The 72089-nt window shown below is 45.2% G+C and overlaps 2 protein-coding genes and 3 pseudogenes across 2 annotated transcripts; 2 read left to right on the top strand and 3 right to left on the bottom strand.

Annotated features, from left to right (window-relative positions):
- Positions 1-28995: 28995 nt before the first annotated feature.
- On the bottom strand, positions 28996-30836 carry LOC147983004 (uncharacterized; annotated as a pseudogene).
- Positions 30837-41322: 10486 nt separating this feature from the next.
- On the bottom strand, positions 41323-44069 carry LOC125534761 (calnexin homolog; annotated as a pseudogene).
- Positions 43859-44835, bottom strand: LOC125534760 (uncharacterized). Its single transcript, XM_048697877.2, has one exon. It carries the CDS (start codon positions 44794-44796, stop codon positions 44110-44112), a length of 687 nt encoding a protein of 228 aa, XP_048553834.2. The 5' UTR covers positions 44797-44835; the 3' UTR covers positions 43859-44109.
- Positions 44836-56538: 11703 nt separating this feature from the next.
- Positions 56539-57694, top strand: LOC147983003 (protein FAR1-RELATED SEQUENCE 5-like; annotated as a pseudogene).
- Positions 57695-61437: 3743 nt separating this feature from the next.
- On the top strand, positions 61438-62775 carry LOC147983002 (3'-5' exonuclease-like). Its single transcript, XM_087540616.1, has 2 exons — positions 61438-61850; positions 62355-62775. The coding sequence occupies exons 1-2, from the start codon at positions 61438-61440 to the stop codon at positions 62773-62775; spliced, it is 834 nt and encodes a 277-aa protein (XP_087396742.1).
- The last annotated feature ends 9314 nt before the right edge of the window (positions 62776-72089 follow it).

Genomic DNA, 72089 nt, shown 5'->3' with positions numbered 1-72089 from the left:
CTCCATCCCGCACCCCCATGGAGCGGCTACCTCGAAGCCGGCGCCGCGGGCGACATCTCCACGGCGGTTCTCCCCAGTGCGAGGCCCCTTCGACGGCGGCGTCCGTACCAGCTGGATCTGTTGCTGCTGCTCCGGCTCTCGCTCGCTCGCCCAGCTGCTGCTGCTCCGGCTCTCGCTCGCTCGCGATGCTGCTGCTCTTGCCCGGGCTCTCGCTCGCTCGCTCACGCTGCTGCTGCTGCTCCGGCTCTCGCTCGCTCGCACTACTGCTGCTGCTCTGGCTCTTGCTCGCTCGCGCTGCTGCTCTCCCCCTCGCTCGTGCTGCTGCTCTGCTCTGATTTAACTACACTTCAGTCGACTGAATCGACTTTTGGGTTAGTCGATTTTCAGGGGGTGGTGGGTCTCGCCGGAGTTAAGGAAGAACCATCCGTAGCAGGGAGGGGGGCTCGCCGGAGAGGTACCCCACTATCTATCTTAGGGTTCTGGGTGGGGTGCTGCTCGCCGGTGGTGGGGGCGTGGTGGTGGGGCGGTTGCGTGGGGATCGCCGGATAAAAAGCTTGGCGGGGAGGGGGGGCTAGAGGGCTGGCCGGGGCGGCGGCGGACCGGCAGTGGGGAGTTGTTTCGGGGTGGCGAGGCGGTGGCGGACCGGCGGTGGGGATTTGTTTCGGGGCGGCGAGGCGGCGCGGGGTTCGGCCGGTGGTGGCTGGCGGTTCAGGGGGGTGCAGGTTGAAGATGAACTGAAAGCCCTCCCTAAACTATCCCATGTGAAGTGCATCTCTGCTACCATTGCGTTTAGTTTCGACAGTAACATTCAGATTCCACAGTAAATTTCAGTTTCGACAGTTAAGTTCAGAGTCAACAGTTTTTACCTCATCTGTTGTAGTCAGATGGTTATTGGTGATGTAAATTTTACATCTTTCACTTTTTGGTAATGCATTTTACGTCATCTATTGCAGATGCTATTAGAATCCCACTTGAGATTAACGATGTTTGTCTTGTGCTGCTTCATCCTTGACGTCTTACGGCTCACCGGAGCTGCTCCAAGGACGGAGCGATCCATCACAACAGAGCAGTGCCCTGGACGCCGTCTACAGATTCCTCAGATCTTCCTCCACACCTCCGACAGCCACCTCTGCCTCAACTTCTCCACCGACCAACCCAATGATGGTGAGGTCGACACGGCTACGGCAAAGAGGTTGTACACTTATCGCATCACTTATTATTCTACATTCATGTCGATCCATTAGGGCTATTGCGGTTCAACGGAAAAAACGTAGCAATAGGAAATTTTCCTATGGCACTCTACTATTCAATTATTCATGCATTTTGTTGAAAGGAATGGAGCAAAACATCCACCTAGACCTACTTTTCAAAATCCTATGCATGAAAACAAGACCAAGTGCATTAGTGGCAAAATAACATTCTAACTGTACACACTTTCATATGGTTTAACATTATTTTGGCCATGTTTCTTTGCATTCCTCTGCTCCTCCTTTTCCTGTGAACCAAACACCCAAGTTGACAGAAATCTTGTGTTCACAAATGCCCTGTTCCCCATGTGCATTCCTATCCTATTCCGGTGTTTTTCCTCCTATCCCTGCTTTTTTAGAATCATGCAAGCCAAATGAGCCCTTACAGAATTACTTCAGTTATAGGTAGGTGTCGAAGAAAACTTTGTGTGGTTTGTCCTGCTCCTACCGCAATGTTGTCCACCTCACCTGAGCTGCTCCATCGACAGAAGCATCCACCAAACCAGACATCACAACTCCTGACCGTCTTTCGCCGCCTCATATCTCCTTCCCCGCCGCCGGCACCCACCGCAACGACATCACCATCATCGACTCAGCAGATCAACCTGATGAGTACACGGGTCCACAAGAGAGGTCGCACTCTTTTGTTTCTGCTTATGTTATGCATTGCGTAATATTACCTGCTACTTTAATGTCATGTTCACCTCTTAGACTCCAAGTCAGGTCCAAATTGATGTTCAAACTTGAGTTCTAAATTAGTTGTGGGGCACATATCGAGGCAGCAATGAATAGTATCTCTGTCTAATATCTGGTTCACCTAGGGTATGCCTATGTTGTGTTCATCTTGGGTGGGAAATAAATAGTAAAGCAATCATTATCTGTTTTTTTTATTAAATTAAAGCAATCATCAGCCTGCTATCATTATTTTTGGATCCATCCACTGGTTGTTACCATTACTCTAGATTTCTGCATGCTCTCCTTACATAATCTCACTATAATTTTTTGTATGCATGTCAGATATTGTACACAGTCATGCTGAATATGTAGAGAAAAAGAGAAGAGTTTTGAGCGGCAATACAATGTCATGCAGAAATCGCTCCATGGTAGGTTCAATGGCAAACCCTCCCCCCCCCCTCTCCAGATTGTAATCCAGAGGAAGATATCTGTTTTGAGGTGGATTCAGACGCAGGTGACCACTCCTATTTACCCCCCAAGGTGTTTGCTCTAACTTGGCATGATGATGTTAGTCATATCATGCATATGTTGCCTTGCAGTGCCTACTTTCGACATCATATATGTCATCTGCTTAGTTTAGACACGTTTTGTAATGCCACCTGTTTAGTTTCACTATCATATATGGGAATTATGCAATGACATCCTGTTTAACCAGGCATCATATATTTGAATGATATCTAGCCCATCCTTTTCTTCATTAAATTTCCATTTGTCGATAATGTTTGTACATTAAACTACTCTTCCTGTGAATCAGCCATTTGAGTGGGTGATGGAAAAATCTGGAGTGAAAACAAGGCCTTTAGAGCAGACAGTGCTACCTGTCGAAGCAAATCTCTTGCTGGGTCCCGATAGCTCCTCGGAGGTGGATTCAGGGACAGATGACCAGTCCTATTCCCCCACCGAGGTGTATGCTCTAACTTGGCACGGTTCTACTGTTCATATCATGCATATGGTGTCTTGAATTGCATATTTTAGACATCATATACACAATATTCAACACCATGTTCTTAGTTCAGACATCATATATGCGAATGCCCTCCGCTTAGCATATAAATCACATATGTGAACTAAATTATGCGATCCTGGTTACTTAGATAACATGTATGTGAATTATGTCATGCGATCCTATTTAGTTAGTCGTCATATCTTTGAATTATGTTATGCTATCCTATCCAGTTTAGATAGACATCATATATGTGAAATTATGTCATGCTATCCATTTTAGTTAAACAATATACATGTCAATTATTTAATGCCCTCTTTTTTCCACACTATCTATTGCATCTATCTCTCATACAATGTCTGTACATTCAGTTATGTTTCCTGTTTGTCAGCCATTTGAATTGCAGCGGGTGATGGCAGTATCTAGCATAGTAAAAACACGGTCTTCAAATAAAATAGTGCTACCTCTTGGTGGAGATAACACCCCGGTTGTACATGCACGAGAACCAGCCCTACCACACATAACCCAGTCTCTCGCAGATTTTACCCCTACTGCGATGGATAGAGAACCAACTTCACCCAATCTAACCCCAACCCCAGCAGATTGTAACCCAGTTCCTGTTGACATAGCACCAACTTCACCATAGACCTCCCAAACAAGAGCAGTTAGTAAGGAAGCTCTAGTGCCCAAAGCGCCAGTACTACCACGGCGAACCCCAACTCCACCAGTTAGTACACCTATTCTTGTGGAGGAAGCACAACCAGCCATTCATAGTTTAGCATCTATCGCATTTGATGTTGTTAAATCCTATGTGCGTATCTTCCCATCATGGAAATATTATACTGAAGATGAAGGAAAATGCCAGTTGCAGGTGTTTGTACAGGAGTTATGTGTGAGCAATGTTATTCATGGCAATTACTTTGCTTTGTCCCATACATTCTACCTCCATGATGGTTATAATACAGCAAATTTTCCCATTTTTCTCTATAGAGAAGGACCGATTTGAAAACTCAGGATGAGGTAACCTGTGCTAATACCTCTGCTTCAAGAATGCTTGGTGGCAGTATCGGAATTACCTAAAGAAAACATACTTCACTAGCAAAGAAACTCATCAAATTCCCTTACATTCTCCTGAGACACATTTACTGGACGATGACTGCGAAGGCCTTGTTCTTTACTGGTCCCGAACCAAGAATGTGGTAAGGCCTATGAGCTCATTTTATTTGAAGTACTATATGCTTGTGTCTTACTGTACTCTATTCATGTAGAACAAGTGCTTAAACCTGAAGAACAATTGTTCTCATTTAAGATTCCATTGCTACCGTGCATACTGCTTTGCTCTTGTATCACTGTATTTACTCATACAAACTTATTTTTAAATTGAACTATCCAATGGAAACTCCAATCGCACAACAGGTATGTTTACGCATGTTTCTTTAACAAGTTTGCTCTTATAAATAGCTCTGTTGATTTCAATTTCAATTGTGTATATAGTTGACTTCTCATATCATGCACATTACTAGCATCATAACAGGGCCAATAGTGTTGCTGTACATGTAGACCCGTGGTACCCATCTGAAATCTTGTTGTGCCGTTTAGTTTCCCACGCTTTGTATTCTTTCAGTGCTGCTTTCTCTTGAACTAATATGATTTGAACCGTGTCTCTATTTTGATTTGGCAAGACAATGCAGTGACCATAGGACATAGATATATGTTTGTTTGATGCTTTTATAATGTACTACTTGGCAATAGAAGACTTGGTAGTTTAATCTTGTCCACCTTACTAATGAACTGGTTCACCGAAATGAGTTTCATATACTAGTACATGCTAAACCTGTTATGTGTCTGGTTGTTTCTTCTTTTAGAATGCTGACAGATATTGGGGAAGAGTGCCTTATTAAGCAATGATAAAGGAATTAACACTACTAGGAAAAACCCTAGTAGTAGCGCGGGTAATTTCCTAGCTATAGCGCGGGGGCCTGCGCTACTGCTAGGGCGCTACAGCTAGCTTTTAGCAATAGCGCGGGTGGTACCCACGCTACTGCTACCTCTAGTAGTAGTAGCGCGATTGCCACCCGCGCTACTACTACTTAGTTGTAGCGCGGGTCAGCGCCCTCGCTACTACTAACTAATTGAGATTCAAAAAAATAAATTCCATCCATGGCGGGTGCTTCTATTGGGCGTCATCGTCCTCTCTATCCATAGCTGCTACTGGTCCTGGAGGGGATGAAGTTGTCCACGGTGATGGTGCTTCCCCACCCAACTTGTGCGTGCACCTCTCATCTACTTCTGCTACAAAAGAAGATAAAATTATCAGAAAGAGGAAGAGAAAGATAGAGAGTAGGAGGAGGAGGAACTCATCGGTGGCCGCTGGAGTTGGAGCCGACGCCCGAAACCCTAGATGAATCCCGGTGACCTGCTGCTGCTTGCCGTGTGACCCTTGACCCGACGAGGAAGTGCAAGTGACTGCGTCCATGGCGGATCTGGCCGCCGCCATGGACGAGGCTCTGCTGGTTTCCCTCTCCTTCCAACAGCGGAGAAGAAGGAGCACGGAGGGGGAGGGGAGGGGTTTGCCATGCGAGAGGAGGTCGCCGGATTTGTGAGTGGCGCCGAGGTGCGAGGCCGGCAGTGGCGGTGGGTGAGGAAGGGAATCACGGGTGGGAGGAGAAGGGGAATCAGAAGAGTGTGGCAGGTTTGGATTTGGGCCTCCGCACGCTATGTGTACACATGTCTTGGTGGGTCGATAGTAGTAGCGTGGGTTTATACTCCTCGCTACTACTATGGCATGTCCCGGGAGGGCATGGTAGAGACCACTTAGTAGTAGCGAGGGTCATAAACCCGCGCTACTACTATCAACTTAGTAGTAGCGGGGGTTATAAACCCGCGCTACTAGTAAGTAGCACTAGAGAGGGGTGTAAACCCGCGCTACTAGTAGGCATCTGCCTATAAGCTTTTCCCTAGTAGATAAGGTTCAGGATCGTGAGACATCCTTGTTGGTCTCCAACAAAGCTGATAAAACAGCTAGGAAAACTATCTTGAAGACAGTGAGGCAACCCCAAAGTCCTATCTTGGTTTACTGTACGAGTTACTAGCCACTACTGCTTGCACAAGCTATTCAAACTCACTGTCTGAATCAGTTCGGTTTCTTGACTCTCAACTACAAGCTGAAAGACATCGATCAGCTGTGCTGCGACAAGAAGCAGAAGGACTGCAGAAGTCCCTGAAGCATTCAGATGCATACTTTCTGGTGCAACAGCAAGCATTGGAGGATTTTAGCGCCAAATAGGACAAAGCTAATAAGCTTGCTAAGCTTATTGCCAGCATGGTGGATACCCAGGATAACGTTTCTTGAGCTCTTCTGAAGTTGTTTCAGTTATGGACTTGTTTTGCTGCTGCGTTTATTTACACTGGTGGCCAATTTTGATGGCCAGTGTATGTAATATGCTGCTTTGTTCCCTATATTTGCACTGGTGGCGAACTTTGATGCCTAGTGGATGTAATATATGTAATAGCTGTAATAGGCTAGCATTAGTTGCTTGCTTATTTATTTCCTTATTTTCTTGTTTAGTTGTTTGCTTGTAGTCACTACAGTTCTTTTTCGCGTTTTTTAGTGGCCACAATAACCTAGTTTTGGTAACTAGTCCACAATAATCGTGGCAACACACGGACTGTTGTAACCATGGGCCTCCTGCGGGCCGTAGGATCCATGGGCCTTCTACGGGCCGTAGGATCCATGGGTCTTTTACGGGCTGTAGGATCCATGGACTTTCTACGGGCCGTATGATCCATGGACCTTCTACGGGCCGTAGGATCCATTGGTCTTCTACGGGCCATAGGATCCATGGGCCTTCTACGGAGCGTATAATCATTTCGCCAAACATGGGTCATACTATTCGTGGGCCATAACGGGCCGTTAATAGGCCGTATTTGATGTTATCGGGCCACAAACGGGCCGAATGTAACCACGGGCTGTATTTGGCCCACAAACGGAACAGGCCAGTAACGGACCGTATCTAACTGAATTCTAGAAATGAGCCCAAGAATAAATGGGCCCTTAGAAGGCCAAAAGTTAACACGGGCTGGAAACGGCTGACGGAATAATGGGCCGCTAACAAGTATAAAGCGATACACTATTCATTGTGGGCCAGCTTCATCACGGGCCTTTAATGGGCCGAGAGTTACACAGGGCCTCATATGGGCCGAAAGACATCATGGGCCATACATGGACCGAAAGTTACAACGGGCTGGGATCATATTGGACGGCCTAGATGAAGCTACTGGGCTTAATTTTGATAGGCCGTAACGGTAAGAGGGCCTTAAATGGGCTATATACGAACAGGTCATTAACAGGCTTTCCGTGGGCCGGCCCGTTACCTTTGGACCAAGTTAAACGGGCCGGCCTTTTCACCGGAATGGGCCTCTGTTGGGCCGTGCCACGTGTCAACGTATCATAGGCGCCTCCTATCCAATGAGTGGATGACATCTGTCCGAACGTTGAGCCAACACGTGTTTCCTCTAGCCAATGAGAATTTTACACGTGGAAAATTCCCATTGGTCCGGGCTGTTAACGGGTTATCGGATCCAAAGCCGGGCCCGATAGCTTAACAGCATCCCGTTACGGTGGATGCCATGTGTCGGTCACCCCTGACGAAAGCACTTCTATGACGCGCGATTTATCGTCATGGAAGTGGACACTTCCGTGATGATAATTTTGGTAATGTCATGGAACACTTCTACGACAGCACAGGTATGACTATCTTGATTCTGTCATAAATTTGTCATGGATGTACATGCATGACAGAAAACGTGACCTACTGTGACAAACACGTATCATCACGGAAGTGTCTTTTTTTTGTAGTGTTAGAGAATGATGTGATGGACAAGACCCATCTGTTAGGTTAGCACTTTGATCGTTTAGTTTATTGCTATTGCTTTCTTCATGACTTATATATTTTCCTATGACTATGAGATTATGCAACTCCTGAATACCGGAGGAACACTTAGTGTGCTATCAAACGTCACAACGTAACTGGGTGATTATAAAGATGCTCTACATGTGTCTCCGATGGTGTTTGTTGGGTTGGCATAGATCAAGATTAGGATTTGTCACTCCGATTGTCGGAGAAAGGTATCTCTGGGCCCTCTAGGTAATGCACATCACTATAAGCCTGGAAGCAATGTGACTAATGAGTTAATTGCGGGATGATGAATAACAGAACGAGTAAAGAGACTTGCCGGTAACAAGATTGAACAAGGTATGGTGATACCGATGATCGAATCTCGGGCAAGTAACATACCGATGAAAAAGGGAACAATGTATGTTGTTGTGCGGTTTGACCGATAAAGATCTTCGTACAATATGTAGGATCCAATATGAGTATCCAGGTTCCGCTATTGGTTATTGGTCGGAGATGTGTCTCGGTCATGTCTACATAGTTCTCGAACCCGTAGGGTCCGCATGCTTAACGTTTGATGACGATTGGTATTATGAGTTTATGTGATTTGATGTACCAAAGGTTGTTCGGAGCCTAGGATGTGATCACGGACATGACGAGGAGTCTCGAAATGGTCGAGACATAAAGATTGATATACTGGACCATGTTATTCGGACACCGTAAGTGTTCCGGATAGTTTCGGATAAAACCGGAGTGCCGGAGGGTTACCGGAACCACCCCGGGAAGTTATGGGCCTTAGTGGGCCTTAGGGGAGAGAGAGGGCCGCAACCAAGAGGTGGCGCACCCCCCCCAAGGGGAGTCCGAATAGGACAAGGGGAGGGGGTGTGGCCCCTCTTTCCCTCTCCCTCTCCCTCTCCCTCTCCTTCTTCTCCTAGTTGGACTAGGACAGGGGGAACCTACTCCTACTTGAAGTAGGATTCCACCCCTTGGGTGCGCCCCTTGTGGCCGGCCAGCCTCCTCCTCCCCTCCTTTATATACGGGGGAGGGGGCACCCCATAGACACACAAGTTGATCTTTAGCCGTGTGTGGTGCCCCCCTCCGCAGTTTTACACCTCGGTCATATTGCCGTAGTGCTTAGGTGAAGCCCTGCGCCGGTAACTTCATCATCACCATCACCACGCCGTCGTGTTGACAAAACTCTCCCTCGACCTTAGCTGGATCAAGAGTTCGAGGGCCGTTTCCGAGCTGAACGTGTGCAGATCATGGAGGTGACATGCATTCGGTACTTGATCGGTTGGATCGCGTAGACGTTTAACTACATCAACTGCGTTACTAAACGCTTCCGCTTTCGGTGTACGAGGGTATGTGGACACACTCTTCCGCTCGTTGCTATGCATCACCTAGATAGATCTTGCGTGTTGGTAGGAATTTTTTTGAAATTACTACGTTCCCCAATAGGAGGGGCCTAGGGTTGTACAGAGTTGGTTTACAGAGAAAGGAAACTACATATCCGAACGCCGAGCTTGCCATCCACGCAAAGGAGAGTCCCATCCGGACACAGGGGAAAGACTTCTATCTTGCATCTTCACGGCCCATCAGTCTGGCCCATGTCATATAGCCCGGACGCCCAGGGACCCTCTAATCCAGGACTCCCTCAGTGTGTCCGGGGGCACCACCCAGTCACCCTTGCAGAGTACAAGCGGGGACGAGGTAGAGGCGGCGCAGTAGAGGAAGAAACGCGCGAGTGGCTAGTGCCGGAGCTGGTGGCGGTTGATATGGTTTGGGAGGAGCAAGTCGGGGGAGGAGAGGCAAGGCACAAGAGTTGACTGAGATTGGTTAATTGGGCTGTGGATCGTGGTGCATAGGCCCGATCAATAGGAAGGCACCAATTTTTCCACTGGAGTAGCATCCCTCCAGGACAGTTGGCCCACCGAAAGAGATGGAGCGCTAAAAGGAAGATCGGATGGCCAAAAATGTCCATATCGCGAAAACGGATGGTCAAAAAACCAAATTGCCGAGAGAGCTTGCTTTAGGTGCGGTTACACTGTCCTTAATATGCAAGAGAGTGGTTGCAAGCAATAGATGGTGCTACAGTGCATAACATTTGTGTCGAATTGAGAGCCATTTGGGAAACACGGTGTAGAAAAAGATAATATGTGTTTTGATCTGTTCGGTCATTGGAAGTTGTCCCATGAAATGTCATTTTCCAGCCATCCAGCGTGTGACATATACGAACTTTCTCAAGGTTCAAAACCTCTGCCACGCTACCAGACTGTTGTCATAGTACCTGAGTAGAATGACGATCTTCAAATGCAGAGCCTGCCGATCGGAAGCAACACCAAGATTGTGACTGTGCTGCACGGTTAGCTGCAACAACGCTTCGATTTTGTTACGACTGTTGATTGTATTAAACTGGCTGAGAAAGATTATAACAAGCGTCGTCCCTTGGCTACATGCTGACATGACGTGTTTCAACAATTGTGAAAGTTTTAAACTGGCTGAGAAAGATTATAACAAGCCCGGTAAAGTATGAACGTGTCCCACACTTTTGCTTCTTTTGTGGTCTTATTGGACACACACAGAGCTCTTGCCTGATTCCAGAGGAAGAGAAGATTGTTCGTTTCAGCACTGAGCAGCGGGCTTCGCCATACAAAATGTTTGAGCATAGAAGTTTCTATATGCCTGGTGAACAGAGCAAGGCTAAGCGCAACCTCCAGTTCAACTCGTCATCACCGTCGGGTTGGAAGTGTGTCCCTCAGGATGACTCAGGAAACGGCAGCCATCCGCGGAATGTAGCAAAGGTATCAGGGAGGACAGATGGTATACCAAACAGTACTGATGAAGAGCGTACGACCACTGACCCCATGGTCGCTCAGGTCGTCAAGGAGGTAGTGGATGCTGTTAACAATCTGGACATTGACGGGGAAAATACAGGTATGAGCAAACAGATGGGAGAGTTTCAGAGTAGTGTTCCGGTGCAGCTAGCTGCGAAGAAAGGAACATGGACTAGGTATGGCCGCCCGGAGCAGTCTGGTCGACAGCGCCGTGGCCCGTCACGATCGCTCACACAGACAGCAAGAAGAAACCCAAGTGTTGGCCAAGTCGCTGCTGCACTCTCAGCGGGCATAGCTGCACGTAAAGCCGCACTGTTAAGTCAGCGTCAGGAAATAGCAAAAAGAGAGAAGATAGGAACAGAGGTGTGCGCTGCTGCACATAGCAGGATTGAGCATGAACATCAGGGACAGGTGATCAAACATACAGGTGGTCGGACACATGCAGAGTGCCATCAAGAATCCAGCGAGACGGACTCCACAAAGCTACTGTATGCAAACATTCATGGGGGTGATCCATTAGTACATGTGAATGCTCCAGGAGTGGGAGACGTAGACTTGTTGGCAGGAGACAAGATGACGGGACTTGGCAAGCATGGCGTGGAAGACCTTGACCCAATGCAGCTGGATGAGGGTGGAAACTTCCGTTTCAGTTTTGAGAGCAGCAAGAGGAGACGTGGCACTTGGTCGACAGAAGCAGGAATGCAATCGGATGGCAGTGAGAAGCAAGCTGAAAGGGAGGCAACCAGCCTTGGGGCCGCTGGTCAACTGACAGGCGCGGAGGAATGCGCCTGTCAGGAGCCATGACGATTCTTTATTGGAACTGCCGAGGTTTGGGCGACCCTCGGACAGTTCAAGAACTTACTCGCCTCATGCATGCTCATCAACCAAAGCTCCTGTTCTTGTCGGAGACACGTCAAAATAAATTTGTAGTAGAGGTTAGGTCTTAAACATGTAGTATCCTTTCATGAGCCAGGGAAGGGGGGAGGTCTAGCCCTCTTCTGCCATGAGGATGTCAAAGTCGAGTTGTTTAAGATAGGGAGTCGAGTCATTGATGTAATTGTTCATGAATGGCCAAAAAATAATAATTGGAGATGCACGTTTGTTTACGGTGAGCCTCGCACACATCTTAGGCACCACATGTGGACTTCGCTAAAAAGAATAAAACCTATGCTTGATGCTCCTTGGCTAATGGCCGGAGATTTTAATGAAGCTTTGTACCAAAATGAACATTTTTCACAAAATGAGGGGAACGACAAATGATGGATTTTCGAGATATTCTATCACATTGTGACCTTCATGACCTCAGCTTCTCCGGAACGCCGTGGACTTACGATAACAAACAATCTGGTAGACGTAACGTCAAGGTGCGACTTGACCGTGCGGTGGCTTGCCCAGCGTGGTCGAACATATTTCCGAACTGTCAGGTAAGACATCTTGTATCCTCGCGTTCAGATCATACACCCCTGTTAATTAGTCTTACACAGAAATCATCGGGGAGAAGCTCAGGTCGCCGGTGCCGTAGATATGAAATTTTTTGGGAAAAAGAAAAAACATTAGCAGATGAAGTAGAGGCAACGAACTTAGGAGACGTAACATCCAAGCTGGAGGGGGTGATGGACGCACTCCATTCATGGAGTAATAAGACAGTGGGCTCGGTCCCAAGGAAGATAGAAAAGACAAGGAAGGAACTGGAAGCTATAATACATAGCAATAATCCGAATAAACAAGCGATTCAAAAAAGGCTAGAAAAGGAGCTAGATAGTCTGCTAGAGAAGGAAGAACTTTTCTGGAAACAAAGATCGAGGATGGATTATCTCCGTGATGGTGATAGAAATACAGACTTTTTTCACCGCAAGGCGACTTGGAGGAAGAAGAAAAATAAAATTAGTCAGCTGGAGAAGGATGATGGTACCATGACGGATAATATTCAGGAGATGGAGGCGCTTGCTACATCCTTTTTTCAGAATTTATACACAGCCAATCAAGGAGTACAACCTGATATTACTTTAGATAAGATTGAACCATTAATCACAGAGCAGTTAAATGAAATGTTATGTAGTGAATTTTTCGATGAAGAGATCAGTAATGCACTGTTCCAAATAGGTCCTCTGAAGGCTCCAGGCGCAGATGGGTTCCCTGCGAGATTTTATCAGAGGCATTGGGGTACTCTAAAAATTGAGGTGATCAAGGCAGTAAAAGAGTTCTTCAGTTCGGGCGTCATGCCGGAAGGAGTTAATAATACTGTTATAGTGCTAATACCGAAGAAGAAAAACCCGAGCTCCCTAAAAGATTACAGGCCTATCAGTCTATGCAATGTAGTGTACAAAATTGTTTCAAAATGTTTGGTAAATAGATTGAGACCACTGCTCCATGATTTGATAGCCCCAACGCAAAGTGCCTTCATCCCAGGGCGAATGATTACGGACAACGCTCTGATTGCATTTGAATGTATCTATAGCATTCAAAAAAGTTCTGACGCAAAAGGAAAATATTGTGCATACAAATTAGACCTCGCAAAGGCCTATGACCGAGTTGACTGGAATTACCTTGAAGGGGCGATGAAAAGATTAGGTTTTGCAGAAAAATGGATACAATGGATCATGACTTGTGTGAAAACAGTAAAATACTCTGTTCGTTTCAACGGGAACCTGCTGCAAAGGTTCATCCTCCGTGTGGTTTGAGACAAGGAGATCCAATTTCCCCTTATCTCTTTCTCTTTGTCGCTGATGGGCTCTCACGGCTAATACAGAGTAAGGTGGAAACGGGTGAATTACAGGAGCTGAAAATTTGTAGACAAAGCCCTGGTATTTCACACCTTTTATTCGCGGATGACAGCCTGCTATTTTTTAAAGCTAATAGCGATCAGGCTAATAAGGTAAAGAACATCCTGGACAACTATGAGAGAGCCACTGGACAGCTAATAAGTCCATCTAAATGCTCCCTGCTCCTTGGAAACAAATGCTCACAAGAAGATGGACAGGACGTAATAAATATCCTGAATGTAGTGATGGTGACTTTTGAGGAGAAATACCTGGGTCTGCCGGTTCCAGAAGGACGTATGGTAAAAGGGAAATTCAAGCACACAAAAGATAAAGCGAGGAAAAGAATGAATGATTGGACAGAAAAATATTCTTCCAGTGGAGCTAAGGAGACACTAATTAAATCAGTGGCCCAAGCGATCCCCACTTTTGCAATGAGTGTTTTCAAGTTCTCAGCAACCCTCTGTGAGGAGCTCATGCACATGACCAGAGACTTTTCGTGGGGAGATGATAAAGATCGTCGACGTATTCATTGGTTGAGTTGGGAGAAACTTACAAAACGTAAAAGCCAAGGAGGTATGGGATTCAAAGATCTTAAAGTTTTTAACCAGGCTCTTCTCGCTAGGCAAGCCTGGCGACTGATTGCACATCCTGACAGCTTGTGCGCGAGAGTACTTACGGCAAAATATTACCATGGGGCTGATCTGCTAGACACGGCGTTTATTCATAATGCGTCGCCGGGTTGGCAGGGCATCATGCATGGTTTGGAACTCCTTAAAAAAGGATGTATTTGGCGCATTTGCAATGGAAATAGTGTCCGCATTTGGAGAGACAATTGGATCCCGAGAGGAAACATGAAAATAAACATGAACCCAACAAGGTCCCGAACTCGGTGGGTAGCAGACCTCATCGACCATGAGAGTCACGCTTGGAAGGAGGATTACATCATGTGTATATTTACACGCGAAGACGCAAATGATATTTTAAGTATCCGACTACCAAATTATGATGATGAGGATTATATTGCGTGGCAGCCTGAAAAAAATGGAATTTTCAGTGTACGTAGCGCATATCGGTTAGCCATGGACGAAAAGGGTTCTGTGGTGATTGGGTCTAGCCACAATACCCAAGGGGATCGCATTATTTGGAATAATATCTAGAAGACAAATGTGCCCCAAAAAGTACGTATTTTTACATGGAGACTAGCAACGGAGTCACTGGCGGTTCAAACTAATAGATTTCGTCGCATCCTAGGCCTCACCCCGATTTGTAATGTATATGGGGCCGAGGATGAAACAGGCTTCCATATGGCACATCGATGCACATTTGCAAGGGCCTTGTGGCACGAACTCAAGGAGGTATGGAACCTGCCCCTGAGCAGGAAGTAGAATATACTGGAAGGGATTGGGTCCTAATCCTGCTAGATAAGGTGAATGAAGATATGAAACAAAAATTTATGCTATTTTGGTGGCGTGTTTGGCACCATAGAGATGACGCGACCTTCGCAAAAGGTAAAGCGAAAATTTCCCACTCTGCTCGTTTTCTGCAAAACTACCTTGCAAACCTCCGCTTGATTGCGGAGGGAACTTCTGAGATAGATCGAAAAGGGAAAAGTCCGATGGTTAAATTGCCATCAGTGCAACAACATGATAATACAAAGGAAAAAGGATGGACAAAGCCAGAGCTCGGATGGGCTAAGGTCAATGTTGATGGAAGCTTTTTGGAGGAAAATAGGAGTGGAGCCTGGGGAGCTGTGATTCGAGACCATGATGGAAGAATTATCTTATCAGCTTGGGATTATATACCGCGGTGCAATGGAGCGGACTGCGCGGAAGCCATGGCTTGCCTAGAAGGACTACGGAAGGCAATGCTGGGGACGGATCTACCCTTAATCATCGAGACGGATTGCAGCTCGGTGACAAAGGCGCTTATCCTCTCGTCTATTGATAGATCGGAGGTTGCAACAATTGTAAAGGAGTTTCAAGCCATGAAAGGGAACAGAGAAGTTAAAGTTTGCAAAGTAGATAAAAGGGACAATAGGTTAGCTCATAGTCTTGCCCAGTTGGGGCGTAGAGAGTTGCGTGGTGGGGTTATGCAAGGCACTGTGCCAATCTGCGTGTTGAGCGAGGCCTTGCACGATTGTACGAATTATGTTTTCTCTACTTAATTAATACAACTCTCTATTTCAAAAAAAAAACAATTGTGAAAGTTTTTCTTGTATAAGCATTCCCCTAAAAGCTAATACTATTCAGGCCAAAACAATTCATTTAAGGTGAGTTCATTGTCCACATATATTTTCTTATGCTAGGTTGCAATTAAGTCCTACTGTCAGAAATTCCCATACTATCGGCTTCCATCCGAGCCGGTCTGGGCGTCACTAACAGGTAAGAGGTAACATTGGTCACTTGTCAGATGTGGGCCATATGGGCCTTGGATAAAATAACAATACAAAGAGTATACCTGGGCCTATACCTATTCGGTCAAGCATCCCGAAGCAACCTTGCGGCATAGATAGCGAGCCTACCTGTGCTCGGGCTCCGGAGACATTATGCTCACGGTTACTCCAAGCAGTTTATTACCCCCAGGGAGACATATTAGCGGCTGAACTGGGCAACCATCCTTCGCATCATAGAAGGGAGGGATGTTCTGCGCCAAGGCCTAATCAGGAGAATTGGGAACGGCGAAACCACTCATATTTGGAACCAAAATTGGTTGCCTAGAAACGTCATGATGAGGCCTTTAGTTTGCCTAGGAGTAAATCCTCCTACCATGGTGAGTGAAATAATTGACAGGTCAAATGCGTCATGGAGAAAGGAGATTATTGATAACTTTTTCTTGGCAAGTGACGCTCAAGTAATCCTGAGTATTCCTCTATGCACTCGAAATATGGCAGATTACTGGGCGTGGTTTGGTGAAAGGAGAGGAAACTTTTCGGTGCGGTCGGCGTACCGTATGTTGGTGGATACGAAGAGGCGAAGGGAGGACTGGTTAGAGGGCAATACAGGTGGATCAGATTTAGAAGCGGAAGCGAAAGCGTGGCAATCACTCTGGACTATTGATGTTCCAGGGAAGATTCGCAATTTCCTATGGCGTTTGGCTAAACAATCAATACCAACAGAAGATGTGAGGCATGACAGAAAAATGGCGGAGAATGATAGATGTCAGATGTGTGGAGCACAAGATTCTTGGCGACATTCCCTTATTGAGTGTTCTACGTCACGGTGTGTTTGGGCACTAACAGACGTGGACCTGATGGATCATCTAATGTCGGTCAAGGAATCAAATGCCAAGCAATGGATATTTTCGCTGATTGAGGTTCTACCGCATGCAAAACTGACAAAGATAGTTGTTACCATGTGGGCAATATGGTCAGCGCGAAGAAACTTAATACATGAAGGAATTCTACAAAGTCCTCATGCGACTCACTCCTTTGTTGAGAGATATATTTCAGAATTGGAAGCAATCAAGGACCCGAGACCACATGTTTCAGGCCATAGAGCTGTTCTTCGTTCAGGACAGACAAGAACTGGGATTATCCCTTCCCAAGGAGAAGTTAAAATACATGTTGATGGAGGAGTATCGAGGAATGGACTGACGGGAGCTGCAGCGGCGGTCTGTAGGGATCGCCATGGACTTTATCTCGGATCGTCAGCTATGGTATTTCCTCATATAACAGATCCTGGGACTCTGGAAGCGCTGGCATGTCGTGAAGCTCTGGCCTTAGCTCTTGATCTCTTGGTCGACCGGGTTATTATTTCAGGTGACTGCAAACCAGTAATTTCAGAGGTCAAGGAAGGAAAAGAAAGCATCTATGGGGCAATCATCAAAGAAATTGTTGCAGGAGCTCAAAACTTCATTAGTTGTAATTTTATTTTTGAAAGTAGAGAGTTCAACACAGAAGCTCATAATTTAGTTAAATTTTCTAGCTCTTTAGAGGAGGGTCGCCATGTGTGGCTGGGAGCTCCCCATGAACCTTTCGTTATCCCTGTAAACCTTGTGAGTGATTAATAAAGGGGTTTACCACTCAAAAAAAAAACCTGCGCTCGGGCTCACATTAGTACTTCCGATTTTCGAGCACAATCTTCATTCTGTACTTGAAAAACTCTATCAGGGCTTGGCTACAAAACAAGGGTGATAACAAAGATAGAACCAACACTTCACGAGGTTGTTAGAATTCTTCCTTTTCCCTTGTAAACCACCATCCTATTAATTACTGGACAAAATGATGTAGGCCATAGTGTTGTAGAATGATTCCACATCTCCCTAAAACTTTGCAATCATAATTGAGTAACCATTCTCTGACCCAGGATTATATCTCTTCTCCGCTTTTTCAATAACACATAGACCATTTAGTTGAAAGATAGTAGTACACCAAGGTTCTCTTTTGTAGTAGATGGGTTCTCTTTTGCAGTAGATGATAGTACAAATTTAATATTGGGCATCCCATAATGGATAGTTAATGGGCCCACCCTCCTTTGCTCATCTAAGTATGATGTTGTCCTTATAAAAGCCATGCTACCTCTGAAGTTGTGGAGCTTCAGTTTCTTCTCAAAGTGTCCTACTACATATCATGTGCCAGACTCGTGAGAAAGAGAGAGAAATACCAACAACGACGGGTTTGATTGGAGCAAGGTGTTATGAATGGGAGGCATAAGGAACCGGACCACCTTCTGCTATTTACTTCAGTGGTGCTCCACTTTGTATAATACATGTCAAGTCCGTTGATAGTGAAGATGCATGACCAGATTCCTGAGTTGAATAGTCTAGGAGAGTGCAATAAGAGCAACATTGCCGAGTATAGAACCAGCGAGCAGCGGACCGAAGAAATTTTGAGGAGACCACAAAGTTCCCACGCCTTACAAGTCTCCATTGCAACTTCTTTAAGAATTTCTAGCATTTGTAATGTTAACAATGTCCTTAAAAAAATTATAGGGGGGACAAGTGGATTTTTTTATGATGAAAGGCTAGCCAAACAGCATGAGGAAATAAAGCACATGAGCGCAGAGTTTTACCAGAGTATGAAGGTTATACTACGAATTTGGATGCTCTAGATGAAGTTGAGAGGTAAACTCCTTAGTACAGTGTACTAATTGAACGAGCATTTTTACCCTAGCACTGTTTCTGAACACTGTATCGAGTTTTCACAAGAAAACGGTTAACTTTTTTCGGAACAGAATATAAAATAAACACAATACATGTGCTGCAGAATATCTATTAAAATAAACACCAGATGCCGGTGTGTTCTGTTGCTTGAAAGCTTTGGCCAGCCCCCCTGGCATATGTAACTTTCTTGTCTGGAACGCCCTTTGATGAACGCGTGCTGGCACAGCAAAACCAACTCTCGCATTCGAAGGCTCAGACTGACTGACAGGATCTTCATGATTAATTTGGCGAAACAGCGGGCAAGGCTTAAGAGAAAAGGGAACAATCAAGAAGAATAAGTGTCTGCTAAGGAGAAATACTCTGTCTGTCCTAAATTTTTTGTCTTAGATTAGTCTACATAAGGATGAGAGTACACAGAAGGATACGAGCCTATGACTGCTGGGGCGCGGTAGCTGGATCTGCCGCGTGTGGGGGCGAGTTCGGGGCAGCGTGGGCGAGTCTAGACCGAGGCCATGAGAGGAAGAGGGAAGGGGGAGAGGCCGAGTGGGGTTAGTCTGCTCTGCTCTGCTTATTTGCAATGAACCGACTTTATCAAGGAAAAATACCAAACCAGAAGAAAAAAAACATCAGCATGCCAAATCAGCATCAAATCAGGGTGAACAGTAAAATTGGGGGTATTCAGTGTCAGTGGGCAAAATGTGGAAGGAATCTTTAAATTAGGGGTTAAAATTGGGCAAAATCCATATTTGTGATGTTATCTGTCACAGACGTCAATTTTAAGGGTACAAAATGAAATTAACTCTACAAAAAGCCCTTAACATTTTCCACCCATGCTAAGCTGAACACAAGCCCATTTCCCTTCTGTTTTGTATGTGTGTATGTGAAAAAACAACAACGTCTGTCCTGCTTACACTAATGATCTAGGGATCCAAACACGTCCAAAAGAAGCATGGGGTCTCTGGGGAAATACCCATTCGCTCTTGGTTGCATCTGTATCCTGAAGCTCACCAACCATTTCTCTTGCAATCAACGCCTTCATTATATGTATAAAACTCCTGCACTTAGTATTCTGTCCTTCATGTCATATTAATGAATGTATTTGATGCGAACGCTCACCTGCACATTTTAGTTGGTCATGCAAGAGAATGATTACAAGCAATAGATGGTACTACAGTGCATAACATTGGTGTCGAATTGAGAGTCATTTGGGAAACACAATGTAGAAAAGGATAAAATGTGTTTTGATCTGTTCGGTCATTGGAAGTTGTCTGATGAAATGGAGTGAAATGCCATTTTCCAGCCTTCCAACGTGTGACATATACGAACTTTCTCAAGGTTCAAAGCCTCTACCACGCTACAGGAGAGAGAGAGAGAGAGAGAGAGAGAGAGAGAGAGAAGGGTCGGCAGGAGCTAGGAGGCAAGGGGAAGGAAGGCAAGCGCGGCACACGGGGGAGGGGGAGAGGAGAGAGATCCTTTAGGCCTTGTTTGGTAGGGGTGGATTTGAGAGGTTTGGGGAGGAGGGGATTTCAGGGGATTTGGTGAATCCCCCTCTTCCACCCAATCCCCTCAGATCCCCTTAAACCTCAAATCCCTCTCCACCCACAATCCCCTCCATATAAAGCACTGTTTGGTAGGCAGGGATTGCCCTATTAAGTTAAAATGATATAAAACAGTTAAAAATCCAATCTTTACAGGTTAAATAGCATCATAGCAAGACAAACTTGCTATAAAATTGTGAATGACACCTAAGTGTCAGTCTAACATTGAACGAATCTCATCCAGCACTAACACTACTACTACTTAGCGATAACCAGAGTGAACAACCAAATTTGCAACTAGATACATGCGGTGCAGTCTAAGAGGAGGTGAACTTGGTGACGGCCTTCGAGCCCTTGGAGACGGCGTTCTTCAATATCTTGTCACAAGAACAACTTTGAAGGACTTGAAACTACAAACAGAATTTCCTTGCTTGGTTGTTTATCAAATTTTCACACTGTATTATATAATTTGAGAGTGGAGAATTAAATAATGAATGCATGGAAGATAGTACTAGCAGACTAGGCTAGATGGCCACATACACTCTGATATTGGAGAATCAATGTTGCTCACCCGGATTATGCACCAAGAAAAGAAAAGAAAATTCATGTGTACAGATGGATAAACAGGACAAAGATATAGTAGCAACTAGATTAGCTAGCTTCATGATCAGGGCCGTATCCAAGAAAACGGAGGCCCGGTGTAGATTAAAAAATGAGGCCCTCGACCTAACAAACAGTAGCAACTATTTTAGAGAATTTTATTTAGAGAAAACTAATAGTAGCAACTAGATACAAAGGCTTTGTTATATGTATCATCATTCTGCCTTTATTTTAGGATTAAGTTACTAATAAAGTAACCAAGTTACAAGTGTACATGAGTGCTGCATCAGTTGCAAATTTATGGATGGGGACCAAAATGAAGCATACTGAAGAAGGAACCAACAATCAATATCCATTGTTGGATTGCTATGAATCTAGAAGAACGGAACGTCCAATTTGCAAGTGCATCTGTCATCTCTCTCTCTCTCGTCGCTTCAAGAAAAAGGTGTGATGCCACGAAACAAAATCAACTAAGATTCAGTTACAGATATTACACTGTTGTATTTGATAGAGAAGAATAGCGAACAGATATTGTTAATGCATACAAATGAACATAAGATCAATAAAAATGTGGGGATACAGAGGTTATCATTGTTTGTTGTTCTTGTCCAAAAATACATCAATCTGCGTGAGAATACAACAGCCTGTGGGAGGCCATAAATTAAACTAGAACCAAAATAACACCCCTAGCCCATGACACTAGGGAAAAATAACAACAATCAGTGCTCCAGATCGATGGATTCAATCAGATAAATACCACAGTCTCAGCTTGCTTCTAGTAGACCAGGCCAAAAGGCTACTGAAGCTAACTGCCGTGTTCTGCAAATGAGAAGAGACGGACAGACTCATCGATGGACGCATCAAACTGCTGCCATATAGGACAGGAGAAGGATGGCCATGGAGGCACCCTGTCTCATCGATGGACGCATCGAACTGCTGCAGAACGGCCGGAGCCATGGCTGCAGGGTGTCGGACGAGGAGCAAAAAGGCCGCCGGCCGTGACCCTAGGGTTTGCAGGGGAGGGGATAGAGAAGTGGAGGAGAGGGGGAGGAATTACCTAGAGAAGTACCGGCGGAAGAGGAGGCGGCGGCGGGGCGACGCTCTGTCTCGGTGCGTCCCGTTCCGCGCGGGTGCCCTCGAGGCCGGCCAGCCGCGTGGATAGGAGTGGAACGAAGGGGATCGAAGGGACTCGGCTGTGCGAACCCCGCGAAACAAATGGGCGGACGAGGATTAGCGAGGTTTCTGGGCCTCGCGGGGTTAATCCTCTAGAAACCCTGTCGATCCGCTCGTACCAAATGAGGCCTTAGGCGCTTCTCAAACTCACGTTGATGATACATTCAATACCGCCGCCTGGTTTATCACCGATACCTCAGACATCTCCGTGCATGCTGCACACCAAGCCGGGCGCTCAAGCAAGCTAGCTAGAAGAAGCATTCTGGGTGATATGAACTGAGTAATTTTTTGTGCATCCTATTGTCTTTCTCTCTGACATGAATTGGAAATCCCAATAACTCACAAACCTTGGATCCAACTCATCTGCTCAGTTCTTGAAAAATGATTGATCTTCTCGATTTTCGTAGATTATTTTAAATTGTTGAAAGTTGACCCAAAATTTTGAATGGGAGAAGTTAAACAACCAATCTCACAAACCAATCGTATCTTAAACTTTCCCAGACCAGCTCTAGAAAACATGACTGATTTTCTTTTTTTATTTTTGAATTTTTAAAATTTGACACAAAATTTGAATAGTATAACTTGAAAGGCCAAACTCTCAAAACCCATTAACCTAATTCATCTAAAACAAACATGATTGAAAAATCTGAACTTGCCAACTTAAACAACCAAAATCTCACAAACCATTGGTCCAGATCATCTAAGATTTTCCCATATCGTCCTGGAAAAATAATTGATTTTCTGTATTTTTATAAATGTTGAAATTTGACACAAAATCTGGATGTGCTAACTTGAAGGACAAAATCTCACCAATTATTGATCCAATTCATTTAAAAAATTTCTATGTCAGTTCTACAACATGGTTGATTTCATAGAATTTTATATTAAAAATTTGCAATTTGACCCTTTTTCCTAATAATACGCGGCAAAGGCTTTGCCCATTTCATGAATTATGAAGACTGTTGCCTAGTTAATTGCAAAATACCGAGCTAAAACCGACGCAACAAGGGACAAATCTTCTCTCGAACACCACAACACATAGGGACAAGCCCACTCGCTCCGATGGCATGCCAAATGCCACAAGTAGGCCACCAAACAAGCCCCCCCTCCACCAATGCGGGAAAGAAGAAGTTGTGACTGCCATGGGAGAAGCACACCTAGGACACTCCCGCGTTAGTGAAGATGCCTACACTCCATAGGGCTTTGCGCAAAGGGCACTGATAGGCGCCGGCGCGCCGGCCGAAATTTCGGCCGGTCAGCGCACAGCCGCCCGATACAGCTGTAATGAGCCGTCCGATCTGGCCCCGCGTCGTCCACTTCCTCCCCTTCGATTCTTTCTTTCTCCTCCCAATTGCTGCCGCACCAGAGCCGCCACGCACGAACCCCCCGTCCCTTCCTCCCTCGATGACCCCCAACGCCGATGACCTCGCCGGCTCGCTGCCGCTCGCCATCCCCGCTCTTGGTTTCCAGACAAATACACTGATCCCATGGTTGCAACAATACACGACTATGGTCCCAGCTATTATGGACTGTGGTTCCAGCTTGGCGTGGTTACTGTCGCAGATGGCCGCAGACATGGCGTTTCCGTCGCAGCTCGCCGTGGTGACTGTCGTGCTCGCCGCGGTGACTGGTTCCAGCAAAAATGACTAATAGTTGCAGCTCGCCGGCCGCAGGCTCTTTTTGTTCTCGCCGCCGCACTTGGAGCACCATGGCAACCAGGAACAAAGCATGTAGCAAAACGTTGACGCTAGTAGCAAAAATTAGACATGGTTGAAGCTTTGAAAAAGCCAGTTGTAGCAAACGAATTGGCCACATCCAGCAAAAATCGAAAGCAACAAAAAAAAATCCAAAGAACTTGGTTGAAGCAGAAAAAATTGCCGGTTCCAGTAAAATCGAAGAACGATGGTAGCAAAATTTAAGCATGGTTCCAGCAAAATCAAAACAAAAAGGGTGGTAGCAAAAATTATGACTGGTTCCAGCATTTGCCATGGCAGGTTCCAGCATCTCCAACAGCGGGTTGCAACTTTTGTCTCCGCCGTCGAAGCTTCGCCCATCGCGGTTCCAGCATCTCTGTACACTGGTTCTAGCATCCCCGCACCATGGTTCCAGCAAACGAAAAAAGGCGGTCACAACAAAGAACCTCCCGCTTGTCGTCGCTTGCAGCACTTGGCTCCGCTGGTGGCCGCGCCGACGAACGCCGGTTCTAGCATACACCACCAACGGTTGCAGCTTTGGGGCTTGGAGGGTCTAGCACGGCCGCGCCCACCCTCCACTCCCGGCTGCAAGTCTCTCAGCACCGGAGCTCGCTGGGTTGAATCCATGGCATTGATATGTGAGAGGGATGTGGAGGAAGAGAGGTGTTACTAGCTAGTTGTGAGGTAGAAGATGAGGGGTGGAAGCTACGGTGAAGTAAATGAATGGATGTGGAACCGATGCGTGAACAGATAAGGTTGGGAAGAGGCGTGGAGCGGTGGGTGGGCCTAGCTGCACACGTGGATGTGTGCGCGCTCGTACGTGGAATGACCTGGTTAATTGCGGATGCATCGATCGTAACCGCATCTAGCGACGCGGGAGCGACCGGCCGAAAGCTTCGGCCGGGGTACCGGCGCGAAACATTTACCTTGCGCAAATTGCATCTGTCGACACGCTGGTAATCAACCTTGACGACAACCACATCGCGGACACGACACAAGACCAATGGCATTAATACTGTGAAACTCTTGGGTCCGCCAGCCAGACCTCCACTGCTCTGTGGCGCCATACACACATAGCCTACACCGCCTTCTGAGACTGCCACTCCGACATATCACCGCTCTCCATCAAACTGCAACGCCGCACGACCCAGCTTCCTGCAGCCCACATTGCATAGGGCAGTCGTACCACAACCTTCCCAGCACTTCCAGAGCCGCCACCCCAACATATGGTCCAACCGCTCCTAGTGGGACGCATTGAACGAGCTAACTCATGCCACAAGAAGAAACGTCATGTCTGCCTGCCAACTTAAACAGCCAAATATCTCCATAACCATTGGTACAGAACAGTTGTAACTTTCCAGAATCATTCATATGTATACGTTAGACCATACCACAAAATGTCATGTAAAATATCATAAAATTGATGCACCAAACAATTTTTTTTTGATAAAATGGCCATATTCTCAGAAAATAAGATCACTACCACCCTAAGTACCCAAAGTAGCAGTGCCCACTATTATAGTATTGACATCATTCCAAACTAGTGTACGTTACACTTGCACACCAAACAGGCACAACCATGGTCTTTAATTCATTACATGAACATGAACAGAAAAGAACTATCTACTTCATGACATTGGAGGAGGTTCCCTAAGATAATTAAACATGGAAGATCTTGCTCTCTTTGGTGCTCCACTCCCGCTTGCCCTGTTCTTTTATTCTCTTCAACTACTCTTTTCTTCTCTTCGGTTACTCTTCTCTTCAGTTGCTCTTCTCTTCTCTTTAGGTGCAATCTGCTTTGCTTGATATGCAGCTCTCTTTCTTTAGCTTCAACTTGCATTGCTTCTTCTGCGGCTCTTTTTTTAAGCATCAGTAATTCAAGTGCAATTCAAAGAAAGGGACTACAATTACAAAGGCAAACGGCTAGGGTTTGTCCAAATACTACATAGAAAATAGAACTTTGTGTGATGCCATTACCCTGATCATGAAGAATACGTGGAAATTTTTTATTAGCTATTGCACCAGTCCTCACATCTCTTGCAGGAAGTTCCGCTTCCATAGCCCATCCATCTGAAATGATCTCATCCAGATCCCTCTCATCCTCTATCGAGTCATCTAACCCAACCGACTACTGATCCTGCGCATCCATTCTTCGGGAATCACTAGAAAAGGTGAAAAAAATAAAGCACAATCATCAAACAAAACTAATAGGATTAGCAAGAACTTCACAATTTCGAACACGGTTCTGTTTGTTTGAGATATGCCTTATTTCATCATACACTAAAAATGCAATCCAAAGTGAACTTTCTTGAACCCAAATAGCAAACTGTATAGCAAAATGAACAAGTACTCTAGTTAGGTTCAGTAAACTCTCGCACTGCTGTATTCCTTGGCCTCGTTGGGCTTATATGGTGTTACAGATGAGGAGTACAGAGGGGAAGAGAGAGAGTACAACGACGCTCCTGCATGGCAGGGCGTGCGGGGCGCACTTGGCGCATGACCTGCTCTAGGTAGTTGAGAACGTGGAGAAGTGAAAGAGGAGGCCGTTAGCCACCAGAGGGGCATGCTGGAGATGCTGTCGAACACCCCCCCCCCCCACCCCCGCGCAGTCGCAACATGGGGTTCGCCGATGTTGAGACTGGTACGAAAATCGTCGAAGAGACGCGTCGGGAGCCCCTTGGTGAAGATGTCCGCAAACTGCGAGCTCGTGGGCACGTGGAGAACTCGGAGCTCGCCAAGAGCGACACGTTCATGGACGAAGTGCAGGTCGATCTCAATATGCTTCGTCCGTTGATGCTGCACGGGGTTGCTCGACATGTAGACGGCGCTGACGTTGTCGCAGTAGACCACCGTAGCTCGTGAGGGAGGTTGGTGGAGCTCACCGAGGAGTTGGCGCAGCCACACGGTCTCGGCAACCGCATTGGCAACCGCGCGGTACTCGGCCTCGGCGCTGGAACGAGAGACAGTGTTCTGGCGTTTCGACGACCAGGTGAGAAGGTTGCCTCCGAGGAAGACGCAGTACCCCGAAGTGGACTTGCGCGTGTCGGGGCAGCCGGCCCAATCCACGTCGGAGTAAGCAACGAGATCGGTGCCGGTGTTGCGGTGGATCCGAAGCCCGAGGAGCGTCGTGCCGCGGAGATACCGAAGAACCTGCTTGACAAGCTGGAAATGGCAGTCCCGCGGCGCGTGCATGAATAAGCAACACTGTTGGACGGCGTAGGAGAGGTCGGGGCGCGTCAAAGTGAGGTACTGCAGCGCCCCGGCCAAGCTGCGGTAGAGTGACGGGTCGTGGAAGAGCGGCCCGTCGTCGGTGGAGAGCTTGGCGAGGGTGTCGACGGGCGTAGAGAGCGGCTTGCAGTTCAGCATGCCGGCCCAATCGAGTATCTCCAAAGCGTACTGCTCCTGAGAGAGGAAGAGGCCTCGGGTGGTGGTGGTGACGTTGACCCTGAGGAAATGATGGAGGGCACCGAGGTCGGTCATCAAGAACTCGCGGTGGAGCGCCTGGATGATGGAGCGGAGCATGTCGGTGGAGCTGGCCGTGAGGATGATGTCGTCCACGTATAGAAGGAGGTAGGCGAGGTGGTCACCACGGCGAAGAATGAACAGTGACGAATCCGCCCGCGACGCGACGAAGCCAAGCATGCACAGGTAGCTGGTGAAGCGAGAGAACCACGCCCGCGGTGCCTGCTTGAGACCGTATAGGGAACGGTTCAGCCGGCACACGTGCGTAGGGGAGGCGGCGTCGACGAAGCCGGACGTCTGGGTGCTGTAGACCGTCTCGGCGAGGTGGCCGTGAAGAAAGGCGTTCTTGACGTCGAGTTGATGAATCGGCCAGCCCCTCCCGGCAGCCAGACTAAGGACAGTCCGGATGGTCGCCGGCTTGACGACGGGGTTGAACGTCTCGTCGTAGTCCACGCCAGCCTGCTGTGTGAAGCCGCGAAGCACCCAGCGCGCCTTGTACCGGGCGAGAGAGCCGTCAGGATGGAACTTGTGCCGGAAAATCCACTTCCCTGTGACAACATTAGCACCTGCGGGACGCGACACCAAACTCCAAGTGTTATTCTGCATCAGTGTGTTATGTTCGTCGAGCATAGCGTTGTACCAGTTTTTGTCCTGTAGGGCAACGCGGTAAGAAGAAGGGATGGGACTAATGGAGGAAGAAGCAGGCGTGGAAGCAGCAAGTGCTTTAGGTTGAGCGAAACCAGCTTTGGCCCGCGTACACATGCGGTGTAGATTATTGGGTGGTGGTACGGGCACAGCGCGGTGGGAGCGTGGGAGCAGCGAGCAGACGCGCGGGGGTACGTGCATGTGCATGGGGGGCTGGGAGAGGATGCATGCAGCGGCGGGGAGCTGGGGGGAGCTGGACGTGCATGTGCATGGGATGGTGGGTCCGGGGGGGCACGGGCTGGTGCATGGGTGGGGGTGAAGCGGGCGGGGAGGGGCGCGCTGATTGGGCGCGCGGATCCGTGGGTGGCGGCAGGTGCAAGTGCGGGGCACAGATTGGGGAAGAGGGGCCCGGCGACGTGGAGGAAGGGCGGGGGGATCGGGGCGCGGGCGATCCCGAGGAAGGTTCGGGTGGATGCGGATAGGAGGGAAGGAGAGCGCGCGGTTCGGGGTGGATTTGGGGCCTAAGATTTTCTGTGGCCGGGCGTCGGGCGGGCTGTGGGGTGTCCGGAGTGGGACGATAGGGAAAAACGTTTTCGTCGAAGGTAACGTGACGGGAAATAATGACTTTGCGAGTGTCCAAGTCCAGACACCGATAGCCTTTGTGCTCCAAGGGATACCCGAGGGAGACACAACGAGAGGAGCGAGGGGCAAGTTTGTGGGGGCTAGTGGCGATGGTGTTAGGGAAACAGAGACAGCCAAAAACGCGCATGTGATCGTACGTGGGGTGTTTGCCGAGGAGACGGAAGTAAGGAGTCTCGGATGCAATGGCAGTGGAGGGTCTTCGGTTGAGAATGTATGTGGCGGTGTGGAGGGCTTCAACCCAAAAGGCAGGGGTAGTGTAGCATGTATGAGGAGGACATGAAGAATGTCATTCGTCGTACGAAGGAGGCGTTCGGCTTTTCCGTTTTGTGGAGATGTATGGGGCATGAGAGGCGAAGGGAGGCGCCATAACGGGAGAAGAGGTCGCGGAGGGAAGTGGTGAGGAACTCACCGCCGTTGTCGCATTGCATACATTGGATGGGGACATGAAACTGCGTGAGGACGTACGCGTGGAAACGATGGATGGCGTCGACGGTATCGGACTTGTGGCGTAAAGGGAAGGTCCACGAGTAGTGCGAGTAGTCATCTAGGATCACAAGATAATATTGAAAACCCAAAAAACTACAAACAAGGGAGGTCCATAAATCACAATGTATGAGCTGAAATGGTGCTATAGTAAATGATTTGGAATGGGAAAAAGGCAGCCGGGGCTGCTTGCCTAATTGGCATGCCGTACATAAGGTAGTGTGTGACATGCTGTTATTACATGTGGGAAGAAAAAAACGAGCTAAAGTGGAGATTGTCTTGTCACTAGGATGCCCCAAGCGTCAGTGCCATAAGTCGCTGCCGACCACCGTGAGAAGAGCTTGCACGCCGGAGTTGGTGAAGAATGGATAGAGGTCCCCATGGCTATTGGACCTCATGATGATCTTGAGGGTGGCTAGGTCCTTCACGGTAAAACCAAACGGGTCAAATTCTATACTGCAAGAGTTGTCAATAGTAAAACGACGTAGGTTTTGGATGACAGAGGGGGAAATAAGTACATCGTAGAGAGAGAAGGAAGATAGTTTGGTGGAGACGACGGCCGTCACGGGTAAGCGAGAACCGTTGCCAACTAATATGCCCGAAGAATGACGCAAAGATGGAGCAAAACACTGAGAGAGGGAGTCGGCCATACCAGTCACGTGGGAAGAGGCGCCGGTGTCAAGAATCCAGTCCGGACTGTCGCCGGCGTTCTGCTGCGTCGACAGGTTCTGAAGAGCGGCGTACAGCTGATGGTACTGTTCCCACGTCGGGCCAGCGGACGAAGGCGCTTGCACCACCGGGTAGGCCAGCTGGGGTGGTGGTGGACGCGGGCCCAGGACGCCGGCAGCGTTGGGCGCGGCCCAGGGGGCGCGAGGCTGGGGCGGGCCGTGAAGGAGAGCACCGTACGGGGCAAAATACCCGTGGAGTGGCGTGGTGGCGACGGGAGCAGGTGCAGGGGCGCCGCGCCCGGGCGGGGCACCGCCAGAGGAAGAAGAACCGCGCCCGCGGCCACGCCCGCGGCCTCCGGCGTCGCGATCGGCGGCGGGAGGGGTGGCACCTCGGCCGCGGTCGCTGGAGATGCCCGAGGATCCCGAGCCGGAGCCGATGGTGAGGGCGGTGGCGGTGGCCTCCGGGCGGCCGTCGAGTCGAGCGTGTTCGTTGGCGGAGATTTCCTCCATCAGCAGCCGGGAGCGCGCCTGCACAAACGTCGGGAAGGGCATCTGCATGGAAAGGAGAGTGGCCATGATCCGGAACTTGCTGTTGAGGCCGCGGATGAGCTGAAGGGTCAGCGCGCGGTCGGTGATGCGCTCGCCGACGTCGCCGAGGTCCGTGGCGAGGGACTTGAGACGCCGACAATACTCGGCGATGGAGAGATCCCCTGGACGAGGTTGCGGAATTCCGCACCGAGGATCACGGCACAGCCAGCTTGATTGTCGCGGAAGAGAAGGTGCAGCTACTGCCAAATGTCGAAGGCGGTGCTCTCCGGTGTGGCGATCACGTCCAGGAGATCGTCAGCGACGACCCCGTGGAACCAGAGGACGATCGTCAGGTCGTCGTTGCGCCACACGGCACTCTGGAGAAGCGGCTCGGCGGCGACGTCGAGGTGGTGCTGCACTTGATATTTGCAACAGACGACGTAAAAGATTTGACGCCATTTGGAGTAGTTACCCGATTCGAGCTCGAGCCGGTGGTGGAAGAAGTGGTTGACGGAGGGCGGCAGGCCGGCCGCAACGGAGGAGGAGCCGACGTCGGGCACGTCGGGACGAAGGGCCAGGGCGCTGCCAGAGCCGCCGGGCGAGAGTGGCTGGACGGGGACGCTCCCCGCCGTGCGAAGAACAGCCGCGGTGGTCACCGCGGGTGGCACGGCCGCCGGAGCAGACGAAGGAGGGGTGGCCTCGGGCATGGCCTGCTTGCCGCGGAGCACGTCGGGGGCAAGGCGCGCCTCGCGGGGTGCGGCCGGTGGAGCGGGGGGCGCCAAGGGTGCAGGCGGAGGCGCTGCAGCCAGAGGGAAGGGGGCGAAGGGGTTGCTCGCCGGCGTGTCGAGGTCGCCGCCGGAGCGCGTGCGGCGAAGGAACTGATGCATAGCGGAAGCGAAGGGGATAGGATCGGTTGCGTCTGATACCAAGTTAGGTTCAGTGAACTCTCGCACTGCTGTATTCCTTAGCCTCGTTGGGCTTATATGGTGTTACAGATGAGGAGTACAGAGGGGAAGGGAGAGAGTACAACGACGCTCCTGCATGGCAGGGCGTGCGGGGCGCACTTGGCGCATGACCTGCTCTAGGTAGTTGAGAACGTGGAGAAGTGGAAGAGGAGGCCGTTAGCCACCAGAGGGGCATGCTGGAGATGTTGTCGAACAAACAACACGGTTCCAAAAATACCGACCAACCAGAAACTAAAAAGATACTTTAGCAAAACCGCAGGGCGATAGAAAGGATCGTTACTTTGTTAAAAATGTACATGACTGGACCATATTATGCATCTGGACAGCAGGCAACTGATAAACAAATACATTTCAAAAATTAAATCATGAAAGAGGACATGACAGGGCAGATACTAATTCACACAAGCCACTGCATTATAACCCAACAAAATACCGAGCACAAACAATGGGATTTAATATCCAATTCAGGAAAACGTGCTAGCAGACGATCAAGTAATTCATTCATTTCTATTGGATCCATGAACTATTTTCAAAATCAACGAACTTTCTCTTAAGTCAACGAACTTTTATTAAAATTGATTAAATTTTATTCAAATCAATGAATATTTTTTCCCGAATCGATGAATTGTTTTTTCAGAATGATAGAATTTTTTTTAGTTTTTGAACTTTTCAAAAAAATTGATGAGCTTTTTTTCAAATTCGATGAATATTTTTCAAATTGCTCATCTTTTTTTAATATTGACGAACTTTATTTCTGGATCTTTACAAAAGAGTAGAGATAAGAAAATATAAGTTGTCAAAAATGTTAATTATATATTTGGGATATAGTAAACGTGTATATAAAAATTATTCTTGGTGTATAACAAAAATGTAGAAAGAAAAGAACAAAACCTGTAAAAATTGAAAAAGAAACACAAAAAAACAAAGAAAGCAAAAAACCAGTAAAACCCAAAAAAAAGAAAAAAATTAGACAAGAACGATAAAGACATGCTATCATTAACTACTAAACTGTACTTTGTTATTTTCATCGTACTGCAAATATTTCTTGGGCATCACCGATGAGCGGCGAGAAGAGATGCGTAATGAGATACCTGCAACTAGGTAGATATTTTTGTTGTCTAATAAATTAAAAACATCTTGAATACACTTAAAAAACCATCCCATCTTCATGTTTTTGCGCAACACCATTTATCATGTTATTTGTCATGTGACATCGTGAAAAATTTCAAGCGAATTACTCATGTCTTGGGAGTGTGTATGGGGTGACTTTTTCCCTCTCGTGCAACGCACGGGCATGTTAGCTATAATAATAAAGGGGCTATTATTTCTTGCTGTACGTCATGAAAATTGCCCCAAAGTTGTAAAATATTACCCACCAATGCCATCTATATAGGTGATAAAAATTGTTTCAGAGTCCCCCGCCTGGGCCGGCTCATGCAGTAGGCACCTCCTATACTGCGCTCTACCGAAATCACTAATTGAGGAGTACTTGTTCCAAAGATCAATTCCACCTCCTCAGGTTGAGATTGCGCCAATTTTCGCAAACTGAGGAGTTTTCCCTTTTTCCATAGATCTGTTTATTCAAAACGTTTTATCTCTAAAATCGTGTGTCCAAATGTTGAACCATTTTCATTGTTGGATCCCTCGCGTCGAGAACTTCAATAATAGATCTCATGTTAATAGGTTCTGACAAACTTTTTCTCATGAAAAAAAACGGACCAAAATAACGAACGCGAACTGGGAGCAAGTTTTTTCCTTTCTGGAAGCCGTTTTCAAGAGGCAAATCTGTGCCTCTCGCGGAAGAAAAAAAACAAGAGAGAACACGTTTTTTCCGTTTCTAATTTTTCTGTTTCTAAGAGGCACGGTCCTCTCGCAGAAGCGAAACCGTGCCTCTCATGAAAAAAAAAGAGAGAAACGCGTTTCTTTTGAGTTTCCGAGAGTGGGGGCCGTCCCTCTCGTGAAAGAAAAAAAAAGAAAAAAAACATTTTTTCCGTATCCGAGAGGCATGCCCGTGCCTCTCGCGAAAGAAAAAGAACGCATTTTTTGTGTAAAAAATACAAAAGAATTGTTGAAAGGCTAGAAAAGATAGGTGAAAACCCGAAAAAGAACCATCTAAAAAGCCAAAAACACATGCGGAAAAAAAAACAAGATCTGAAAGAAGCAGTGGCGTGCTCTCAACCCACTCCCAACCTCACCGGAGCTCCTGACACAATTCCGCCCTATAAGTTTGTGCAACGTTTTGTATAAAATAGCTGTGAAGCACTGGCTAACCGGCTAAAGGTGGTTCTACCTTTCATGATCTCTGAAGAACAAAGTGCTTTTGTCCCGGGGAGGTTGATAACCGACAATGTGTTGGTGGCGTATGAGTGTGTGCATGCTATAAGGAAAAGGAAGAGAAGGAAACCACTGTGTGCCGTGAAGTTAGATATGATGAAAGCATATGATCGAGTGGAATGGGATTTTTTGGAACGAATGCTACGGAAGTTTGGCTTCTCTAGTCACTAGACGAAGATGGTCATGAGGTGTGTCAGATCTGCTACGTTTTCTGTCAAGTTGAATGGTGGGCTCTCACACACATTTAGTCCTTCTCGAGGGCTCAGACAGGGAGACCCCCTCTCCCCTTATCTCTTCCTTTTTTGTGTTGAAGGATTTTCAGCGCTGCTCAAGAATGCGCAAAGTGAGAAAGAAATCAAGGGAGTATCTTTTGGGATGGAGGGGCCGACTGTTACACATCTCCTCTTCGCAGATGATAGCGTGGTATTTCTAGAGGGATCCAAAGAAAACTTCGAAGCTCTCCGAACCATTTTACATGAGTATGAAGTGGCATCGGGACAGAAAGTCAACCTCCAAAAATCTGCCATTTTCTATGGCAAGGGGAGTACGGAAGATATGAAACAGGAGGTGCAGCAGATTATTGGCATCTCAGTGGAGGCGCTAAGTGAGAGATACCTCGGGCTTCCGACAGTTGTTGGAAGATCAAAGGAAGGAACTTTCAAATATGTTAAGGAGAGTGCTAGAGGAAAAGTGGGCGGATGGAAGGGAAAAGGATTGTCCAAAACTGCAAGAGAGGTGCTTGTAAAATCAGGCCTCCAATCAACACCAACATTTACCATGAGCTGTTTCCAACTCACAAAGAAAATGTGCGGGAATCTGTCGTCTATCTCTTCAAACTTCTGGTGGGGTGAAACGAATGGTCAAAAAAAGGTGCATTGGATCGCCTGGGATAAGATGTGTACGAGGAAACATGAAGGGGGTCTTGGATTTCGAGACCCGAAGGCGTTCAACCAAGCTATGCTCGCAAAACAAGCTTGGAGGATGATGCAGGACCCGAACTCATTGTGTGCAAGGGTGTTGAAGGCTCGGTACTTTGTGGACGGCTCCATCCTTAATGCTACTTGTCCAGACGGGGGCTCCTTCACCTTTAGAAGTATCATACACGGCAGGAACCTCCTGTTGGATGGGCTGATATGGAGGATTGGAGATGGCACAAGTGTGAAAATTCACCATGATAACTGGATCCCGCGAAAAGGAAGCCTGAGGCCACTGGGCCAAAACTATGTACATGGGATAACATATGTCAGTGATCTTCTTAACGCGCACGGCAACGCTTGGGACCAAGCAAAGCTGCATTCTATGTTCCCCCCGAACGAGGTGGAGGATATCATGCAAATCACGATTGGAGGGCCGACAATGGATGATTATCTCGCATGGAATTTCACTAAAGATGGTGTCTTCACGGTGCGGTCGGCATACCACTTGCGGATGACCCAGAAACGACTAAAAACGGGCCGACCGGAAACATCATCTACCGTGGCGGACCACAAGTCGTGGGTGAGCTTATGGGACACCGTTGCTCCGGGAAAGGCTAAAACGCATATGTGGCGGCTCATTCGGAATGGGCTAGCCGTCGGAGCTGAACTTCAGAGGAGGAAGATCAAGGACGGGGTGCACTGTGTAGCATGTGGGAGGGAAGAGACCAACTATCACAGATTTTGGGGCTGTTTCCACTCAGCGAAGTTTTGGAAGATAATGCAATCGGAGTTGTGGGTGCCGGTGGCGATCCCGCCGAAGTCAGTTAGCCCCCAGACTGCATTATCAAAGTGGCTCTTGACCTGGTTTGCTGAGGCATCCGACGATGCAAAGGCTATCCAGGTACAAGGGGTCTATGCTTTGTGGCTAGCGCGGAACAATGCAAGGGGAGGTCAGAGAATTGAAGAAGTGGAAGCAATTGTGAAAAGGGTAAGGCACTTAATGGAGGAGTGGCCGTCCATTCACGGAAGAAAGAGCAGGCAAGCAACTCAGGGCCAACGGGAGAAGTGGCAACCACCAGATGATGGGTGGATTAAGGCAAATGTCGATGGTGCTCTGTCCAAAGTAGGGGAGATGGGAGGCGCTGGAGTTGTGTTCAGGAATCAGGAGGGGGCTTTTTTGGGAGGATCGTGCCATGCTTACCCTAGATGCAAGGACCCGGCAAGAGCAGAACTATATGCATGTAGAAGAGCAGCACAACTCGCAGCAGAGCTCAATATACAAAACCTTCACATTAAAATGGACTGCAAGGAGATCGTTTGCAAGCTGAGGAACAAGGAGAAGGATCTCTCTGAGCTGGGACCGATCATAGAGGAGGTTAAGCAGATCCTGGGTTCGAGAGAACGCTGGAAGATCACATGGGCTAGCCGATTTGCTAACGTTGCTGCACATCGGTTAGCTAGGCATGGAGCGGCAAATAACGTATGTAAGGTTTGGTTACATGAACCACCAGACTGCATTTTGTAGGTTGTATCAGACGAAATCCCTAGCTGGGAGCTTTAAATAAAGTTATGATGTGAGGTTCACAAAAAAAAGTGATTGTTGGGAGGCTCCTGAAGGAGCGTTTGCCAACTAGTTGGTTCCGCACTCTACCCGCTGGGATAAGACGCGGCGCGCCGCAACCTGTTTTTTAAATTTATTTTTTTCCTTTTTTTATACTTTTAGAACTTTGAAAAGGTTCCAAAAATAAAAAATGAGTATTTTGAAATAAAATATTTAATAAATCATAAAATGTTTGTGGATTCAAAAAAAATCGTGATTTTATTTAAAAAATTGCTTATTCAAAACATGTTCAAAACTTTGAAAATAAATGTTCAATAAATCTAAAAATATTCATGGTATTTTAAATAGTTCGTGTATTGAAATTTTAATAATATTGAACAAAATTTTACCAACTCAAAAAATGTTCATGATGGAAAAATATCCTAAAATTCGAAAATTCTTCGTGACTTACAAAATAGTTATTCATCCATAAAATGTTCGCTGATTCAAAACATGGTCTTGCATTTCAAATAATGTTCATTAAATCCAAAAAAATTGTTAAATCAAAAAAGTATTTGTATATTTTAAAAATTGTTCCACTAATTTCCAAAATAATTTTATGCCATTCTAGAAATGTTTCGCTGATTCAAGAAAATTGTTAACGTAAATGTTTGTAATTTTAGAAAACGTGTTTGCAAATACTATGAAATGTTTGTGAATTAAAAAATGTTCTTGATTTTAGAAAATGTTTGATAATTTGTAAACGTGTTCATGAATTTAATAAATATTCATGATTTCAAACATGTTCATGAGTTCAAAAAGGTATTAATAATTTCACGAAATTGATTGTAATAGTATATCTCAGTGATGCAGCGAAATGTGATGATGGCCATTGGAGATTATAATTTTTTTTCTCCCGTTACAAACGCACGGGCCTTTTACAGTCAGTTCCGAGAAATAATGCTTTTATGCACATGTTATCATTGAGTACTAAAGTGTACTTTCCTATTTTTAGTCCAATGCACTATTTGTTGGGTATGACTGGAGGAACGCAGGTGAATTGATATCAGCAACTAAGTTGATATTTCTGTTGCCTAAAATAAACTAGACACAGCTTCAGTACACTTGAAAAATCATTTTTTTTTCCCGATGTAGTTTCTCGTATGGCACCGTAAAAGATTTCATGTCATTTGTTGGGGTCGACGAGTGTGTGTGTGCGGTGCGATCTTTTTCTCCCGTTGCAACAGACGAGCGTGTTTGCTAGTACACCATAAAATACGCGTCTGAGAACCAATCTTACAGGTAACCAAACACCTAGATGAACTGAGCATATGAGCTCTGCGCTCAGTTTGGCACTTTGAGTGCCCTCTCAGCAATTTTTGACTAGGCACTTTAGTGACTAGAACAGCGTATATATACTTTCAGCCAATATGACTAGCCTGCTGAATCAAAATATGGGATACATCAATCATTTCACAGATAATTTAGCACGGCCAGGAAGGGTTCGAATGTGAGGACAGATCCAAGTAGTCAGCAGAAAGAACATCATCTCATCACCTGTATCGTATCAGTGGAATATGAGGAGCAATTATGCAGCAGCAAGAACCTCACAAGATCTCTCAGCTGGCTGAACAAGGACATGAAATGCAAGTTACACGGAGTTCCCTAAAACAGGGATTTACCTGGAAAGAAGAAAGCATGCTGGCGTTTCTGCGCCCACAACCTGCATTTGCGAAAACTGTGTTAACTTTTCAGCTTCAGCAACATTTCATTTAGATATACTCCCTCCGTCCCAAAATAAGGTTGAGACACTTATTTTGGGACGGATGGAGTAGTTGCTAAAGTAGCAGCATGAGCTATTAAAGTTATTTTTACTAGTAACACATGGATATTTCCGCAGAAACTAGGAGGAAGACGGTATATACTTACACAATGCCCGTGCCTGCAGGGGCAAATGCCTTGAAGGACATTCCTCTTTGGTCGTGAGGCTATGGTACATTCCAGTCAGTTGCAGATTTGCAACAGATATCTATTATAAAACACATTCCCATTAGGATGAACCTATTGGTTACATACCACGGCATTGTTTTGAAGGATCAAACTGCCCGTGATGATGGTAACCTGAGCCATGGAGAGCACATAAAATTAACTTTAGTTACTGCAATAGACAGAACGAGTTTGTCCAAAATAAAAGAGGAAACTGTAACTCCTAAGCGGTGGCCAAACACTACTGCCGATTCTAATAAGTAGCATAACTGTAATCTATGATTTATGTACTAGGTCAATCTTCAAACTTTAGCCAACAAGGATTTTAAAATGGGATCAAAGAATACCCACACAGATTAATTTTTATGACTGATGCAGTATTCAGAACAACCGATAATCCAGGTCCTCACAGGTACGTCATATAGGGGTAGGCAAATAGAACAGATATGGCAAAACCTACCAGGTCAATCACAATATTTCAGGCATACAGACCCACAGCACGGTCAATCACAATATTTCAGGCATACAAACCTAGAAGATTAGATAGGTCCAATAACTTCAACTTTAATGATGGGTGGGTACATAAATAGGTGATACACAAGAAGGCTGGCACCTAAGATTGAGAAGGTAGGATACTGTTAATGTTGTTATCGCAAAAACTGGTGTGCAAAGTACTAAAGAACTGGCAACAATGAAGGTGGATTAAGCACATAATTGGAAGAGTTTATACAGCTTCAGGGGTATGCTGGCTATGGATAACAATTGTTTTCCAGTCCACAAGTCCCAACCAGCTTAAATTTATCAACACATGATATGTGTTTCCCAAAGGGAACCAACATCAAAAGTCTGCAAAACTGCATGCCTGCCTAGAAAATCTGTATTACGGGTATTCAAACTTGGGTTTTCCAAATTGTCTTGATGCATGAGTTGTACCAGCACAAAAAAGAGTTCATTTTCAGTGTAAAATCCACTACTTGTGGTTTTCTTCAAACCACCATGAAAGAGATTAATCTAATAGAGTCGGACTGGCTGAATCGAATTGGTCCAAATTAATCAGATGATTGATGCCCTGTCTAACTGAATTGGGTAAATATCTGTGCAGACATGACTTCGGTCATAAAGAAAAGACAATTTTGTGTAATGGTTTATGATGGTGGCCTGCACATAAAGTAAAGGGCGTCCACAATCGTTCCCATTAAAAAATTGAAAACACTGTCGAAAGCACATACAGAAAGCAACCTGCAATTGCAAGTGTTTGACCTACAGCTTCAGATAACAAAAAAACGAGTTGACGTTTATGCGGAACAGGCATTGTATTAGCTACCAGAAATCAAGAGAAACTTGTTTGTCACCAAATATATGATAAATACGACAAATATAAGTCATATGTTAGCACAACAAGTAGAGCCCATTTATGAATTGGAACAAGTCTCCAGAGTTTGCTCTTGTGATCGCCAATACAAGCTATCCTCCTCTAGTCTCTACTCTAAGCTGAACTCCTGACCCGGATAGCCACTACTAATTATGAATCATTCTCTACTTCCTGAAGTCTTGATTCTAACAAAAATTTGCACAACAAATTATTTTTTATGTCAAAAAAAAAGTTGTTCTAGATCTTCACGACGTGCTAAAAATTGACATTCCTCCTAGCACGTATCTGGCTAGTTGTGAAACTGGCAAAACCATACAGGGACCTTACTGAGAGATAGAAACTATAGACGATAAATATCCTTAAACAAACTCTTCACTGTAAAGAATAATTCCACAAGTTGGTACATCGGATCCGAATTGCTAGGTCTATCTAAGAAAAAAGGTTATAGTAATTCAGAAATTGATCTGGCTTCCTATATACTTCTGTAACTTTAGAATCACATCCATGATGCCTACATAACTGATGTTGATTTTGTCAAATCAGTTGTGAGCCCTTACTATAATATTTTTGTTTACCTGTAAATGCAGAGAGAAGTACCTGCTAACAAATAAAACATTTCAGAAGCAGCATCAATCTATAAAGTTATGCTTTCCCTTAAACATGAATTGTCTAGAATACACCAAATAGTTTACTAAAATAATAGAGAAATAACTTTCACGGGTGTCACTTTGGCAAGATACATGAAAGCAGGCTCCTCAAAAATTCAAAAGGCTGATGGGTTGATTAGTAAGCAAGCACAGAGCCACAGCGAGACATGCACAAATATTCAGAGGCATCGATGAAAGGCAAAGCATTATACAAGATGGACAAACAGTACTCCAAGATCTGAAAAATAGGATTTGTGCTGACAGTGCTTGCAATCAAAATCATCCGAATGGGAGATATGAGAACAGCCCATCATATCTCGACACATTCTTGCTGACAGTGCTTAAGTTACAGAGGACTGTGGATGTGAGAGACTGACCAGACTTGCTGCCAGTGAGAGGTGCATGGAGACGGAACATAAACCTTTCATCCAAAAAAAGGCTTCCTACAATACACAAATCAGAGTTTAAAACCGAAATTAACTCAAAAAATCGCTCACATCTAAGGAGATAGAGGGGGCAGCGCACCGCCTTTGGTGTGGGTGATGTTGGAGGAGGACGCAGACCACAAATTAGATTTTCTAGTTCACGCTATATCTATGTTTGTACACGCTCGAGGTCGATCCAACGTTGTTGTAAGCCGTGGTTGTTAATGGAGGGCCTACCCTGCGTTACCATTAGCCCACCCATACCTTCGAGGCCGAAAAGGAAGTTGTCCACTGGCTGGGCACTTGGCCGGCGCGGCGTCCGTCCATGGTTCAGTCGCTGGGCAAAGCATCCTTCCAGGAGCCAGCAGACAAACATAGGCCACAAACTCATGCCTTCCATCTGCCGAAGCGGCGAACGAAGCAGGGTTCGACACAGGCCACCAAGGACAGTTGCAGGGGCGGAGGAGGAGGGAAGGCAGCGCGCAGCAGCGGCAGAGGCGGACGAGAAGAGGACGTGTCGTGGACAGACGACCGTGCCAAAGGGGCTGACCACACGCAGAGATCGAGGGGAGGCGGCAGAGGTGCCGTGGACCGGCGACCGTGCCAGAGGGGCGGACCACACACAGAGATCGGGGAGGTGGCGGGCACCGCCCGCAGAGTCGGAAGAGGAGGGTAGGTGCCGCGGACCGGCGACCTGCCAGAGGGGCGGACCACACAAAGAGATTGCTTCCTATCCACCGCACTCCATACTATTGCCAGGGAAGAAGATTGGTCCTTTATTTACGAAGAGAGAGAGGAAACGGAAAGGATGCTGGTGGCAGGACGATTGGGCTTCTGTTTGCGGTTGGACACCACTGAGCTTCGGTGGTAATTTAGGACTGGAAACAGAGCAACCACATGCAAGTCTAGATGCTAATAAAATTAGCTAAATGAGAAAATAATTGATGATGTGGCAAGTTGCTGAGGTGGATAGGCTGCATGTGAAGAGAAATAGGATAGTGGGGATGAACTATTTAGGTATTATAGATTGCGCAAACATACATGTCCTTTGGCAATGAAAGCTGTAAACAAGTTTCTTTTGTCAAGCTAGCAGACATTAAAACAGCAGGGACTCGAACATGATTACGCCATTGGGCCAAAGGATCCAAACTGTTTGAACAAAAACATTTGCTCTGTAAAAAATCGCACTACAATTTGCACGATTTGGTACTGACCATGTCAAAACTACCAATCTGTACACCCAACCATGACAATTGTAAAAAAAATCCCATACGCGGGGCGCGGGGGGGGGGGGGGGGGGGGGGGGGGGGGGGGGAGGGAGGAAAGGAGTGGTGTTTACCTGCAGGCGTAGCTCCGGGTGAAGGTAAATCTGTTTCCTTCTTGATAGGACCTTTACCACTAGCAGCTGAGTCTGCGGATATGTTGTCATGTTGATAAGATGATCAAAATGAGTTACAGTCAGTCGTTTGTTCAGGTTTTAGGCAATACTGTAATATCAAGTGTGGAAAGAATAACGTACCACTAGCTCCTTGCCACCAAAAAGAGTTTTGAAAGGGTTCTGAAGAGTACAGTCACAACGATGACAATAACTGAGGCCAAAATCGAAATTAGAATGTTTGGCTGTGTCTCTCCCTTCTCAATCACATCCCTGGAAACAAAGAGAAATTAGATGTCATTTTCAGAAGACACCAAACTGTTTGAACACAGGATATAAGAAAGGATCTTGAGCCCTACAATGATCTTGGTCCTGTATGGTTCCAACAACGGGATGTCTGCAACCTTGTACAAAATGTCGAAGATCCTCTGCAGTGTGCATACCAAATCGGTCAGTGATAACATGCAAGCATTGTTTTTAAGGCGGTAAGGCGACCTAAGGCGCTGGGGGGCGCCTTATCGCCTAGGCGACGCCTAAGCGCCTAAGGCGGGCATATTTGTAAGGCGCTGGGGGGGCGCCTTATCGCCTAAGCGTCCAAGGCAGGACGCCTTAAAAACAATGCATGCAAGCAGTGATACAATGAAGGATTTAATAAAAATAATTGCTGGAGATATGGAACAAAACATGAATCTGACAATGTCAAGAAAGGTTGTTGCTTCACTGAAGGGATGTCAAACATTTAATGTATGGAAAACATCAGAAGAATGAATTACCTGGAAGCCCTTATGATGCACCTGCTGCAGCCTCCTCAGCCTTCTGCTTTTCCTTCTCAACATCAAACTTTGGCTTCCATGTCTTCTCCAGGATAGATGTGGCTACCTTCTCATCATCGGCAATAAGAATGTTCTCAAACAGGATGCCATCATGCATTGTCCAGATCTCAATTCAGATAGCGGCAATTGGATCAAAGTCAGGCTTGTCAAGCTCAATGTAGTACTCAAGGTTGGGGATTTCTTGGGGCTTCCAGCTTCCCTTGTAGTTGGGGTTGTCAATCAAGGGGGCATGCCACTTGCCCTTGTAGGCAGGGTTATCCTTCATTGGCTTCTTCCATTTACCACATCCAGGTGCCTTTTTGCACTTGGGGTTGGTTGTCCATCTTTGGTGCCTCCCATTCGCCATCCTCCTCATCATCCCAGTCCTATCAGGACTAGCAGCCTCTGGATCATCAATTTCCTCAGGCTCATCAACTAACCATCCTTCTGGCTTGGTGGCCTTCTCATCCACAATTTCGATTGGGGCATTCTCATCCCAGTCATCAGGCTTCACGGCATCTGGATCAGGGATTTTAGCTCTCTCATCCCAGTCATCTGGCTTCTTGTCAGGGTCAGGAATAGTCTTTGATGGAATAAGTGCTGGCTCAAAATCGTTAGCGGAGACAAAAGTTTGCTTTGCGCTTCTCCTCCTCGTTATCCGGCTTCTACGACCATGAACATGGCATTGCTGCGTTTAAACATGAATGAACTATATGGCAAGAGGCTAAGTTTGACGCAGCAATGCCAATTCAGTAGGAAGAAAAACAGGGCATGAACATGAATGAACTAAATGGCAAGAGTTGCAAAGAACATGATTTTAACACCTATAGCAATCTACTAATCGCTGTACTCACAAATCAACATTGCATTCGTACCATAAGAATCCCGGCCAAAAAATCAAGTCTAAGGTTGCAGAGCCATAAATCAGCTAGTAATGTTAGGTAGTGAAGAGCGAGACGCTGCACTTTGCGTCGATCATATGTTGTGCTAGCAGGGAACGGTTCATAAAGGAACAATTTTAATTAACTCAATGCAGAATCATGGGGATATTGATATAATTACCCCAATGCAGACAGTTGCTATATTTTCTCAATGTTGCAAATGCAGTTCATCTACAAAAATCACATAACATAAAAGGCAAGAAGACAATACAAAGTCAATTCTCCTCCCAAAACATGTTGCATGTACTCTCAAAACATACAATCGTCTCACAGCCTTAGCAGATCAGATTCAGAGTCAGAAACGCAACCACCCGCTAAACCCATCAAATAAAACAAGCAAGCAAATACCTTTGTACTCTTCCTTGCTGGAGATGACCCAGCCCCCCGTCAAAGCAAAGGACTAGTGGAACAACTGCAAAACCCACGCAGAACATCACAAATCTCACCCAAAATTTAGTCAGAGAGATCAATCACAAAACAAAGCCTCGATATGCAGATTTATAGAATGGTAACTCTGTTTCCTTCTCGATAGGACCTTTAGCACAAGCAGCTGAGTCGATCAAAATGAGTTGGACTGTACAGACAAATTTCATCATGATATCACAAAACAAAACCTCGATATGCAGATTTATAGAATGGTCAAGATCTTGTGTCCCCAGGAAAAACATACATAAAGGGCAAATGATGGGACATATGTCCAGTCTTAGTAACCCCAGCCAAGATTGACAGAAAATAGCTTCCCAACAAAGTTCATAAGTCTAATAACTTATCCCTGACAGAAAACAAAGGTTCACCCGATACACCATATACTACATGGTTACAACATACACTACACAGCACTCATCTCTACTGGCCGGTGGCGTCGATCTTCTTCAGGAGATCTTCTTTCACACACTCCATCTCCTTGTCCACATAGACGCAGGCGGGGCTCTTGGTTCCCTGCCCTCCACCAAACCCCATGACCGAGAAGGACACGAGAGCCAGTGCCAAGCCTGACGAAAGGACAAGTCCACATACTTCGATGGAGGTCCTCACAAGATCGACCGAGGCGTCATACTTGGGCTCGGAGATGTCTTTGTTTATCTCTTTAACGGTGGTGGTGATGGGGGTAATTTTGTTGTCGGTGAGTTTGAATCGATCGGTCCGGTCGGCCTTCACCCGGTGGATCTCGGAGCGGACCTTGTCAACGGTGGACTGCGAACAGAGGCGGCGCGGGGTGAAGTGGGCGCGGGGTGGAGTGCGCCTGAGGATGGGGAGACGGGCGGTGGCGCTGGGGATGGGGGCGCCGGGGCGGTGGAGGGCGGTAGCGGTGCAGATGGGGACGCCGGAAGGGTGGAGGGCGGCGACGCGGGCAGTGGCGGTGGAGATGGGGGCGCCGGGGCGGTGGAGGAGGGCGGCGACGGCCGGGCGGTGGTGGTGGGCGGCGACGGCCGGGCGGTGGTGGTGGGCGGCGACGGCCGGGCGGTGGTGGAGGGCGGCGACGGCCGGGCGGTGGTGGTGGGCGGCGGCGGCGGCCCGGCGAATAGCCTCCATGGCGGTGGGGGAGAACTGGAAACCCTAACAAGTGGCGCACTCGACTGATCTAGGAGGAGGGGCGGCCCTTTTATTTCGCGGCCGGGAGGGATCGCCACCGTCCGATCAGATCAGATCAGATCGTCCAGCATGCTTTGGCTGGCTCGGTCCACGATCAACTCTTTGGGCTGAAAAAAAAAACTTGTCTAACCAAACTGGTGTTGGACACTCGTTTTCATCACAAATCTTATACATAAATTAGTAGAATGTCCGTGCGTTGCCACGGGCCTTTAGCTTTTTTCTGATTGTATGATATTGCCTTGGGATCTTGTCGATGGATTTTTTCTGAACATCAACACAATCCATCTCTACCTCTTTTATACTCTGCAAAAGTAAACAGAAGTACACCTTTTGTATTATCATGTACAACATATATATACAAGGAATAACAATTATCTGTATGCATCTCATTGTGTAAAACTCGATGAGTTTTGAGTCTACTCGATCGTAGGTACGTCCATGACTTTGTCAATCAACATTTTTATGCCATATGTTTTTATCTCTAACCTATAAAAGTGAACATATAAACATATATTAAAAAATATAAAAGACAAAGTGTCATCTCATCCTACCATTGCTTGGCATCTTTTCTAAACTTTATAATATCTATGAAAAAGTCCTCACATACTCCGAGAGATGATGGCGTATTGTATATCTGAATGGAAAATGAGACGGTTATCACTACCTCGAAGGATGATGGCATATTGAATTTCTTATTTGCGATTAATGAAAGATGCATGTTGTTTTATGGCAAGTTTATCTCTCCTTATTCTTCAACCTCAACAAATATAATGTTTTTATGCCAAGAAGAAACATAAAGAGAAACACTCATTCATTAAACTTCTCCCAATTAATTGTGGTATACCCACTTGTTTTCTACCAAATAATAATGTGGGCATCCAAATTCTAATAAGATAACGGTGTGCTGATATATAGAGTAAAAAAGGACATAAAACGATGGTAGTTAAATAAACATTCTCTCATGACCATCATGCCACCCTGAGAGAACCTTCCTCTCTGCCGCATGCCTCCGCTCTCAATCTAGCGCATGACTTTGACTTCCCAACAAACTTGCATTTGGAAATGGCAGTGAAATTACAAGTCTTGAGTTATTCGTCTCTGGCCATGCTATATGATGCTTAATGCATGTGCATTGCCATGGAATAAACAAAACTGCAGACCCAAATGTATGTCGTTCACGATGGCATAAGGTTCCATTTACATAGGGACACATACCACTACTTAATTTGTTTTTATCTGTGACAATCATCATGTCTCCTTACAAACCAACTCCTTGTAAATAAGGCAACCCTTCCAACCCTTGACTTCCTCACATCACACGCTTGCTCTACCATCATTTTAGCTTCAAAAGTCTTGTCATTTCGTGAAATATGATACTGTGTTGTATTCTGATTTTAAAATGAAATATGCCTCACTTGTCATCAGAGATGTCTTATTTACAAGATGCCTATAGTGCAATAACAGTATTGTTCTCTCTTATTATTCGCCGGCAAGAAAGATAATATTTCTGTGCTTGCAGGAAACATGAAGGAAAAAAAAGCATTGCATTCTACTTCAGTTCAATTTCTAAAATTTTGTTTAGTGTTATACATACCCAAGACTAGAACTCTTGGATGATTACATTAGATGAGTTAATTAATTAACTATGTTTTCCAACCTCAGGTGCAACCTTGCCAGCAACATGTTGGCGGTTCCTCTGTTTTTCTTGTTGCTGCTCCAAGCCGCAACACCTCATGTCGTCATCATCTCTGCAGGGCCACCGCTCCAACCTGTCCCCTGTTGCAGCCCCACCACTCGTTGTCGATGCACTCCAACCCAAGGACCTCCGAGATGGAGGTCGCCTCGCAGCCTAGCGACGAGGTAACTCATCTTCCTTGTGCGTCCTTCGCCCACTGTGCACCCTGCTGCCCTCGACTTCCTTCCTCACAGGCATGCTACCCCAACTTTTATTTTGATTTTTAGTTTAACTTGTGTGTTCTTTTCTGTGCATTATGCTTTAAATGTGCAGAGTCCTGAGGCAAAATGATACATTTTAGTTTGCTTTGCCGCAAGGGCATTGCTGAAACTTAACTTCTGTCTAAACCTATAACCATCCATTTCGAAAACAGATGCTACTTTACTTTGCATGGATCCTGAATAAACACCATAGGGATGGCTAAACTTATTTGCTCTAGTCATCCCTGGTGCCCTTGCTGAATAAACACCACCAAAAATAGAAAGCAAATAGCTTCTGTCTAAACTTATTTGCTCTAGTCGCCATTCCCTCCGGCGACACCGGCTCCTCCACCCCCATTGCAGTGCTCTAGACGTCATCCTGGAATAGCAAGGATGACTTGGTAGTCACTAGGATTCCCTGCAGTGGCCAAATCGCGCTGCTCGTGATCTCCGCCTCCATCAGCTCCACTTCGCCAGAGCAATCAGTCCAGAGGAGGAGGTGTAGCCGGTCCACCCGATCTCCGACGTCTTATTCCACCTCCAAAAAAATTCTTTTTGATTTCTATTCTTCATCACAGGTTCACTTCTATTACCTCGGTGCAAAAAGTGCCAAAAAGATCAGTCCGGACTTACTAAATGTCCATATTGTACATAGTATTTGCATAGTCTTAAATTTCTGGAAAACAAGCTTCCATACAAAGAAGGTTCAGTACAAGAAAAATGGGTCAATCAGTTCATCCATATGCAAACCCTCATAACGAAACCTACCACTAGAGTTCCTTCCACGACGCCTCGACCTCCTGTTCATCCATGGATTCTTGCCATCCAATACACGATTGGTGAGAAACACCTTCGTCCTCCTCCTCTCCTACTCTTCAGTTCACATACTGCCATCCATGATGGCCATTTTTCTTGCAATCTAGATTTTGATCCAACTGAAAGTTCAGGAGTTCTTCGGGGGACTGCTCATAGATGCAAAAAAGAGACATAGAGAGAGAGATGCAAAAAAGACATATATATGGAGAGAGGCTACTACAGTTCACTTGGGGGATGCTTTGTTGTGCAGGATTTTGGGGGTGCCTAGTCTGGCAAGGGTTTTCAAGTATAACATGTGTGATAGTGGCAATTTTCAAAAACTTTAATAGTTCAAGTACATAAGAAAACATAAGTCCACTCTGTAAAAACAAAAGTAGACGCAGAAAGTTCAGTTTTCCTATATACGATTGGTAATGCCGATGTGTTCCTTTGTGGTTTAGATTTCGGCAGTAAACTATGCAAACAATTTAAAAGTACTCAAGTCCAACTTGCAAACCAGTAGCAGTCCTATAGTGCAACATGCATCAAATTCAAGAAAATAGCAAACCTGACTTGAAGCAAATTCGCATTTGGTTGTTAATTTCATAGCTCATCGTTTCTAATATAAGCCAATGCTTCTATTCTAATCTAGTTTTTTATTTTGTAGATCACCTTTTCTAATATAATGTTAAAAGTCAACTAGATGAAAAAATCAGTGTGTTAGCGATCAGTACTAGTGCTCATCAGTATGGCAAGCAGCAGTATTGATTAGTATGACTTACACAAATACCAGTACTGATTAGTACTTTCTTAATGTTAAAGATGAGCAGTAAAAGATACAAGTTGCAGTTCCAGGGCAACCTGTCTTGGATCCTTTTCAGATTCAGGTAATAAATGTTTGGTAATCTTATATACTTGCATCAGTTCAGACTCGCGGATACAATAAGTTGAGGGAAAACCCATACAAAAGTTCAAAGTTGAGAAACAGGGGTTCTTTGTTTCAATGTTTGCTAGTGTATGCAGATTGGTTTGCATGAATTTCATAGTTGGATGGCTACTAATCTCTATAAAACCTTGGAAGCGGTGCTTGCATTACTAGTCCAACCATACTAGGTAAAACTGAATGTACGTAGCCAGTTCAATAACATCATCTCCTTGTGCAAAAAGTAGTTAAAAAGGTCAAACTGACATCTGCTTCAGAATGTCGCACAAAAAAATATTTATCTGTATTTGTCTTTTTCATGTTGAATTATTTGAAGTAAAACAAAAATAGCTCACTTTTGTGACTTTCATCATTTGAAAATCTACATGCCTGCAGTTCGAGGACGGACACCCCAGGTTCTCAAGCAGCACAGTTATCGCACAAAGTCGAACTTGCTGCTGCACCATCTTCACCAAGTCATACTTGCAGAAGCCAGGGGATCCACAAATCGTTGGGAGCTGTCCAAGTCGAGCTATGACCGCAGTCCAAGTGTTACTGCGACCACCATCTTCACCAAGCGCTGCACCCATTGAGCACCCACACAGTGAGAACGCCATCTCATTTTTCTTTGGACATTTTCTTTATGATTCATGCTCGTTGATGGATCAACTACTATTCACTTAGTTTGAACTCTCTGAACTGTGGATGGGGCTCGCGCGCTAGCGCCACTGCCGGCCCCGTATAGCTAAGTCCTTGGCCCACTGCACGCCATGCTGCCCACGACCTCCCTCTCACAGGCATGCTACACCAACTTTTATTTTGATTCTCAGTTCAAGTTGTGTGTTCTTTTCGTTGCATTGTGCTTTAAATGTGCAAAATCTTGAGGAAATCCTAAAATATTATGTGTGCAATAAAGGTAATTAAGTGCCTTTAGAAATTCTGACAGTCCATCCCAGACTAAGCAAACAGTACATGCTAGTGTTGGTTTTTTAAGAGATTTAGTATTAGTTGATCAACATTTTGATGCTTTTTCACTATGTCTGTACTTCGTTATAGTTAAGCATTGATCCATTTCTCCGCTGCAAGTAAATAATGATCTTGCACTTCATAATAATGCCCTCCCCCTCTGTTTCTCTTCCTCTCTAAATCCCCTTTCTGTCACTAATTTATTTTCTCCCTGAATGCAACACGAGGGAGGCTGGAGCGACTACAGATCGATGACAAGAGCCACTTCAGTTCTGTTGTTCGTGTATTGGAAGTACGTATCCTCTATCCGGGCAGGAGATAGAGGTGATTTCTCCCCTAATGCAACCTATTTTGTAAGTAGCCTGAGACCCATCATGTCCTATATACAGATTCAGAGTTTAACACATCAATGGAAGTTTGTTCTGAAAACTGAAATTGTTCGGGATGTACTGATAGATTAGTTGTTAATTATTGTAGTGTTTCGTTCTTGCAGAATAAAAATAAGATGTATGGCTTACTTCTTGGCCCAGCTGAGAGAACCCTCATGTTGAAAAGTATAAAGAAGTTTTGAAGCAATTCCTAGTGTCTTTAGAAGCATTCATGGTTAAAAGCAACGACAATCTCCTCCGTTCAAGTTGAGCACTGGTCATCGTCCAAGTTGAGCGCTAGATGCCGTCCAACTTCAAAGAGGATTGTATGCAAGTACAGAAGTTTGTTTCAGTGAGAAAAAATGCAGGTTTTTGGACAATGTTCTGTATGTTTGATTTGCTCAACCTTAGAACTTGGAGATATCCACTCTATTTTTCTATGAGGAAGGCACACATGAGATCATGTGCAATGGTTATCCCCCTATTTTGTTTCTTCAAATGTGTATTTTGTTTCTTATAATGTGTTGTTCCCCTGTTCGATGAGGTAACAAAGAAAAATAGTGAAAATATCATTCCAGACTTGTACGGTAGAAAGTGTGGAGAAGAAAACAGAAGTTTTAAAACAAGGGAATGGTAAAAAAATATAAGTCCGTTCAACTATATAAACCATGCAGGTATGATGGCGATGACGCCTTCAATAAGGATGAGAAGGAAAATTTAAAACTAAAACAAAAAGAGTTTCAAGTGATTATTTTTTGAGAAGTACAAACTCTCTAGTACCATAAGTTTGAATATTATTGTGCAAAAGGTACAAAAAATGAATGCCTAGAAGAAAAGAACACTTACTGCTAGAAAGAAAATAGCTTGTGAAAGTTTAGATCATAAAAAGGTCAAGTTGCAGAAAGAATGAAGTGCAGAACTTTGATGCAAAAGAAAAATTAGAAGTTCAAGAAGAAAACACATAAAATATTTTCTTTTATATTTAGTACAAAGTTGAGACACTTATTTTGGGATGGAGGGAGTATAAAGTAGTTTTGAAGTAATTCCCAGTGTCTTTAGAAGCATTCATGGTTAAAAGGCAACGACAACGTCCTCCGTTCGAGTTGAGCACTGGTCATCGTCCAAGATGAGCAGTAGGTGTCGTCCAGGTTCAAAGAGGGTTGTATGCAAGTACATAAGTTTGCTTTAGTGAGAAAAATGCGGGGTTTTGACAATATTCTGTATGATTCATTTTTATTCAGCTTTAGAACTTGGCGATATTCAGTCTATTTTTCTATGATGAAGGCACACATGAAGTCCTATGCAATGGTTACCCCCCTAGTGCTTCAAAGATTCGTATTTTGTCCTCAGAATCAGTACAACGAAATGACAGTATCAGTACAAACGCTCGAATTAATCAGTTCAACAATACTAACACGATGGCGTGATGAACTGCTAAAAATAATTATATCCTCCTCATAAAAATACAATCAGCCCCCTAGGAACAGAGGGTCCATGACATGCTATCCATACCGAGGGTGAACTTCACAAAAAAATTCATAGCAAAAACATCGCTAGCTAGCGACAGGCACACAAGAAAGAGGTCAGAGACAAGGAACTATACCTTTTCTGAAGGAAGCTTGCTCAAACTCAGCATTCTCGTTGTTAAATCTTTCACTCTATAATAGGCAATTCTCAGCTTCTTTTTTTTTTACCAGAAAATTCATTCTATTACTAAACCCGCGCAGCGATCTCGCTGGCGACTAGCACTGAAACACAGTCTGGAGCCTGCTCGATCCATGAAAGATCAACACCTCTTGCCCTGAAGCCAAACACGACTAGTTCATGGGCTGCCTTATTACAGTCCCTTTTACAAAAATTGAAACTAAATGACTCAAAGTTTGCATGACATACACTACGCATCTCGTGTAACAGGACGCCAATCGTGGCCCGGTCATAATCATCAGAGTTCAGAGCTTGGACAAGGACCCTGGAGTCAGATTCGGGTACCACTCTGTGTAGGCCAAATTCAGCACTCGCTTCTGCTGCCCTCAAACCTGTCATCGTCTCAGCATGCAGAGGTCCCGATATGTGCTGCATATATCCATCTGGCCGCCAAGAAATCACCTTGATCTGAACGAAAAACACACCCCCAGGCTCCCTGTCCAGTATCCGCATAAAAGGCGGCATCAAAGTTAACTTTGACAAAGTCAGCAGGTGGCCGCTGCCAAATTTCCTTTAACTGATTAGTGGCTTGCTTGAGCTGAACAACAGCCTGCCTGAAGTCCTGAATATGTTGACGGAAATGGGTAGCACATCAGCGCACTTGCCCCTAGACATACATTGACAAGTACTCAGAGAATACCACAGAACTATAGACAGTGGAGGTAGAGAGCAAAAGGGCGTACACTCAAACATATATCTTTACAACAAACTGCAGTTTTTCAACAAGATTTTTTAGTAACGGGGGATCCAACTGAAGCACACCACCCTTTTTTCCTACAAACATAAGTAAAATGAACCTCAAGAGCAAATCACTAGCGGACTGCATTTGCACTTCCATTTATCTTCACAAAAAGCACAAAATAGTGAAGTGCAGTAGACGACGACATGAACATCTCATAGTTGTGCTTGTAGGAGGCCATTGGGGGAGAACGGTCGGTGGCGCCGGGTGGACAGGGTCGTTGGCACCACACGGGCTGAGGAACGGCCAGAACAGAGCTCCGCCAGCCACCCGGCCATGGGCTTGGTATCGGGAGTCTCCGAGGTCACGCGCCCGACCAGAACGGAGCTCCGCGGGCCACACGGTCACGGGTTCAGAATCGGGAGGCTCTGCGGTCGCGTGCCCGCCAGAACAGAGCTCCACCGGTCACCCGGCCATGGACTCGAAATCAGGAACTGGGGCAGCCGCTCCACTTGCTTGGGAAAGGCGGGGAGGAGGGGGAGGGGGCGTACGAGCATGAAATCGTTCGAGCAGCCAGGGATCTTAGGCGCGTTGACGTCCTACGATGTCGCTACCAGCGGCCGCCCCCGCGAGCGCCGCCTCCGTCGCCCATCGCCGCACCTAGGATGGGGTCGGGGTTGCCGGGAGGGAGGCTGGAGGGTGGAGGGATTGGCCGCGAGCAGCTCCGTGGCCGACGAAACGGGGAGAGAGAGCGGAGGGAGCTCTTATTTACTCTTTTAATAAAACCCATCGGTTCAACGAAATGACGCCAACAGTACAACAGCTCAAATTAGATGTTTCGGAAGCGGGATGAACTCCTAGCACCAGCTCGCATGCGAGCAATTCAAGAGGAATTGGCGGCATTCTTTCTTGACCACGTGATCGCTGAAGACGGAGAATACTATATGGACCATGAGTACGCATGTTAGGATATTATATTTGTAAGAGATAATTATTGTATATATGTAGCCGGTAGTGTCGGATAGATATACGAGAACTTGTTGTTCGACCAATCTCTCGGAGAAGGAGAGGTGGTCGATATCACTTCTCTCTGTATGCATATATGTCCATGACGATCTTCAGTTTCCTTCGTTTGCTTACTAGCTAGCTAGCGTGTCTAGTCCTCTCTGTACGTATGTATAGTATGTAGCGTCCACCAAGCACGGACATAAGAGAGGACACTTCTCTCTATTAATTATAGCTAGCTAACACAATATATGAAACACCTAAATTAACCCCCCAAAATCCCCCAACCCCCCCCCCCCTTTAAAAAAAAACAAAAACCCCAGCAACAGAAATGCTGACGCGTGGATGCCTATTGGTCCCGGTTGGTGCCACCAACCGGGACCAAAGGCCCTCCTGCCTGGGCTCCGCTCACAGGCCACGTGGAGGCCCATCTGTCCCGGTTCTGGATTGAACCAGGACTAAAGGGACAGGGCATTAGTACCGACCCTTTAGTCCCGGTTCAGGAACCGGGACAAAAGGCCCTTACGAACCGGGACAATAGGCCCTTTTTCTACTAGTGGTTGTGAAGAATTCTATTAACTTTTAGTTCAAAAGAAACTGCCATAATGTTTAGAGTTCTTTTGTGATGTTGCATGGTGTTCTCATTTTTGCCTTCTGGCATCCTTTCTTAATTCCAAGTTCAAGGAGTCACTTGATGCTATTGACGAAAAAGCAATTTTGTTACGGTTCCTCTGACTTATAGTAAACCAAAAGGACTAAAACATTATCAGTCGGCAGTTGTTGAATTTGTAAGATTGATGTTGCCGTGTTTACCACCTTTTTTGGTGACTACACTATAAATTCTTGAGATATAGTGCAATAGTTGATAGTTTGTCTTATAATCGTAGTTGCTGCAGCATCAGAGAATGATTTACTTCTCTGGCCAGCTCTGCTTCTCTGATTTCAGAATATATGTTGTTATAAGTTTGTCATGTGCTTGCTTCAACGATCGGTGTCCACATGGTGTTCAGTACAAGATTAACACTGGCAATTAGAGGTTACTTTGACCACTATACTATGTTGCTGTTACAGAAGAAGACCATGGCCACTGGAGGACTATATGAACAAGACTCGCCAGGTCCTGCATCATCAACTAACAACCAACTCCAAACAATTACTCAGGCTAGCTCTCTTTCTATAACTAACCCATTTTACAATTTCTCTCCTTTCCCAGGTAAAGATAGTATAATCAGTTTGGTTAATAAGTAGCACGTTCCATATGAAACTTACTGGAGCAGATAGTTTACACGATATACCTTGGTACTCCAGCTATTTTGTTTAGTTGGTAAATAAAGAGTATGTTTGTTTCATCCAAAGTAGATAAACTGTGTACCTGTGATCCTATATAGGCATAGTAGCCAATTGTGTATAAACCAGGTGTGTTCATATGTATAAAAGACATCCATGTTTTCGTAGTCCCTTTACCCTACTTACTTTATCTACAATCATTAGTTATTTAAACCCTCAGCTGAAACTGTTGTCTTATATTACTGAAAGTTGCAGAATATCCCAACAAAAGTCAGAATTCCTTATAATAAGATAATCAATGCATCTGATGCTGACAATTCCAGGAATTCCAGAGCCTGAGTATCGACAAAATCTACGCCGCAGCTCTTTTCAATACATCTATGGTACCGCTCGAAGATAGACCTCTAATTATGAATTTCCTTCCTTGCTGTCATCATCTTGTTGTGCACTAACAGTTTGTTTAAAATCCTATGTTATTCAGATGAAATGTGGTGGTTTAGATGAAATTTCATCGAAAGCTTTCTTCGTCATTAATATAGTGGTCCTAATTTGTTCTTATGTCTCTAGGTGTCCTCATTTCGGGATAGTATGTCCGACAACAGGAGATTCTACATATTTTCTCCCACAAAGACATTTAATTTGAAGACATATTCGAAAGATGACTGTGTGTTTGTGGTCGAGGCCTTGATCTTGGCCAGGAGTGTTTATTTGCTCAGGTCGCTTAGTGGAAGAATAACTTTTGTGCAGAGTGACATTTCTATTTTGATAGCAAGGATTCAAAATCGGATAGAGGCTTTAAACGAGAGTCTTATACAGGATTGAGAATAGGTTATTCTTTCGTACTTTTCATGCCACTGAAAGCAACTGAAGCTTCGCTATGAGGATCATCGAAGCTTGTTTGGATCCAGTAGATACAGTTTTGAGGTAAGAATGGCTGTGAATATTAATTACTGGTGCACATTCTTTGAGACCATGCAAAATTCTAAGATAAAATGCTTATATGAAATTGATAGGTAGCAGAAACTGCTTATGCCTGAAACTAAATAGTGGAACTAAATTGATAGGTAGCAGAAACTGCTCATTGGTCATTTTGCTTGGAGACATACTGAGTTCGTTAAGCCTACTAATTAGCTAGAACAGGTTGAGCCAAGAGGTAGATGTTATTTGTTCTTTCATGCTCTTTCTTTTGTTGATATTCAGTCCTAACCTCACAAAACTGCGCTACACTTTCACTTATAATGAGCCAAGAGAGAGAATGTTCATTAGTTTTATTTGGATTTAGTGTACATAAATAATTGGCTAAGTTTGGTTATATTTAGCATTAGTTGTTTCCTGGCACTGAAAAATGGTAGCTTGTTTAGTTTCCCTTGACAAGTTACATTAGCAATGTGTAAAAGTTTGTCAAAGCTCTCATTCCTTGTTATTTTATAGAGCTGTTTTACGGTGATTGGGTTAGTACTCAGAGTACTTAGCGGTACTTACATGTCTGATGACGTCTGATTATTATTAGCCGTCCGATCTTGCGGGGAATTAAACTTGATTAAATTTAAGCGATAAGGGCATAATGGTCCAGGGGCAAAAATCTTTTCTTGAACCGATCACCCGAGGACCAGATCCATGTATACTCGATCCAGATCAGAAACCTCCTCCGATCTATTCGTCGCCGCTCCTGACCTTCTCCGTCCTCGACCTGCCTGGTGAGAGGAATAAATTCATCATCCTCGTCCTCCACCCAACCAACCCCAGCCCCCCACGCTGTCACCGAAGAAGAAGAAGGCCGGATCTGCGCCGGCTGAATAGGCGGCGACGGCGGCGGGCGATCCCATCTCTTCGCGCGTACCAGGTATGAATCCAGTTTATTAGAGTCATCATCCATGCTAGGATAGTACTTGTTGGACGTTGATGATTGGTTTCCCTCACATGTCAAACCAGCAAAGTCTTTTCCATGCACTTGTCTTTGCCTATGAGCTATTTTACACCTGCAACATTGATAAACAGAAAGATGTTGATGATTGGTTTCCCTCACATGTCATATGCAGGAAGACATGGCGTATGCAAGTGATGAGAGTATGTTCGAGTATGTAAATGTTGTCAGCAAAATGTTTGATAGTGAGGCTGAAGGCTATGAATTCTACAACAAATATGCTCTTGAAAAAGGTTTTAGTGTGAGGAAAAGCTACGTTGAGTGGGATGGATCCAACAAATACATAATTTTAAGGAAAATTGTGTGTAGTCGTCAAGGGTTTCGCGAAGATAAGCACATGAAAAGAAAGATGGAAGATAGAAAGAGGAGGCCACGAAGTTTAACTCGTGTTAGGTGTAATGCTAAATTGGTCATTATGAGACAGGAGGAAACCGGCCGGTGGTTTGTCAAGGATTTCATCGATGAGCACAGCCATCCTCTAGCCCCACGGGATCTTTCTTGTTTGTTGCGTTCGCACAGACGAATTAGCGATGAGCAGAAAGCGGACATTGCGGACATGGAAAAATGTGGGATCCGCAAATACCGTATTATGGATATTTTGTGCTTCCAATACGGTGGATTTGATAAGGTTGGATGCATAAAGAGGGACGTTTATAATTTCTGCCATGCTAATAAGCAGGAGACAATCAGTGCCGGTGATGCTAAAACGGTGATCATGCACATGATGGCGAGGCGAGAGCAAGATGTGGATTTTTTCTTCAAGTACTTGGTAGACGAGCATGGCCATCTGAAGGGACTGTTCTGGGCTGATAGTCAATCGCGACTTGACTACGAGGCTTTCGGAGACGTCATTGTTTTCGATAGCACATACAGAACCAACAAATACAATCTGCCATTCGTGCCTTTTGTCGGGTTGAATCACCACCGCAGCACTGTTATATTTGGCTGTGGTATAATTTCTCATGAAACAAGCCAGGCATACGAGTGGATGTTGCGGACCTTTTCTGATTGGATGGCACAGAAGCATCCGATATCTATGATCACAGATGGGGACCTTGCAATGCAGAGAGCAATAAGGGTGGTCTGGCCAGACTCAAACCATAGACTATGTATATGGCACATTCAGCAGAACATTGTACGCCGTCTGCATGATGATGACGTAAAGGAGGAATTCAGATCTTTCATTTATGATACTTCTTCCATTGAAGAGCATGAGATAAAATGGATACAATTCTTACAACGGAATAAAGTAACCAGTGAGGAGTCTTGGCTGCATCAGATGTATCAGATGAGAAAGTTGTGGTGTGCTCCATATCTTGAGGGGCGTTGTTTCCTAGGATTGAGCAGCAATCAGAGGAGTGAGAGCTTGAACTCTGTGCTACATACGCATCTTGAGGGTAAGATGTCATTGTTTGAAATGCTAGAGCACTATGAGCGTTGCCTTGCGTCGCGACGGATTAACGAAGCTCTCCATGACGTCAAAGCCTTGCAGTCCGTTCCATTTACAGAGGAAAATGCTTCGCCGCTTGAGAAACACGCCGCAACAGTTTTCACACCTAGTGTCTTTAAGATGGTCTTATGGAGCATAGATGCTGTCAGCAAATGTCAGATTAGAGAGATACTAGATGGATCAGAAGATTCCACTTATGTTGTGTCCAAGCAGGAAAGAATGGATAAAAAGTTTGGAGTGCGCATTGAAGAGCAAGGAGGTCTTTTGCACAGGGTGAGTTGTTCTTACCGTAAGTTGGAATGCACAGGCACACCATGTTCCCACATTTTTTACATACTGGGGATTTTAAAACAAACAATTCTGCCCGGTTGTTGCGTTCCCACTAGGTGGACTATGAATGCAAAATGTGCATACGCACCTACCAGAAAAAACCAGATGTATGACTATTCGCTAAGCCTGCAGAGGTACCGCGAGTTGCGGAATTGTAGTCACGCCGCAAGTTTCCAGGCATGCCACTCTGATGAGGACTATCACCGTCTAAAGATGCTTTTGCAAGCACAACATCATGGCAAGCAATCAAGTTTTGAACAAGCTGACAGCAAGGAGTCAACTAATGCTCGGCATAACAGCATTAGGTTTGGCCCGTTGATGCCGCACTCGCAGAAAGTTGATAAGGTTCTGGATCCCGTGCATGTGCCAGGACGAGGTGCACCGAAGAAAAGGCCGCAGGCAAAGACAAAGAAGTCAAGATCACAGAATATCTGTGGCTATTGCAAGAAACCAGGTCACAATCGACGTAAATGCGCTAAATTGCTAGAGGTACGAAATATGTTCATATTTTTTTGCATGTGTTTTACTCATAATTGATGTCCATGTGATTTATTCTATTCTTCTGTGTAGGATATCGAGGCTGAACTGTGATATCTACATACAGCATGAACCGACGATGAGCCAGAGAAAGTCGTGTGCCATTCATGTTTGTGTGACGTGGTCTTTACATTCTATTTCACCGTGACAGTAATTTAGTGAAGTGCGGTTGTACTGGCATGTTACTGTATTAGTTCGACATCTTTCGTTTCCATTTTCTGTGTGTATCATTTGATGTCCAACTTTAAGAATGATGATGTATTTCGACAAATTGGGCACTATGATTCTTCACCCTTACTATGGTTGTCATGCATATTCATAATCATCATGCATATTCTTCATTTACAGAGCAATAATGACTGACGTATTTTTTAAATAAGCGGGGCCCACTGGGGTGTGCTTGGAAATCTTTGAAAAACCTCCATGCACGTTCATCTTCGCTGCACGCAAATCGGGCAGCAGCCGCTGTGCCAGTAGCTGTCAAGGCCTTGATGAATCACTATTCACATGCAGGTCCCCGACTCTTGCATGCAGGTCCCCGAGTATTGCATGCAGGTCCCCGACTCTTGCATGCAGGTCCCCGACTCTTGCATGCAGGTCCCCTTGAGGCATAGACCGATGTTTTCAGCAGTCATTCTAGAGGGCATTATAAATTTAAAAAAATACAAAAACTTGGAAACCTAGATTTGTTTGTGGAAGAGATCATGTGTGCCAAAACTGAGGTGATTTGGAGGTGGTCGAAAAAATGCCCGCATTCCCGGAGGGACCATTTGGTCTTAACTTAAGCCAGTTTTTGCAAAACGTGAATTTTTCCACCACCTACAAATCACCCATATTTTTCTTGTACATGGTGACCCACATGTGCAAAACATGTGTATGCAAGAAAATTTTGAAAAAAATTATTTTACAATGCCCCCTTGAGGCATAGACCGATGTTTTCAGCAGTCAGTCTAGAGGGCATTATAAATTCAAAAAATTTAAAAAAATACAAAAACTTGGAAACCTAGTTTTGTTTGTGGAAGAGATCATGTCTGCCAAAACTGAGGTGATTTGGAGGTGGTCGAAAAAATGCCCGCATTCCCGGAGGGACCATTTGGTCTAACTTAAGCCAGTTTTTGAAAAAACGTGAATTTTTCCACCACCTACAAATCACCCATATTTTTCTTGTACATGGTGACCCACATGTGCAAAACATGTGTATGCAAGAAAATTTTGAAAAAAATTATTTTATAATGCCCCCTTGAGGCATAGACCGATGTTTTCAGCAGTCAGTCTAGAGGGCATTATAAATTCAAAAAATTTAAAAAAATACAAAAACTTGGAAACCTAGTTTTGTTTGTGGAAGAGATCATGTGTGCCAAAACTGAGGTGATTTGGAGGTGGTTGGAAAAATGCACATTTCTGATATTTTCACAGGTTACAAAATATATTATTGGAGAGAATATAGACAGCACCACACAGCAACATCACATTCATCCAATACAATAGAAGATAGCTCTCCGAATACAATTCATCATATTAGTCTCCGAATTCAAAAGACCGAACAAAGATAGAACATTACAAGTCTCGAGACCGCGAGTAGCGAATTTGTCTTCACATTACAAGTCGATATCGATCATCTAAACTACCATCACATAGAAGAGAGTTGCGGTCATCACGATGAGCATCATCGCGATGAAACTGGTCTTCATCCGGTTCCTCCAACGCTCCCTCCTCTCTCCCGCTAGATAGCGGGCGTATCTAGATTCCGCCTCCGCCCTAGTGGTGTACCCTTTGTAACTGTTACCGCTGAAACAGTGAACCTGTCTCCGACACTCCTCCCAGTCGTCGTAGACTCCGGGAACCTTACCCTTGTACACGACATACGACGTCATCTCTATGCACAAGCCAAACAACAGACAATACATAAGCAATAAATAAGTATGCAACAAAAGGATTGGAAGAGAAAAGCAAGACATTAATAGCACAATTCATGGTCCTAGTAATAAATAGCATCGATTACATCTAAGTTTAACGACTGTCCAAACCAAAGAGACATACAATTCATTAAAGTTTAATTACAACATGAGCCAATCAATGTTTCAGAACTACACATAGCATCACTACTTTCGACTCGACTCATGGGACCGGAGCGTGGATGAAGCCGCCGTCTGTCCTGATGGTCATGAAATCGCGGGCGTTGTCAGCCTGCATTTGTAGTGTTGTGTCTATCTCACTGCACAGAACACGGAATGTTAGAAGAAATAAAGAACGATCGATGGATGCATTTTTTGTTGTTTTGGCTAATGTTGTTTTGGTGCTGTTTTCGTGCCATTTAGGATGGCTGCAGTGACTTTTTGGTGCCATTTTTCATCTCTTAATATGGTTGCAGTGAGAGCAAAATATGGCTGTTATTTTTTTTGTTTTGTTTCAGAAACAGGACAAACCAAAGGGCCCACGTCTCCCCTCCAGATTTTTCGAGGGCCAAAGGGCAGGATGTTTGAGTTTTCGAGGCAACTCCCCACGCCTCCCTTCCACTGGCAACTCCCCACGACGCAGGGAACTCCCCTCCTATTCCATTGCCGCTCAATCTGCCTCCCTCTGCCTCCCTCCTCATTCCATTGCCGCTCCATCTTCCTCCCTCTGCCTCCACCATCAAGAAACTCCCCTCTGCCTCCACCATCGCTGGCCAGGAGGGCAATGACGGAGGAATCGTGGAGCAACTCCCCTCCGTCTGCCAAGAGAATGGCGGAGGCATCGTGGAGCAACTCCCCTCCGTCTGCCAAGCATCACCAAGGTGAGGCGTCTGGCAAGGAGCCGCTGGTGGTTGACGACGACGTTCCGGTCCCCGGGCAGAAGCAGGACTACACCGTGAAGCTCATGGTTGATATCCACCTGAAGGAGAAGCTGGATGTCGTATGCACCGGCAATCCAGACGAAGCCGACAAGAGGATCCGCGAGATCAGGAGGAGGCTCGGCGGCATGTTTCCTCGGTCGATCGGCGTTGATGTCGAGTATACGAGGGAAGATGAACCTCCGCAAAAGGCTGCAGTTCTACAGTTATGCGTGGAGGATCTCGTCCTGGTATACCACATCACCGCGGCAACCAAATGGTAAAAACATCCAGTTCTGGAGTTTCTGAAGTTCTGACGTTTCTGTCTAATTAGTAATTTCTGAAGTTTCTGAAGTAGACGCAATAGTTCTGTAGTTCTGAAGTAGATGCAATACTAGTTCTGAAGTTCTGAAGTTTCTGTCTAATTAGTAGTTTCTGTAGTTTCTGAAGTTTCTGAAGCAGATGCAATAGTTCTGAAGTTCTGAAGTAGATGCAATACTAGTTCTGAAGTTCTGAAGTTTCTGTCTAATTAGTAGTTTCTGAAGTTTCTCAAGTAGATGCAATAGTTCTGAAGTTTCTGAAGTTTCTCAAGTAGATGCAATAGTTCTGAAGTTTCTGAAGTTTCTCAAGTAGATGCAATAGTTCTGAAGTTCTGAAGTAGATGCAATACTAGTTCTGAAGTTCTGGAGTAGATGCAATACTAGTTCTGAATTTTATGTCTAATTAGTAGTTTCTGAAGTTTTTGAAGTAGATGAATTTGATGCACCAGATTAATTTGATGCAGGCCTAAGGAACTCCGCCCGCTCCTGCAGGAGAAGAAGCTCTACACCTTTGTTGGCTTCTCCATTGGAGGTGACAAGGAGAAACTGAAATTGTCTGGTTTGGAGATCAACCCCGACAAGTACGTCGACATGCAGCGCAAATGGAGAGTTCCAAGGAATGGAAAGAAGTGGCAGGCTTTGGCTGAGTTTGCAGCCAGCCTCATCCACCCATCGTACAAGGAAATGAAGAAGAAGATCAACAAGGAATTGGACCACAAACTATGGGGGGACAGCCCACTACCAAACAACCTCATCGAGTACGCAGCGAAAGATGCGTACGTCACCTACGAGGCATGGAAGAAAATCAATATCGTCAAAGAAGGTTTGGAGTACTGGCAAGAGGCGGAGGATCATTGGGATGACCCCTACTACTGGGGATATTGAGTTGTTTGTGGTATTATGTGTCTCAGTTTACAGTTATGTGGTTGAACAAGTTTGCTTTTGTAATGCTGAACAAGTTAGCTTTTGTTATGTTGAACAAGTTTGCTTTCGTAATGCTGAACAAGTTAGCTTTTGTTATGTTGAACAAGTTTGCTTTTGTAATGATGAACAAGTTTGCTTTTGTTATGTAGTTATGTGATTGTTATGATGCTGGTGCAGAACACTTATGGTTGTGATGTGATGCAAAATCCTTCAACTTTTGGTGATCATTTAGTTCAAGTTTTGGTCAGATCATACAGAATGTTGTCTAGAAGTTTTTGTGATCATTTAGTAGTTTTTTTATACAGAAGCCTTTCACTATAACTGAAAAAGCTGAAGTTCTCAGCATCAAGAATCACACAACACAGCACCTACATTATGATGATACACTATCAACTGCAGACCTGAATGCATCCAATTCGTCCTTTCCCAAGCAGTGATGGTAACTGAAAGTATAACAACTAAAAACACAGCTCTACTGTATGTGTCCAATAGTGCCATCATAACAGAACTTTGAAAAGTCCTATATTATACAGTAGCAAGCATCACAAGTTTCAGATGGTGGCACAAAATTGCTACACTCAGTCGATCTACCTAGCATTATCAGCATGGATACCATTGAGACGTCAACAGAAACTGGGGTACCTGCGTTGTGCTACGGTGGTTGAGGAGATGGATCCGGCCGATCCCGTTCGGGGGGCGCGGGGGCGGCGGGGGTGGAGTCGCCGACGGCGTGCAGGGGCGGCGGACAGAGGGGGACGAGTGGGGGATCTGGCGATGGAGGGAGGGAGGCCACAGTGCGAGGGGAATAGGTGGAGTGGGGGGAGGGTTCTAATGGCCTACTTCGGATGGGCCTAATTCGGATGGGCCTAATTCGGATGGGCCGTCTCGTTGTCTGCGCCTGAGGCATGCATGCATGGGAATGGCGGTGACGTGGGTTTGCATGCGCGGGTGGCGGACGTGAACTTTATCTATCCGAAATATGTTATGATTTCTACCCGAAAACAAGCTCGCGTGCGACGCTCTCCCGTGTGACGCACGCCTCTCGCGTGATACGCGATTCCGATGCGACCGCGTGCCAAGTTTTATAGATGGAAACTTCTTTAGACACAATGCCATCTCAAAAACAACTCAGAAACAACTGTATGATTGATCATAAAACACATGCATTGTTGTTCAAAGAAATGTCTCATGAATAAAATGTACCATAATTGCGAACATAGTGTGAAACAGAAAACAAAATGTTTGTTTGCAACTAAATAATCCTGGTTTGAAGCTTTAACTGGTTGAAAAACAATTGAGCCTACTCCATATTGTCTTCTGCACTGCCAAAATCCAGTGACCTCTTGCGTTGCGTCGTTGGAGATTGCGTCGGGCTTGGCGACGACCCACGTGCTTCAATCTTCTTCTCTTTAACATCAATGTAACCATACAACTTAAGTTGTTCTTGGTCTTTCTCTGCCAACTCTCTAGCAAGACCCTCCATTTCTTGGATTCTCACTTCCTGTAGAAAACCATAGGAATTGTATTAGGAAGAACTCAAAAAAGACGTAGCCATAAACTAGATGCATGTAACATGTAAAATTTGAACCTCGGAATCAATGTCATCCTCGGGAAAACAACTCGTAGTTATATTGTACACAATGTACAGGTGACATGTCTTGCTGCCATTCAGATCAGAAAGCATTTTTTGTACATCATCTGGTCCTGCAATCAAGAACATTCCTTCTGGCAGCTTCCACGCAGACCCGGGTAAGAAGTAGTACAGTTCTGCTCCCAGTTTGCAACCAAAAGTATCTCTCATTTCACTCATAATGAGATCGTAGGTAACTTTGGCGGGTTCAAAAATTCTGACCTCTGCCGGGTGTTCATCAAAGTATGCTCTCGGGACATGTGACATCTCATCATCCCTACTAACAAAAAATTCCATGACCAGCACCTAGTATCTCACATCAGAGTTAATACATTCAATGAGTAAAGGGGCAAACATAATTTTTTGTGTGCATAGCAACATTGCGGCGTTGTTACCTGCTTTTGTGGAATGTATCCTTCATGTGGAGTGACTGGGGATTGTGCCATCTCAAACCTTCTCACCTTATTATGTGGAATGTATCCTTCATGTGGTGTGACTGGGGACTCTGCCATCACAGGTTTCTTATCCTGCGTATGAAACGTCGATAGTGGGTTTACACACAAGTTTTGAAAGGTCATACCATATCTTGGGTATGCATCGTTGCGAGGTACTTACAAGGGGAGAATTGACGATATGTTGTTGGGGTGGACTGATGTGGCATTGAACGGGTGACTCTATCGCAATGTGTCGAGTGAATGGCGACTGTGCCGTGTCATGATGCTTAGCCTACATACAATCGCCGACATAAGGTTGCCACAAATTGAAGATGTTTATATCATAGAATACGTAGGTCCTTAATATATAGAATCGGTGCGAGATACTTACAGGGGGAGAATAATTGAAGACATGTTGTCGGGGTGGCCGTGAGATCGCACGGTCTTCTAACATATGTCCTTCCAAGCAGACCTTCTCCAGCATGGCCTTATAATCCATGTCCAACCGCTCCTGTAGCAGCTTACTGTCCATATCCGCACGTGCCTGCAACACATAGGCATCCATCCTGACTCGCTCTGTCTGTATAATACTGTCCACAAGCTTCCGGTCCTTCTGCAACGTTTGATGCATTTCCTTGTAGCCTAAGACAAACTTTTTTTCCATGTGCTCATAGTCCCTCTTATACTTTTCTTCAATCTCAAGACGCATCTTCGCCATCTTAAGGGAAAACTCCTCACGCTCCTCCTTTATCATCCTGTCCACGTATGAACGTTCTTTTTTTCAGTTTCTTATCTACCTCAGCGCGATCCTTTTGCACCTTCAAGTCGATCTCCCGACGCGCTTCATGCAAAGACTTGTCATACTCCGCACGGTTGTTATGCGCCTCTGAGACCATGGTCCCTACAGCAACACATATACCCATAGTATGAAAACTGTATCCACACCCTCATCCAACTAATTCGAAACAATACGACCGTGAAAAAATATTCATAATAAGTTCGTACGATCAACTAGTACAAACTATCAATCAAAAAGCTCTTGCATGACATCCTGTACTCGAATCACAACATAACTACTCAACTATGGCAAAAGCTGGATTTTCTAATCTCTTCGGAAATTACTTGTTGGTCGAATCAATGGAAAAAATAATCAGCACTGCAATCGAAGATGAGAGAAGCCGTGGAAGAGACCTTTTTAATCCGGCGTCGGCGTGGTCGCTTGAGAAGCGATGGCGCGATCCCGGCGATGGCTATGTGAGGAGAAACAAGGTAGATGGGGGTGGTTAGGATAGGGTAGATATGCGGTAGAATGGGAAGGTCTATATCCGTGATTGTAGGGTTAATTAGTTATTTTGAAGTAATGCGCGTCGATGCAAGTTTTTTTTTAACGAGCACGATCTTTTCGGGGCTTCGAAAACATGTGCACTGACCGCGGGTCGAACCACATATGACACAAGCCCGAGCCATGGCCGTGCCCGTGCCAACCCGCCGCCCACCATTCTAACTTATTGTTCTCTAAAAAAGGAAGAGCAATAAATTCAGTCCAAGAATTTCCAGATATAATTGTCAACCCATTTTCGTTCGTAATTACGAGATATGTTTGGCACAATTAGTGGCTAACTGGGTTCTTTTTTTTTGAGGAATAGTGGCAACTTGGTTTGATACATGCCAAACGTTACGTTCAGATTAGTTGCATTATTTCGTTCATTTTTTATGAAAAAAATCTATAAAAAGTGTTAATTGGACAATGTGAACAATGTGGCACGAAGGTTGTCGGCCCAGCCAGTGGATGGAACGGATGGTACATGTACACGCAAGTACGATCTCTGACACGTGCATTTCGGGTCCCTGTACATGTACATGTAAACCAACCCAACATTGATCCGGTTCAGTGGATGCATGCATGATCTATGTGGCACGAAGTATGTCGGCCGAGCCAGTCAACGGACCAGATTGATGCTACAGGAGGGACTCCATTGTAGACCAACGCTCCATCAATGTCCGGTGTGTGTGCTCCGTCAACCCTAAAACCCTTAAACCCTAAACCCTGATAACCCTAAACCCCCCCACCCCTCCCACTAAACCGTAAAAACATTCAAATTTTTGCCCCACATGGAAACCATTATGCATGCATTCTCTATGTGGTCATGGGATGCCATGAAAGATTTTTGGGATTATACACGCAAGTACGATCTCTGACACGCACATTTCCAGCCTAGCATGTCAACACCCCGAAAGCACTAGCTGGGTTCCTCACCTGTATGAAACCAACCAAACATCGATCCGGTCCAGTGGATGGATGCATGCTCTATGTGGCACCAAGTTTGTCGGCCGAGCCAGTCAACGGACCGGATCGATGGTATCGGAGGGAATTCATTGTAGACCAACGCTCCATCAATGTCCGGTGTGTGTGCTACGTCCACCGTAAGACAAACATAGTTCCGTTAACCCTAAAACCCTTAAAACCTAAACCCTGATAACCCTAACCACCCCACCCACTAAACCGTAAAAACATTCAAATTTTTGCCGCACATGGAAACCATTATGCATGCATTCTCTATGGGGTCATGGGATGCCATGAAAAAAGTTTGGGATTATACATGCAAGTACGATCTCTGACATGTGCATTTCCGGCCTAGCATGTCAACACCCCGAAAGCACTAGCTACTTTCCTCACCTGTATGAAACCAACCCAACATTGATCCGGTCCAGTGGATGGATGCATGCTCTATGTGGCACGAAGTTTGTCGGCCGAGCCATTCAACGGATCGGATCGATGCTACCAGAGGTAATCCATTGTAGACCAACGCTCCACCAATGTCCGGTGTGTGTGCTATGTCCACCGTAAGACAAACATAGTTCCGTCAACCCTAGAACCCTTAAACCCTAAACCCTGATAACCCTAACCCCACCCCCCCACTAAACCGTAAAAACATTCAAAAAATTTCCCAACATGGAAACCATTATGCATTCATTCTCTATGTGGTCATGGGATGCCATTAAGAAAGTTTGGGATCATTAGTACATATACATGCAAGTACGTTCTCTGACACGCGCATTTCCGGGCTTGCATGTAAACACTCAACCCTAAACCCTGATAACCCTAACCCCTGATAACCGTAAACCCCTAAACCCTAAACCCCATAAACCCCACACCGAGTTCACAAGATTTTCTTATTTCTTTATATCATTTATCCAAATCTCACATAACTCACGCGGCCCACCCCTCCCTAAATCCCGCGATTATAGCTCCGCATTCTAACCACCCGGGCCGCCCGCACCTCCCACGACCGCTGCAAGATCAGATCGGAGACGCCGGTCGCCCACGGAATACAGGAGTCGGCGGCCACCACTCGCCGCCCACCGCCAACGTGATCTGAGGGCTCGGACGTCAGTGTTCTTCTCGCCGCCTCCTCCTCGCGTGAACGTGCCGTTTTTCCTTTGCGTCGTCGACCGCGCTATACCGGCACTTATAGTTTCCGACGCACTAACCGCCGCCATCTACTCGGTGGCACCATCTCCGAGGTAAGGTCTTAGCTGATCGTAACTCTTTATAATCGTTGTTCGCCCATGCTTTAGTTGTTGAACCCTCATAGGTTTTGCACCCAAATAGGTTCTGTGCTTAAACCCATAAGTGGATCATATGTTAAATGACCCAGTTAATTTTGTTAAAATTAATTCTCTGCTAATTTTGTTATACATTTTCCAATTTTGTTCAGATTAATTGAGCCTGATTTTATCATTGCATACGAGGCAGCAATGTCAGTTTCAGATACGAACCTTAATAATGGAGAAAAGCCCATCTCCGAAATTACCGATGCGGTAAGTAATTTACTGTTTGTGTACAATCGTTTCGTACACATAATTCATGTGTACTCAGTAATATTTAATGGCATGTAACAGGAACTCGCCGAAAAGCATGGTCATATGAAGTTAGTATGCTCACAGACAAGGTTCGGAAAAACCATGAAACTGTTGTCACAAGACCACAGAAAGTACATCATATCAGAAACCGGTCTTGGCGGTCTGACCCAGATGCATGAAGTGACTCTACGGCGCATAATGTTGGTTAGACTAGCCAAGAGCATAGATATGGACACGCAATCCATTACCATCGGTAAAACGCCAATTCCTATAACAAAAGAGGACGTGCAAGGTATATTTGGCATTCCGATAGAAGGGGGGGATATAGAGCCACATCTGGAAATGCAAACCGACACAAAATTGTTTACCGCCTATGCAAACAATGGGCAAATTTTGATTTCTGACCTTGAAACGGGGATCCGAGCTTCCAAAGCCCCAGACGGCGATTTCCTGAGGCGGTTCATTCTGTACGCAATTGGTACTGTTCTAGCACCAATAGCACAACATTATGTGGACTCGAAATTTCTCAACCTCGTTACAGATCTTGAAAACCTTCGGAAATTTAACTAGGGATGTTTCACATTTAATCACTTCTTCAAGTCCGTTCACAAGTTTAGAAATCCAGATCACGTAAATCTACAAGGAAATTTAATTCTGCTCCAGGTTAGTGATAGATCACTACTTAATGTCCTTTAATTATTGTTCTGTTGCATATCTGTATGGTGATGAACTAATTTATTGTGTAGTATTGGTACTGGGAGCACGTGCGTAGTGGCCGATTAATGTATGCTTCTAGACCCCCTCCATTGATCGCACGATGGGACGAAATGATGGCTACTTTAAGAAGCGATGCTTACGTAAAAGGAGGTCTTCATAACGGGCTGGTACCTATCTACAATTGAACTTTATATATCCGATTTTTTATTTGGTACTAATGGTTCATTATATTTTAAAAAAATAGGTTGTCATGGAAATTTGTGCTCCTCAATGACCGTCCGAGAATTCTAATAATTTTCCAAGAAAAAAAGATGAACATGTGCATCAACATGATTCGTATCGAGCACCATCACAAGGACAGCAATTTAGTAGCCAGCAAGTATGTACTCCAAAGACTATTTGTTTTTGCAATATCACAAATAGGTGTCATGGAACCTCATTCATTTAGCTATTGTTACCAACGGGGTTTTATTTTGTTTACACAGATTGAAATGGTAGTTGAAGTCATGAATGCACGCATTGCTGATCATGAAAAGAAGGTATGCAGGAAGTTAATGGAAATTGAGCACAGATTTGATGTCAAATACCAGACTCTAGGTGAAGACTTGATCGACATGAAGACTAAAACTGGCACTAATCCTAGGTTGTCGAAGGCCGAGGACGAAATTAAAGACTTAAGGAGGGAACTCCATGTATGTCATACTGTGCATTTTGTATTTTTTATGAATATGTTCCTTCATGTTCATTATTGTTTGCATTGTTACAGGACTTAAAATACGAATTTACAAGGAACTGACAATCAGTGTCACAGAAAGGAGGCGTGCAGGTGATCAAAATTGGCCCAACACGTTAATATCTAAAAGTAACAAACTAATGATGAACTACCTTTGTTCATTGTAGGATCAAGTCAATGTGTGCAATTCATCCCTGACAGGAACTCCTAGGGCTAGCCAAATCACGACAGGGACTTCGAGTACACCAAGTGCAAGACATGTGACGGAAAACAATGAGGAACCACAATTAACTCCGATGAAGCCTGTCTTTGGTAATGATTACAAGTTCACGGATGAGGACATAGAGACAGCCGTTTACATCTGCGGAACATATGACCCTGTTGACATAGCTAGAATCGGAGACATTTCCCTCACATCAGAAAATCTGAAGCGAAATTTGGACGAGAAATACATTTATGGTGATGTAAGCCCATTATACTCTATTGTACATCATTACTGCAACAACTGTCTTATTATTGTATGATTGAAAATTTGGCAGGTTATTATGGCATATGCTCTCATTAGCCAAATTGAGAATGATACTACCTCAATCATATCCCCTCAAGAAACCGAAAAGCTGTTACAAATGAAGAGGGTGGTTCCTGTTGGACGTGCAGCCTCATGGTTAGCTCGTGTAGCAGGAAAATTTGTAGGGCGCCGAAAGGTACACGTTTTCCACACTTTCATAGTTTACGTACACACTGTACACGACAAATTTCGGTTCTCAACCCAACCCAAAATTTACTGCAGGTGCATGTCCCACTCAATGTACACCAAAACCATTGGATGCTAATGATGTTTAATTTTGACAAAAAAGAAATTCAGACTCTGAACTCCATGAATTATCATTGTGACAAGACCAAGGAAGATTCTCTTGTAAGTGTTCTCTTGCTGCCTCTCTTGATCCGCATGGAACATGAGCTCCCAAAGTACCGTAACCCTATGTATAACTTGTCGTACCCTAGGTGGACTCGATTCAGTTCTGCATTGACGAAGTTGTCAAGAAAGGGTTGATATCACCAGCTAATAACATCAATTTTGCCAAATGGACCAAAAAACGCTATGAGAACATACCACAACAGACCAATGGGTACGCATGGCCTCATAAATTATTATTTGCGTACACGAATAAGATTACTGATCTTTAACTAAACATCGCAGGACTTCCTGTGCGGTTTGGACACTGCAGTACATGTTGTCATGGAACGGGGATGAAATGACCGATATTTTGAACCAGGTAATTGAATGCCTAATTTAAATTTGTACTTTGTTTAGCTTGAAAGCTATGCTGACGTCAGTGTCGGTTATCCAATATAGGCAAGGATAGATATTTTCAGGTGGAAAATATGTACAGCCTTACTGCATTCAAATTGCAATGCGCTTCGTCTCGAATCATATAAGTTCCCCATAACGGTTAGCGCTACATGAAGAATATATCATTTATTTCATAAGTCTCATGATTAGAACTAACGCAGCACTCTCTCTTATACAGAAGGAGGTGTACGATGCCCAGCAAGCAGTTCTACCTGATGCTTCAGAAGAGGACGTACAATTAGTCAACAATCCCGATGGTTCCAACGAACCTGACACATCCAACTCCCAGAAGGATACCGGTGCAGCCAACTCCCCCAAAAATGGTGCACCCAACTCCCCCAAAAGGAAGAGAGCACGTGGACGCCCGAGAAAGCTAGTCGATCCCGAGCAAGCAGCAAAAACAAAGAGTCTTAAAGAACTGAAACTTAAATTTGACAGCAAGACCATAGCCAACCAAGTGTCTTCGTTACCATCACGGTCACGCAGAGAGCATAAACCAGCACCAGCTTTATTGAGCCCATTCAAACACAAATAGGTAGCATC

This window comes from Triticum urartu, chromosome 2A, assembly GCF_056163025.1.
Source record: "Triticum urartu cultivar PI428250 chromosome 2A, HENAU_Tu73, whole genome shotgun sequence".
NCBI classification, from domain to species: Eukaryota; Viridiplantae; Streptophyta; class Magnoliopsida; order Poales; family Poaceae; genus Triticum; species Triticum urartu.
Note: the sequence above shows the minus strand (reverse complement) of the source record. Positions and strands in the feature narration are given on the sequence as shown.

Excerpts from the sequence above, each read along its gene's own strand:
- LOC125534760 (XM_048697877.2), bottom strand. The coding sequence starts at position 44,796 with ATGGAGGCTATTCGCCGGGCCGCCGCCGCCGCCCACCACCACCGCCCG.
- LOC147983002 (XM_087540616.1), top strand. The coding sequence starts at position 61,438 with ATGACGGAGGAATCGTGGAGCAACTCCCCTCCGTCTGCCAAGAGAATG. Across the intron at positions 61,851-62,354 it reads ATCACCGCGGCAACCAAATG|GCCTAAGGAACTCCGCCCGC; the intron begins GTAAAAACATCC and ends AATTTGATGCAG.